Source organism: Heterodontus francisci, chromosome 3, assembly GCF_036365525.1.
Source record: "Heterodontus francisci isolate sHetFra1 chromosome 3, sHetFra1.hap1, whole genome shotgun sequence".
Taxonomy (NCBI): Eukaryota; Metazoa; Chordata; class Chondrichthyes; order Heterodontiformes; family Heterodontidae; genus Heterodontus; species Heterodontus francisci.
The window spans coordinates 111,646,877-111,718,965 of record NC_090373.1 but is presented as its reverse complement, the minus strand read 5'-3'; the positions used below and the strand labels follow the sequence as shown (position 1 = coordinate 111,718,965).

Here is a 72,089-nt window from a genome sequence, read left to right as displayed (position 1 = left end):
TTGATATTTAAAATTAAAATATCAATAATAAATTAAACACTTAGCTTGAGTGCCTGAGGTTTCACCACTCCTCCCTCTGCTTTGACTGTGATGTCACTTTCTCAGATTTCTCCTTGTGTTTGTTCTCCTGGGAGTTCAGTTGCCTGTTCTCCTGCTCTCTCTCTCTCTCTCTCTTATGGGTTCCACTCCCAAGTGCTTTAGAATTGCTTTAGGCCTGAGCACTCAAACAAGCACAGAGTAGGTGCAAAGCTAACCTCACAGTGTCAATGCACCCTGAATTTACCCAGTTAATTTGGAAGTTTAGAACGATAGAAGTCTACAGCACAGGAGCACAGGCCATGCAGCTTCTTATGTCTGCTATCTCTTTACGAGAGTAATCAGAATCAATCCTATTGTCCTGCTTTATCCCCATCTTTGATTATTTTGAATATTTATCCACCTATCCTTAAAAAATGCAATGATGGAAGCCTCAACTACTGCCTGTGACTCCAACAACTCTGTGTAAAGACATTTTTCCTAACCTTTCCTCACTCTCAGAGATAATTTTAAAATGACACCTATCATGCCTGACATGTCAGCCAGAATAGATCTTTCCTGATTCATCCTATCTCAACACTTAATAACTTAATAACCTCAATTAAAAATCCTGCTAGCCCTTTTATGCTTCAATGGAAATAGTCTCAGTGTCTCAAGTCTCTTATCATAATTGTAGTTCCTGGTCGTAATATGAAGCCAAAACATTTTGCATTGACAACAGATAATGTATTATTACAGGTTTATATGAGCACTGTGTCACTGTAACATTGCAGTGTCAGCTAGAACTGAATTTTTAAATCGTTCAAGCTCTATAACAGCTAGCAGGAATGATGCGTCTCTGCATTCCCATCAGATGTGCTCACATCAGCAAATGTCTTGACTTCTGGCCCTAGCAGACTGTCAGAGAGTGGGATAATATATATTATTTTCCAACTGCTCAACTGCTGCAGAAACCGTTATTCATGCCTTTGTTACTTCTGGATTTGACCATTCCAACACATTCCTGGCTGGTCTCCCATCTTCCACCCTCCATAAATTTAAGCTCATCCAAATCTTTGCTGCTTGTATCCTAACTGGCAACAAGTCCTGTTCACCCAACACCCATGTGTTCACTTACCTACATTGGCTCCTTGTTCAACAATGTCTCACATTTAAAATTTTCACCTAGTGGTCAAATCCCACCATGTTCTTGCCCCTCTCTATCTCCATAGCCTCCTCTAGCCCCACAACTCTCCAAGGACTCTGCATTCCCCCTCTGGCCTCTTGCGCATTCCTGATTTTCTTGGCTGCCCTGCCTTCAATTGTCTAGGTCCTATGCTCTGGAATTTTCTCCCTAAACCTCTCCAGCTCGCTACCACTCTCTCCCCTCCTTTGAGATGCTCTGTAAAACCTTTTGATTTGACCAAGCTTATGGTTACTTGTCCTAATACCTGCTTATGTGGCTCAGTGTAAAATTTAGTCTGATAATGCTCCTGTGGGGCGCTTTGGAATGTTTTACGATGTGAAAGGCACTATATACATGCTTTTCTCAATGTTGTTGAGGTTGGGATCCATACCAAAGTGAATGACCAGGGTTGGAGAGAATAAGGGTTTTACTAAGGACAAAAGCTTCTATGATAGAGGTGAGGGAGTGGTTGAGAAGATCAACAGCTGCAAAAGTAGTTACCCAGATTTTGCAGTAGTTTTTTTTTATTCATTCATGGGATGTGGGCGTCGCTGGCCATTTATTGCCCATCCCTAATTGCCCTTGAGAAGGTGGTGGTGAACTGCCTTCTTGAACCGCTGCAGTCCATGTGGGGTAGGTACACCCACATTTTTGTATTGACTTCGTAGCGGTTAGATACAACTGAGTGGCTTGCTAGGCCATTTCAGAGGGCATGTAGGAGTCCACCACATTGCTGTGGGTCTGGAGTCACATGTAGGCCAGACCAGGTAAGGACAGCAGTTTTCCTTCCCTAAAGGACATGAGTGAGCCAGATGGGTTTTTACAATAATCGACAATGGTTTCATGGCCATCATTAGACTAGCTTTTAATTCCAGATTTATTAATTGAATTCAAATTCCACCTTCTGCTGTGATGGGATTTGAACACATGTCCCCGCAGCAATACCCTGGGTCTCTGGGTTACTAGTCCAGTGATAGTACCACAATGCCACCGCCTCCCCCACTCCGTAGTAGTAATGATGACAAAACTGTCAGTGTTCACTGTCATTACTCCTCTGAAACTGATAGCAACTTCTGGAGTCCACACACGGGCAGTTAAACATGGAAAGCCAGAAGTTGCAACACATCTTCACAGGATGTGCTGTTGAAGTCCCCACAGAATGCAATCCATTAGAAAACACGGAACTGACAAAAACCTGCTTTTTTACACTATTAGTCCCGTTATGAAAACTCTTGAAAAAATTACACCTTGTTAACACAGGGCAGCACAGTGGCGCAGTGGTTAGCACCGCAGCCTCACAGCTCCAGTGACCTGGGTTCAATTCTGGGTACTGCCTGTGTGGAGTTTGCAAGTTCTCCCTGTGTCTGCGTGGGTTTCCTCCGGGTGCTCTGGTTTCCTCCCACAGACAAAAAAAGACTTGCAGGTTGATAGGTGAATTGGCCATTATAAATTGCCCCTAGTATAGGTAGGTGGTAGGGGAATATAGGGACAGGTGAGGATGTGGTAGGAATATGGGATTAGTATAAATGGGTAGTTAGATTAGATTAGAGATACAGCACTGAAACAGGCCCTTCGGCCCACCGAGTCTGTGCCGAACATCAACCACCCATTTATACTAATCCTACACTAGTCCCATATTACTACCAAACACCCCCACCTGTTCCTATATTTCCCTACCACCTACCTATACTAGTGACAATTTATAATGGCCAATTTACCTATCAACCTGCAAGTCTTTTGGCTTGTGGGAGGAAACCGGAGCACCCGGAGAAAACCCACGCAGACACAGGGAGAACTTGCAAACTCCACACAGGCAGTACCCGGAATCGAACCCGGGTCCTTGGAGCTGCGAGGCTGCGGTGCTAACCACTGCGCCACTGTGCCGCCCTGGTTAATGGTCGGCACAGACTCAGTGGGCCGAAGGGCCTGTTTCAGTGCTGTATCTCTAAATCTAAAAAAAAATGAGATGTGATTGCTTGATGACCTCACTTGCTGGACACCTGGAGATCCCTTTGACTTGGCACCAGATTCAAACTAATATTGGGAAAGGGGAAATCCATACCACAGAGATCGCTAGATCTTTGTGGGCAGTTTTCTTTGAGGTTAGCAGTGAGTGCCATCACTTTGCTACTGACTGCAAAATCCAGGCCATTAATGTAATGAATGAAGAGTCAAAGGCTAGAAAGTCTGGAGTTTGAAAGAGTAGCTGTAAGTGACTTGAGGGAGATCTTTTCCAGGATGAACACTGAAGAAAGTTGTGTTAGAAGGGAATAGGGAAATGTGGATGGTGAAGGAAACAAGATCATGATCACAGATGACCTTGTCCGTGATTCAGACATTGGGCGTAGTGAGGGCATATGAGATGCCAAGGTAATGGGGGTGTCGTAAATATCGTTAACAGAATTTATATGCAGGAAGAGGTTTAAAGTGTATGATAAAATTCATCTTTTTTGTCAACAGTTTCTAGGCTTCATGCAGTTATAACATTCATGATTCACACAGTGAAGGATTAGATATTTTGAGTCACTGAGAGATAATTGAGTGGGTATTAACAGTTATTTTTTTTATTTGTTCATGGGATGTGGGTGCCACTGACTAGGTCAGCACATATTGCACATCACTAATTGCCTTTGAGAAGGTGGTGGTGAGCTGCCTTCTTGAATCGCCACAGTCCTTGGGGTGTAGGTACACCTTGTTAGGAAGGGAGTTCCAGGATTTTGACCCAGCGACAGTGAAGGAATGGCGATATAGTTCAAAGTCAGGATGGTGTACAACTTGGAGGGGAACTTACAGGTGGTGGTGCTCCCATGCAACTGCTACCCCTGTCCTTCTAGGTGGTAGAGGTTGTGGGTTTGGAAGGTGCTGTCGAAGGAGTCTTGGTGAGTTTCTGCAGTCAGTGCATCTCGTAGGTGATATACACTACAGCCACTGTGTGGCACTGGTGAAGAGTGAATGTTGAAGGTAGTGTATGGGGGGGCGCCAATCAAGTGGGATGCTTTGTCCTGGATAGTGTCGAGCTTCTTGAGTGTTGTTGGAGCTGCACCCATCCAGGCAAGTGGAGAGTATTCCATCACACTCTTGACTTTTGCCTTGTATATGGTGGGCAGGCAATGGGGAGATAGGAGGTGAGTTACTCGCTACAGAATTCCCAGCCTCTGACTTGCTCTTGTAGCCACAATATTTATGTGGCTGGTCCAGTTCAGTTTCTGGTCAATGGTAACCCCCAGGATGTATGTTGGTAGTGGGGGATTCAGCAATGGTAATGTCATTGAACATCAAGGGGAGATGGTTAGATTCTCTCTTGTTTGAGATGGTCATTTCCTGGCACTTGTGTGGCGCAAATATTACTTGCTACTTATCAGCCCAAGCCTGGATGTTGTACAGGTCTTGCTGCATAACATGGGCTGCTTCATTATCTGAGGAATCTTTTTTTTATTCATTCATGGGATGTGGGCATCACTGGCTCGGCCAGCGTTTATTGCCCATCCCTAATTGCCCTTGCGAAGGCGGTGGTGAGCTGCCTTCTTGAGCCGCTGCAGTCCACGTGACATAGGTACACCCACAGGAAGGGAGTTCCAGGATTTTGACCCAGTGACAGTGAAGGAACGGCAATATGATTCCAAATCAGGATGGTGTGTGACTTGGAGGGGAATTTGCAGGTGGTGGTATTCCCATGCATTTGCTGCCCTTGTCCTTCTAATTGGTAGAGATCGTGGGTTTGGAAGGTGCTGTCTAAGGAGCATTGGTGCGTTGCTGCAGTGCATCTTGTAGATGGTACACACTGCTGTCACTGTGCGTCAGTGGTGAAGGGAGTGAATGTTTGTGGATGGGGTGCTAATCAAGTGGGCCGCTTTGTACTGGATGGTGTTGAGCTTCTTGAGTGTTGTTGGAGCTGCAGCCATCCAGGCAAGTGGAGGGTATTCCATCACAATCCTGACTTGTAGAAGGTGAGCAGGCTTTGGGGAGTCAGGAGATGAGTTACTCTCCGCAGGATTCCTAGCCTCTGACCTGCTCTTGTAGCCATGTTATTTATATGGCTACTCCAGTTCAGTTTCTGGTCAATGGAAGCCCCTAGGATGTTGATAGTGGGGGATTCAGCGATGGTAATGCCATTGAATGTCAAAGAGAGATGGTTAGATTCTCTCTTGTAGGAGATGATAATTGCCTGGCACTTGTGTGGCGCAAATGTTACTTGCCACTTATCAGCCCAAGCCTGGATATTGTCCAGGTCTTGCTGCATTTCTACATGGACAGCTTCAGTATCTGAGGAGTCGCGAATGGTGCTGAACATTGTGCAAACATCAGCGAACATCCCCACTTCTGACCTTATGATTGAAGGAAGGTCATTGATGAAGCAGCTGAAGATGGTTGGGCTGAGGACACTACCCTGAGGAACTCCTGCAGTGATGTCCTGGAGCTCAGATGATTGACCTCCAACAACCACAGCCGTCTTACTTTGCATTAGGTATGACTCCAACCAGAGTGCTGAACATTGTGTAATCATCAGCGAACGTCCCCACTTCTAACCTTCTGTTGGAGGGAAGTTCAATGATGAAGCAGTTGAAGATGGTTGGGCCGAGGACACTACCCTGAGGAACTCCTGCAGTGATGTCCTGGGACTGAGATCATTGACCTCCAACAACCACAACCATCTTCCTTTGTGCTCGGTATGACTCCAACTAGCGGAGAGTTTTCCCCCTGATTCCCATTGACTCAGATTTTGCGAGGGCTCCTTGGTGCTATACTCGGTCAAATGCTGCCTTGATGTCAAGGGCAGTCACTCTCACCTCACCTCTGGAGTTCAGCTCTTTTGTCCATGGGAACAATGCAGTCAATATATATCATAGTATTTAATCCTTTGAAAACACTGAATTGGATGAAGTATATGATTTTGGGCTAGCTGCTGTTCCTTTGACTGAACATCAACTTTCTTTACAATGCTATATGCCATTCCTCGGACAGATTTTTAATAGATGGTGCTCTTACACTATAACTATAACTGTTTCACTTTGCACCATGCTACAACTATATAAATCTGGAGTCAACACCATGCCTGATACCGAAGGGAAGCGTGAGAAACCCTCTCACGAGATTTGGCACTGCAATCAGATTAGGCTTTCACACTTGGTTTACATTTACACATAGTGTAAAATGAAAACTATTTCATACTGATGCTAAACTTGTAAATACATCCTGAATGATCTGCTGGATTCCCAGCTGTGATTACTTTATAGTACCATTCACAGCACACGAAGATATAATGAGCCAGTAATTTACCATGATAGTCACTCTCATATGAAAGTATATTGTTCATGGAAATCACAATGATCATAAGCATTCAATATCCAGAGTTACTGAATCTTTTTAAAGCTCAAACTCCTCAAATATTTGCTCGAACAGCAGGACGTCTTGTCGAAGAGGCACTCGGAAGTATTGAGTTCGCTGTCTTTTTTCCAATTCCTAGTATAAGACAGATTCCAAAACTTCATATTGTCGTCATATGGATGGCATTTTGGATCCTTCAACAGTTTTAAAACCAACTAGAATTAAAGATGAGGGGTGCTTTGTTCTTTAAAATGTAAGGGACACATTCATTCCCTCTAATCTTCAAGCTCGGGAGCTTCAAGCTCGGGAGCTTCAAGCTCGGGAGCTCACCTGTAGATCCAGCCCACCCGTGGCAACAAATGTTATTGGGCTTTTGTTTACATCTTCTTTTTCTTTTTTCTTTTGGGCCTCCTTATCTCGAGAGACAATGGATACGCGCCTGGAGGTGGTCAGTGGTTTGTGAAGCAGCGCCTGGAGTGGCTATAAAGGCCAATTCTGGAGTGACAGGCTCTTCCACAGGTGCTGCAGAGAAATTTGTTTGTCGGGGCTGTTGCACAGTTGGCTCTCCCCTTGCGCCTCTGTCTTTTTTCCTGCCAACTACTAAGTCTCTTCGACTCGCCACAATTTAGCCCTGTCTTTATGGCTGCCCGCCAGCTCTGGCGAATGCTGGCAACTGACTCCCACGACTTGTGATCAATGTCACACGATTTCATGTCGCGTTTGCAGACGTCTTTATAGCGGAGACATGGACGGCCGGTGGGTCTGATACCAGTGGCAAGCTCGCTGTACAATGTGTCTTTGGGGATCCTGCCATCTTCCATGCGGCTCACATGGCCAAGCCATCTCAAGCGCCGCTGACTCAGTAGTGTGTATAAGCTGGGGGTGTTGGCCGCTTCAAGGACTTCTGTGTTGGAGATATAGTCCTGCCACCTGATGCCAAGTATTCTCCGAAGGCAGCGAAGATGGAATGAATTGAGACGTCGCTCTTGGCTGGCATACGTTGTCCAGGCCTCGCTGCCGTAGAGCAAGGTACTGAGGACACAGGCCTGTTACACTCGGACTTTTGTGTTCCGTGTCAGTGCGCCATTTTCCCACACTCTCTTGGCCAGTCTGGACATAGCAGTGGAAGCCTTACCCATGCGCTTGTTGATTTCTGCATCTAGAGACAGGTTACTGGTGATAGTTGAGCCTAGGTAGGTGAACTCTTGAACCACTTCCAGAGCGTGGTCGCCAATATTGTTTACATCAGCAGGTTAGAAAGGACAGCGAGGGACTGGAATGTAATATGATTGTAAATATGCAAAGTGATGTTATCTCAACGTTATAGCGAAAACAGGCCAGAGACGAAAAAGAAAACCAAACGGAATGTTCCTATTTGTAGATAGATACTCTACGAACATACGAACGAGGAGCAGGACTAGGCCACTCGGCCCTTCGAGCCTGCTCCGCCATTCAATAAGTTCATGGCTGAAATGATTACTCCACATTTCCACCTGCCCCCAATAACCTTCCACCCCCTTGTCTACACAATAGACAATTGAGTACTATTGCGACAGCGTTTCTATTAATACAGTGCTTCTTTGTAAATATCAGGGCAATATTCCCTTACCGGTATTGGCTGTTACGTTAGCAACAAAGCGTTTGCTTACTTTTTAAGCCCGATTACATAGTTTTCTGGTATTCTTTTGATCGATGTTTCCTATCAGAGAAATACGCTCGCTCTACGAGATTCCAATGTATAAAAGGGAGAGATACAAAGTCAAGTTTCCAGAGAAAGCAGAACGCCTGCCACGTTGATACCACTTTCTATTGTACACTGAACCACATAAATACTGGTAGTTTTTGAAGGCAAAAAATGGCATTTATTTGCTCTCTATTTTGTCTTTTCTGATTTTATGCCAAGACGATTGCCCCACGAGGTGTATTTGTGACTCCTCCAAATCGGTGCAATGCTACAGAGTTACGACTGTGCCCAAAGACATCCCAACACATACCAGAAAACTCCATCTCGGACATAGGAACATCAAACAGCTGCGGGTAAGAGAAAGAAACTCAATGAACTTGCCAGCATCATTTTAACTTGGTTTTTAAAGCAGACCTTTGTTACTAATGATGTTATTGATTTGAGTTCAGTGTCATTTATTTGCGCTGATTCATTTGCTTTGACAAATTTAAGTGCATTTTTGAGTGTAATTGAATTATTAATTGGTTTGTGTTTAGGAGAGTTGGATTGCATCAGAACAGGTTTCATTTCTGTGTTAGTTTGTCTCGATGACTTGGCATTTGATAAATTTAATTAAGGATCCGCAAGATGAATTAAAACCCAGTAATGGTTTTGTGAATACTTTGGGAATTCTGAACACGACAACAATGAGATTAAGTTTTTTTTTAAAATCTGCATGTAAGATGTAAATACTTGGTATACGATTTTCTTTTTTAAAAAACAATAAAATTACAAACTACTCCTGAAATCGCCTCTAAGGACAGAGTCAGCGCGTTTAAGTGCACAGCAGATACGTGCGGAATTTAAACTTTACACAACTGAGTTAGATTGCTAATTGATTTACGATTTTTATGCAGGAAGCAAACATAAAAAAAATTTCTTCTGAGTCAGAATTATGTAAAATGTAATAAAATTAGCTTTTGGAATAGAAGGGTCGATAGTTTCTCTAATACGCGTGCAAAAGCGCTTCTTCATCTGGAGGTATAAGAGATTAAAGGGCTTATCCGCATCTCAATGTTCTTATTACATCATAGGGTGCGTTTTGAAGATTATTGAATATAGGGAAACCAAAATTGTACTAAAATAGATCCAAGGAAGACCATTAGGCCCTCTGGCTATCTGTTGGAAGAATCTGGAAATAATCCACTACCTAGCTTTCTCTCACTTCATCACACTATCTTCGTTTGTTTCACATATGTATTCACTTTCTCTTTAAAAGATGCCAACGGTCGCTGGCTCAACTATTCCCCATTGCAAAGCACCTCAAACTTCAACAATCCACTGTGTAAATAAATTGCTCATAACTTTTCTCCTCACTCTCTTCCTGACAATATTAAATCATCCCTGACTACCCAACCAGAGGAAATAGTCTTCCTTGTTTATTCAATCAAAACACTTCACAATTTTAAAAAGCCCGATTTAATTTCTTTAGTCTTCTATGCCCTCAAGGAAATTACCTCAGTATCCCTGGCATCATCTTGGTAAATCTATACTGTACACTCTGTGGCTTTAATGTGTTTTCTATAATGAGACTGCCAAAATTGCACACAGTACTCTAACTATGGCATAACAATTGCCACATACAAATGTATCATTACATCTTTACCCTTGTAAAGGGTAAATACCCCCATTTATAAATCTAAAATGCTCCAAGCCTTTTTATGGCATTATCTACCTGCAGAAGTATGGTCAAAGAATTACTTACTTCAATCCCATAATCTTTTTGTTCATCCACATCCTTCAGCATTTTTTCCATTGAGTACATACTCTTATTCCTTGTTTTTCACCTAAAATCTATAACCCTACACTTTCCCACATCCTGTTTTTTCTCTGCCAATTATTTTAGAGTGCTCCTCACCATTTGACAAACCTTTTGCTTTTTGGCATCAGCAAATTTGCATATTCTCCTTATGCCCAAATTCAAACCATCTATATATACACAGAGAAGATAAGTGGGTCCATTCTGACCTCTGGGGCACCACTTCCAACCCTCCTTAACTCAGCAACACCCATTCATTGTAACCATGTGTTTTTGGTCTGCCAACCAACTTCTTATCCATGCTCTTACATTTCCTTATACCATACACTCGAATTATTGTAACAACAAACACTCTATTGAACAATACATCAATTGCCTTCCCTTCCTCTGTGACGTAATAGAGGCATTATGGCATAGAAGGAGGCCATTCAGTCCATCGAGTCCATGCTGGCTCTCTGTCAAGCAATCCAATCAGTCACATCCCACCTCTCTATCCCCACAGCCCGCAAGTTTTTTTCCCTCAAGTGCCTATTCAATTTCCCTTTGAAATCATTCATCGTCTCTGCTTCCACTACCCTCATAAGGCAGCGGGTTCCAGATCATTACCATGCGCTGTGTGAAAAGCTTGTTTCACACATTCCCAGCCCCAACAACCCTGTATCTTTGCCCCAAAGCGTTAAATCTGTGTCCTCTAATCCTTGAACCATCAGCTAATGGGAATAGCATTTTGTTGTCTACCTTACAGTCACTTGGAATTATTAGAATCATAGAATGTTTCAGCACAGGAGGCCATTCAGCCCATTGTGCCTGTGCTGGCTCTTTGAAAGGGTTATCAAATTAGTCTTACAACCCTGCTCTTTCCCTATAGCACTCTCAGTTTCTTCCTTTCAAGTATTCATTCAATTCCATTTTGGAAGTTACTAAAGAAAATATTGTATATTTTTCTATGTCAGAGGCATTATATAAGTAAATTGATGTTGAAGGGGAAGCCAGAGGGATGGATGGATGCACGGGAGGGCAGAGTCAGAGGTCCAGAGTTAAGGTGTGAGGGATTTGTAAACAAAGCTGAGGATTCAATACATTGAGAGGCTGGTGGATGATGGAGGGGTTAAGTGGGGGGTAGGATCAATGGAAGCCACTGAGGATGGGGTTGATGGCCAAATGGCCAGTGAAGTTTTAAATACATTAAGAGACAGCTGGGAACAAGCAAATCAGTCAATTATGAGATCAAGGGTGTACGAAAAAGTGTAGTTTGTAAAATCTGCAATAACCTTGAGGCCAAGATTAAGTTTAGTGAATACAGTGTTAATGATGTATAGTGTCTGTCACCACTTTCATTCTCTTTTTTACAATTTATTTTTCTTGTTAAAAAGTAGAAATCGCTCCTCCCCAAGAACTGCACCCTCAAAGGATATGAACATACGAATTAAGAGCAGGAGTAGGCCACTCGGCCCCTCGAGTCTGCTCCGCCATTCACTAAGTTCATGGCTGAACTGATTTCTCCACATACTACCTACCTCCGATAACCTTTCACCCCCTTGCTTATCAATCTATCTACCTCTGCCTTAAACATATTCAAAGATTCTGCTTCCACCACCTTTGAGGAAGAGAGTTCCAAAGACTCACAACCCTGTGAGAGAATTTTTTTTTCCTCATCTCTGTCTTAAATGGGCGACCCTTATTTTTAAACAGTGACCCCCCTAGTTCTAGATTCTCCCACAAGGGGAAGCATCCTTTCCACATTCACCCTGTCAAGACCCCTCAGGATCTTATATGTTTCAATCATGTTGCCTCTTTTCTTTCTTTTTTTCTTTTGGGCCTCCTTATCTCGAGAGACAATGGATACGCGCCTGGAGGTGGTCAGTGGTTTGTGAAGCAGCGCCTGGAGTGGCTATAAAGGCCAATTCTGGAGTGACAGGCTCTTCCACAGGTGCTGCAGAGAAATTTGTTTGTTGGGGCTGTTGCACAGTTGGCTCTCCCCTTGCGCCTCTGTCTTTTTTCCTGCCAACTACTAAGTCTCTTCGACTCGCCACAATTTAGCCCTGTCTTTATGGCTGCCCGCCAGCTCTGGCGAATGCTGGCAACTGACTCCCACGACTTGTGATCAATGTCACACGATTTCATGTCGCGTTTGCAGACGTCTTTATAACGGAGACATGGACGGCCGGTGGGTCTGATACCAGTGGCGAGCTCGCTGTACAATGTGTCTTTGGGGATCCTGCCATCTTCCATGCGGCTCACATGGCCAAGCCATCTCAAGCGCCGCTGACTCAGTAGTGTGTATAAGCTGGGGATGTTGGCCACTTCAAGGACTTCTGTGTTGGAGATATAGTCCTGCCACCTGATGCCAAGTATTCTCTGAAGGCAGCGAAGATGGAATGAATTGAGACGTCGCTCTTGGCTGGCATACGTTGTCCAGGCCTCGCTGCCGTAGAGCAAGGTACTGAGGACACAGGCCTGATACACTCGGACTTTTGTGTTTGCCTCTTACTCTTCTAAATTCCAGCGGATACAAGCCTCGCCCGTCCAATCTTTCCTCGTAAGATAGCCTGCCCATTCCACGTATCAGTCTAGTAAACCTTCTTTGAACTGCTTCCAATGCATTTACATCCTTCCTTAAATAAGGACACCAATACTGTGCACAGTACTCCAGATGTGGTCTCACCAATGCTCTGTATAGCTGAAGCACAACCTCCCTACTTTTTTATTCAATTCCCCTCATGATGAACAATAAGATTCTATTAGTTTCCTAATTACTTGCTGAACCTGCATACTACCTTTTGTGATTCATGCACTAGGACACCCAGATCCCTCTGCATCTCAGAGCTCCGCAATCTCTCACCATTTAGATAATATGCTTCTTTGTTATTCTTCCAAAATAGAAAACTTTCCATTTTCTCACATTATTCTCCATCTGTCAGATTTTTGCCCACTCACTTAACCTATCTATATCCCTTTGTAGCCTCCTTATGTCCTCTTCACAACATACTTTCCTACCTATCTTTGTGTCATCAGCAAATTTAGCAACCATACCTCTGGTCCCTTCATCTAAGTCATTTATATAAATTGTAAAAAATTGAGGCCCCAGCACAGATCCCTGTGGCACACCATTCGTTACATCTTGCCAACCAGAAAATTACCCATTTATGCCTACTGTCTGTTTCCTGTTAGCCAACCAATCTTCTATCCATGTCAGTATGTTACCCCCATACCATGTGCTTTTATTTTTTGCAATAACCTTTGATGGCACCTTATCAAATGAGTTCTGGAAATCTAAGTACAATACAAGGATGCATGTCTGTCCTTTGCCGAGGACTCCTAAATACAGTAATTTTTCTGCTAATGCACTAAATGGACCTGCCCAAGTTTCAAAGAATGTCAACACCTAATAAATGAGGCTCAGATATTTGACCCTTTAACATTTTCTAAATATTTTGACATTTGCCTCTGGTTGGCGTATTTAGCTAGCAAGCAGCAGAATGGATATGTCCTTTGATTATAGAGTTAAATGAATTCAGAAAGAAATGAACGTTACACAATAAAACACTCCTGGTGTTTGCATAGTACATTATAAAGTCAAATAACCTTAAAAGCATTGTACGTTCAGATGGGAAGTCATTCTTCTATTTCATTCTTTTTTCCATTCTCTCTCTCCAGTTTCTCTGCTACCTCCCCTCATGCCCTCTTCGAGTCATCTTGCCCTACCTCCTGTTCACTAGATGCTATTCCTAATCAAATGCTGACCACCCAACTTCCCACCCCAGCCCCCATGTTAGCCGATATTGTTAAAGGTTCTCTATCTTCAGGTGCTGTTCTCCCTCTCCCTTAAATCTGCCATCATCACCCCTCTCCTCACAAAATCAACCCTTGACCCCACTGTCCTTTCAAACTACTACCCCATCTCCAACCTCCCTTTCCTCTCCAAAATCCTTGAATGCGTTGTTGCCTCCCAAATCCGTGTCCATCTTTCCTGAAACTCCATGTTTGAATCTCTCCAAACAGGTTTCCTCCTCTCACAGTGCTGAAATGGCTCTTATTAAAGTCCCAAATGGCATCCTATGTGATTTTGACAAGGGTAGATTATCCCTCCTCTTCCTTCTTGACCTGTTTGCAGCCTTTTACATGATTGACTGCACCATCCTCCTCCAACAGCTCCCCACTGTTGTACAGTTGGGTGGGACTGCACTCACTGGTTCCATTCTTAGTTATCTAATCGTAGCCAGAGTATCACTTGGAATGGCTTCTCTTCCCGTTCCCATACTGTTACCTCTGTTGTTCCCCAAGGACCTATCCTTGTCCCCCTCCTATTTATCATCTACATGCTACCCCTCAGTGACATCATCCAAAAGCACAGCTTTAGTTTTCACATGTATGTTAACGACATCCAGTTCTACCTCATCGCCACCTCTCTTGACTCCTCCATTGTTAATAAATTATCAGACTGCTTATCGAGCATCCAGTACTGAATGATCAGAAATATTGGGAAGACTGAAGCCATTAACTTTGGTCCCCCCTCCAAACTCCATTCCCTAACTACCAACTCCATCCCTATCCCTGGCAAACATCTGAGACTAAGCCAGACTGTTTGCAACCTTGGTGTCATATTTGACCCCGAGAAGAGCTTCTGACCACATATCTGTTCCGTCACTGTTCTACCTCCATAACATTGCCTGACTTTGTCCCTTTCTCAACTCATCTGCTGTTGAAACCCTCATTCAAGCCTTTGTTACCTCGAGACTTGCTGACTTCAATGGACTCCTGGCTGGTCTCCCACATTCTACTCTCTGTAAACTTAATGTCATCCAAAACTTGCTGCTCATGTTCTTACTTGCACCAAGTCCCATTCACCTACATTGGCTCCCAGTCAAGCGATGCCTCGATTTAAAAATTCTCATCCTTGTTTTCAAATCCCTCCATGGTGTCACCCCTTCCCATCTCTGTTATCTCTTCCAGCCCCATGGCCCTCTGAGTTATCTGCATTCATCTGATTCTTGCCTCTAGAGTATCCCCAATTTTAATTGCTCCACAATTGGTGACCATGCCCTCAGATGCCTAGGCCCTAAGCTACAGAATTCCCTCCATAAACCTCTCTTTTTTCCTTTAAGCCGCCCCTTAAAACTGAACTCTTTGACTAAGCTTTTGGCTATTTGCCCTAATATTGCCATGTATGGTCGGTGTCTAATTTTCCTATATAACACTTGTATGAAGCATCTTGGGACATTTTATTAAATTAAAGGCACTGTATTAATATAAGTTCATGTTAACACTGGATATTTACAATAATCACCTCTTATTACAGCTGACAAAGCAATGCCATAAATGATGAATTATCTTTGTAACAAATCCAAGTATAGTGCATAAAATAATTAGCATTTCTAATTTACATTTGCCATTATGCAAGGTATGCTACCAATACAACCAAATGAAAATTAACATTTTTAAATGATCTGTGCTTATATATTATTGTCTTCATTGCACTTTTCAAAACATTTAATAGCGTTGCTATTAACGTACTGTTCAATTTCTGTTTCTTCAAAAAATATCCTTGTGGGAGAATCGAGCATTTTAATATCAGATTTTCAATAGCTGCAGTTTTTTCCTTCCCTTTTTGAATTATGCGTTAACTCTTTTCTCAAAATAAGCAGCAAGCCAACACAGGAGTAAGACGATAGGAACTACAAAAGCATGGGGTTGATTGAAGAACAAATATGTGGGCAAATTTCTGAAGGACAAATACATAGGCAAATTTCTGAGTGCAAAAGCTATAGTTGGGGATTTTAACTACCCCAATATCAACTGGGATACAAACAGTGTGAAGGGCACAGAGGAGGCAAACTTTTTGAACTGCATCCAAGAGAACTTTTTTAGCCAGCACGTACAAACCCAACGAGAGAGGGCGCAATTCTAGATTTAGTCTTTGGTAATGAAGCTGGGCAAGTGGATGAAGTAACAGTGAGTGACCATTTTGGAGATAGTCACCACAATACAGTTAGTTTTAGCATAATCATGGAAAAGGACAAAGATAAAAAAGGAGTAAAGGTTCTAAATTGGGGGATGGCAAATTTTACGAAACTGAGAGGTGGCCTGGCGAAAGTGGACTGGATACAGCTACTTGAAGGATAATCAGTGGCAAACCAGTGGGAGGCATTCAAAAGCGAGATACTACAGGCACAGTGTAGGCATATCCCCTCAAAGATAAAGGGTGGTACTGCCAAATCTAGAGCCCCCTGGTTATCTAGAAGCTTACAGGGTAAGTTAAGGCAGAAAAAGAAAGCTTATGATGATCACAAAAATCGTAATATTTTAGAAAGCCTAGAGGAGTATAGAAAGTGCAGGGGTGAAGTAAAAAAGGAAATTAGAAAAGCAAAGAGAGATAATGAAAAATTATTGGCACATAAAAGCAAGGAAAACCCAAAGATGTTTTATCAGTACATTAAGAGCAAGAGGATAACTAAAGAAAGGGTAGGGCCTATCAGAGATGTACAAGGGAACTTACGCATGGACGCAGAGATGTGGGCAGGGTTCTTAATGAGTTTTTTGTCTCTGTCTTCACAAAGGAGAGGGTTAATACAGACATTGTAGTTAAAGAGGAGGAGTGTAAAATATTCAATACGATAAGCATAATGAGAGAAGAAGTACTAGAGGGTCTGGCATCCTCGAAAGTGGATAAATCTCCAGGGCCGGATGGATTGCATCCCAGGTTGTTAAAGGAAGCCAGGGAGAAAATAATGGATGTGCTTAGGATCATCTTCAAATCCTCACTAGATACAGGAGAGGTACCAGATGATTGGAGGTCTGCAAACTTTGTACCATTGTTTAAAAAGGGTGCGAGGGATAGGCCGAATAATTATAGGCCGGTCAGTCTGACCTCAGTGGTGGGTAAATTGTTCGGATCAATTCTGAGGGGACAGGATAAACTGCCACTTAGAAAGGCACAGATTAATCAGGGATAGTCAGCATGGATTTATTAGGGGAAGGTCATGTCTTATTAACTTAATTGAGCTTTTTGAGGAAGTAACAAGGAGGATTGATGAGGGTAGTGCAATGGATGTGGTCTATATGGATTTTAGTAAGGCATTTGATAAGGTCCCACATGGCAGACTTGTCAGTAAAATGAAAGGCCAGGGGGGATGCAGGGGAAAGTGGCAGGTTTGATCCAGAAGTAGCTTAGGGACAGGAAACAAAGGGTAGTAGTCGACAGATGTTTTTGCGAATAGAAAGATGTTTCCAGTGGCATTCCACAGGGCTCAGTGCTGGGTCCCTTGCTGTTTGTGGTATATATTAATGATTTGGACTTAAATATGGAAGGCATGATTGGAAAATTTGCCAATGACACAAAAATTGACCCATGTAGTTGATAGTGAAGAGGATAGCCATAGACTCCAGAATGATATCAATGGTTTGGTTGAGTGGGTGGAAAAGTGGTAAATGGAATTCAATCCAGAGAAGTGTGATGTATTGCATTTGGGGAGGGCAAATAAAGTGAGGGAATACACAATAAACGGGAGGATATTTAGAGGGGTAGAAGAAGTGGGAGACCTTGGAGTGCATGTCCACAGGTCCCTGAAGGTGGCAGGACAGGTAGATAGAGTGGTGAAGAAGGCATATGGATTGCTTTCCTTTATTGGTTAAGGTATAGAATACAAAAGCAGGGATGGAATGCTGGAAGTGTATAAAATGCTGGTTAGGCCGCAACTGGAGTATTGCGTACAGTTCTGGTCACCATTTTACTGGAAGGGCATAATCGCTCTGGAGAGAGTACAGAGGAAATTTACAAAAATGTTGCCAGGGCTTGAAAGTTGTAGCTATGAGAAATATTGGATAAGGCTATGTTTGCTTTCCCTAGAACAGAGGAGGCTGAGGGGCGACTTAATTTAGGTGTACAAAATTATGAGGGACCTGGATAGACAGGAAGGACCTGTTTCCCCTAGCAGAGCGGTCAATTACCTGGGGGTGGGGGGGGGGGTGGGGAGTGGGGGGCACAGATTTAAGCAGATTGGTAGAAGGATTAGAGGGGATATGAGGAAAAACTTTTTCACCCAGAGGGTGGTGGATGTCTGGAATTCACTGCCAGGAACAGCGATGGAGGCAAAAACCGTCAAATCTTTTAAAAGGTACCTGGACATGCACCTGAAGTGCTGTAACCTGCAAGGCTATGGACCAGATGCTGGAAGGTGGGATTAGATAGCGGCTAGTTTGTTCGTGCTGTAATTTTTCTATGGTTCTATTGGGCAGAATTCTGGTGCATGGAGGAAACTGGAAAAGAAACAATAATGTAAGATGTTCTTCAATCCAGCTTCTTCCCCATACCACAGGTGACTGACAAAGCAGTGCTTAGGAGGTGAGGTATCTCCTCTGAGCTTAGATAACCTGTCACAACCAAAACAAACCTAAAAGATTAAAATTTTCAATGCCAGACAAATCAAGTCTCAGTACAATATTCAGCTCAAGCAGCAATTGTGTTGGGGGCTGTGGTTATGGCAAGGTGGTCACTGTTGCCATTTCACAGGTCGTGGGGAAAAAAGTACTACTAGAAAATCATCACAGTATGGAGGGAACCACTGGCAGTTAATCATCTCACAAGGGGTGTACTGTTGGAAAATTATTGCAGCAGTGGTGAAGGGGCATGGTTAGAAATGCTTCACAAAGATTGCATTGTGGGCTTTAATCTCAGTGGGGATGGGAAATTAGCACAGCACGGGTAATATGGCGACTGGGAAAAATTTTCAATCAGAGAAGAATCACAGTGTTTCATTTTGTCACTGGGGAGGAGTGGTGAGGGCTGGCCTGGTGGATTTATCATAATTAACCAGTAAGATGCCTTGGGGGTTAAGGCTGATGACAGTGGCGCAGTGGTTAGCACCGCAGCCTCACAGCTCCAGCGACCCGTGTTCAATTCTGGATACTGCCTGTGTGGAGTTTGCAAGTTCTCCCTGTGTCTGTGTGGGTTTCCTCCGAGTGCTCCGGTTTCCTCCCACATGCCAAAGACTTGCTGGTTGATAGGTTAATTGGCCTTTATAAATTGCCCCTAGTATAGGTAGGTGGTAGGGAAATATAGGGACAGGTGGGGATGTGGTAGTAATGTGGAATTAGTGCAGGATTAGTATAAAATGGGTGGTTGATGGTCGGCACAGACTCGGTGGGCCAAAGGGCCTGTTTCAGTGCTGTATCTCTAAACTAAACTATTACTTCACTAGTGGGTAGGTACAACATGATGCTGGTAGGAGTGTGAGACAAAAGGAAATACTGAAATAGGAAAAGACTAAACAGTTCAATAATTGAAAATTAATTACATTGTCATCATTATTTTATTCATATACAAATCTGTCAGTAGCTGGAGTATTTTGAATGGAACTGATGTTGATGCAGAACCACCTGGCAATAAATGGGATTGCCATGTATTTCTGAAGCTACAGTTCAACATGATTTGATGGACAGCCATGAAAAGTTACCTCTGCTCTGTTGAAGTTAACTGGTCACATACATGGTATCACAGCACCATCTACAAGCACAATCCCAATGGAATATTAAGAATTTAAATATATAATTAGATGATGTAATCAGGGTTTCCAGTGGTGAAATGTTGTAGATAAGCTTGATCAACCTTCTTGGAATGTGTTTGTTCTCTGTGCATCAAACAGTGAAAAGAATAATTTTATGAAAAGCAAAGCCTTCGCTGTTTAGTCTCCATTACCATTGTTTTGCCCTTTACTACAGGTTATGCCTCTTTGTGTGAAATAGTTCAATTGCTTATGTTAAAAATCTGAATAGTTTCAACCAATATCTAACTGGATCACCTAACTGTCTGAGAATGGTGAGTATAAACTTGCTAATGAAAATGGGATGTGTTTCTTCCCTTTCCCTAATGACTCAGCAAGCTTATCCAATAAGTAAAAGCAAAATACTGCGGATGCTGGAAATCTGAAACAAAAACAAGAAATGCTGGAATCACTCAGCAGGTCTGGCAGCATCTGTGGAAAGAGAAGCAGAGTTAACGTTTCGGGTCAGTGACCCTTCTTCGGAACTGACAAATATTAGAAAAGTCACAGATTATAAGCAAGTGAGGTGGGGGTGGGGCAAGAGATAACAAAGGATAGAAAGCAATGAAGGTGAACAAGGTAAAAGAGACAAACGAAAATCCCGTCGGAGAGAAGAGCAGAACTTCTTCAAGGTAGGCATTCCTGGAAGAGAAGTGGCAGTGAATTAAACACTAAAATAAAAGCAAAATACTGCGGATGCTGGAAATCTGAAACAAAAACAAGAAATGCTGGAATCACAGCTTGGTTCAATCTGCAGTTTGTGCAAGTTATGGTGGGATTAGGACATTGTCTTCAATGTCCCTGGTTTAGAGACGGGAAGTTCAGATACAGACCAGGATTCTGATCATTGTACACTGATTCCTCCTGGAAAGAGAAATGTGTAGATGTCGAGTGAGGACAGAATTAAGGTTTGCTGTGATGCTTTCTGACAATTATTGTCAAGGTTGACACACAAATAATGGTAGTTGGGTGAAATACCGTAGGAAAATCTAACTCAGAAAGAAACCTTCAGCAGAAGTTAGGAAGGGAGAAATATTGGCAGAGACAATTTTTTAAAGTTAGTTAGATTCATGCATTTGTTATGACTAGGTGAGAAAGAGGTCTAGGGTTCCCCTATAGGCTTCACCTGGTCTTACTGTAACAGGGTTTCATTTTTAAATACACCGTGTTTTTAGCTCCCCCTTGGTGAATCATTGTTCACCACTTTCCAATGATAAGGCAAAGAAACCAACACAAACAGGCTTTCTTAGGTTTAAAGAAGAAAAGTTGAAATTTATTAAACTTAAACTCTAATTCGGTTAACACCTACAGATACATGACGCACCCACGCTAGCATGCATATGCGATACACACATGCAGACAGGGACCGAAAAGAGCAGAAGAAAAAGAAAGTGGAAAAGTTTGAGGCAATATTTGAAGAGGGTTTTTGTTATGGGTCTTCGAGCTCACTGTAGAGTCCTTGATTGTAGGTAGATCTTGCTTTTCGTTGGGGCCCAGTCTTTTTCTTAAACCTTGTTCGCTGTAGGAGATTTTTCTCTCTTGGGGTTCATGTGTCTTCAGTGGATTTGGAGTTCCATGAGAAAAAGATGGTAGCAGGCAGACAGGAAAGGCTGTGGCGAGCCAGTCAGGAGCAACCTTGTCAGCCCAGGAGCGTTCTGCTTTCTGCCTAAACTGTTTGTACAAATTCAAAAAACTCAGGTTGCCCAGCAGGTTAGTCATGTGACTAGCTGGCCTGACCATGTCCGTTTGTGTATTTGGCCATATAGAAATTTTAATTGCGAGATAGAGTTCAAATCCAAGTCTCAACTCTAATTCATACTCAAACATGTCTCAGGAGATAAACTTGCCATTAATTTAACCATGCTTACTGACTGCTCAGCTAAAAAGTGTGACAGAGCCTGGGAGAAGTCCATGAGCTTTTGTATCATTCACCTTAGAATAGGATAACACATATTACATCAGCTAATCTGGAGAATTAGTATGTACCCAAATTAATACTTTGAGGACTGCAATAGCATTTCAGTACCTTTTCTTTTAAGAACATCCATGATTGTTCAGTTTATTTTATGGAATCTGTAACTGCTATGACTTAAGAAACATTCTATAAATTCAACTTTTAAAGTGATCAAAATTATTTTTCTGAGATGATAAAGCGATGAAATGCTCTTTCAGTATTCAAGGGGGCAGTTTTTGAGAAGTGGTGTAAATTGTGGATCTCCATCAACCTGTTTTAAAAGGATAGCTGCAGAAAGTTTCCAGCCAGAATTTTCTCAAGGTTCTTCATCAGCAGATCAACGGAAACCTTGGATACCCCGCGTAAACAGGGTTTCTACCAAAATCAGATTACCAGAAGTATCCTTGAGGAAATTCCCACATTATTACTTTTGGTGATAGTAATGATAGTGCAAATCTATTGCTGAATCCACATTTTGTCATTTCCAGGCTGGATTTCTCAAATTCGCCTCTTGCAGGTATTCCAATTGACATCCTACAACTTGGGAAAGATTCTGCTCCCCACATTAGATCCCACTTGTCCATCACTCCAAATCTTTCCAAACTACCCTTGTTCCCTATCCTACTGCAAATTTATTTCAAAATCCTTGTCCTTATTTACAAATCCCTCTACTACCGCTATGATCCCTTACAGCTTATGTCTCATCCCAAAACCCTTTGTCCTCCAACTCAGGCTTCTTCTGAATCTCCCCTTCCCTCTAATTCATCTTTGGTAGCAGATCTTTCAGCATTTATACTTATAATGGAGACTGTCTATGTAAATTTGTTATGTTGTAATGACATCCTCCCTCCAGTTCTGGTGTCGCAATAATAGAGTCCTAGAGAGATACAGCACTGAAACAGGCCCTTCAGCCCACCGAGTCTGTGCTGACCATCAACCACCCATTTTTATACTAATCCTACATTAATCCCATATTCACTACCACATCCCCACAATTCTCCTACCACCTACCTACACTAGGGGCAATTTACAATGGCCAATTTATCTATCAACATGCAAGTCTTTGGCTGTGGGAGGAAACTGGAGCAGCCGGCGGAAACAGGAAGAACTTGCAAACTCTACACAGGCAGTACCCAGAACCGAACCTGGGTTGCTGGAGCTGTGAGGCTGCAGTGCTAACCACTGCGCCGCCCCAATGTGTATATATTAATAATTGCATACTTTTAGATGGTGATAATTCTTACCCTTTGTCCTTTCTTCAGACTTCCTGATACTCTTGTAAGGCTAGATCTGAAAGGAAATAACATTGCGGACATTTGCAAAGAGACAGTTTAACATTTGAAGCGGCTGCGAGTTCTGAATCTGCATAACAACAGGTTATTATCTTTTATTAGAGTGCTTTAGTGGAAGTTTGGTAACTGAGGATAATTAAGGGTTAATTTTATCTTAAATCTAATCTGTCTTTTATTTAGCAGATTAACTTAACAGTTGCTGTTAGGGTTGGAGAAGGTGAGTTTTAGACCAGCTGTAAACAGGGTTCACTCAGGCTCTGCTTGCAGCTGCATCTTGTTAATTAGATAACTGACTTAAACCAGTTTTCAGGGGGCTAGAGTCAGTCAGTATAAAAGTGAGCCAGCTTACAGTGCTGACTTCGTTTGCACTAGAGTGCTATAGTGGAAGTTTGGTAACTGAGGAAGTTTGGTGAGGAGCTCCTTTATTTCCTACCTGTCCTCAGTGAGGGGAGCCGAGAGCTTCCAAAGAGCACAGCTGGCTGGGAGAAGACTCAGAGGGCGGAGTTCCAGACCGGTAAGTATAAAAACAACTTACCTCTGGTTAAAAAAAACCTGAAAGTGACGTCACAGGAAAGCTGATCTGATTGGCTGGTAGGGAATTTTTTTTTTACTGAATTTGAAAATAAAACATTGATAAAAATTGATTAAAACCCTAATTAACTAACTAATAAGTAGAGTCAGTAAACCAGCAGGAGGAGATTACTGTATTTACTTAGCATTTAATATTTATAGTAGGAATCTAGCACCAGGGACCAGAAAGTTAATTATAACAATTTAGTAAGGATTTAATAAGTATTTATTTATTTCAAATTAATTTATTAATTAGTGCTAGAAATGTCAGTTAGAGGGGTGAAGTGCTTCACCTGTGAGATGTGGGAGGTCCGTGACGCTTCCGGCATTCTGAGCGACTACATCTGCAGGAAGTGTACCCAGTTGCAGCTCCTCACAGACCGCATGGATCGGTTGGAGCGGCAACTGGATGCACTTAGGAGCATGCAGGTGGCAGAAAGTGTCATAGACAGGAGTTTTAGAGAAGTGGTTACACCCAAGGTGCAGGCAGATAAATGGGTGGCCACTAGAAGGGGCAGGCAGTCAGTGCAGGAATCCCCTGTGGCTATCCCCCTCTCTAACAAGAATACCGTTTTGGATACTGTTGGGGGGGATGGCCTATCAGGGGAAAACAGCAGCAGCCAGAGCAGTGGCACCACAGCTGGTACTGTTGTTCAGCAGGGAGGGACAAAGTGCAGAAGAGCAATAGTTATAGGGGACTCTATAGTCAGGGGCACAGATAGGCGCTTCTGTGGACGTGAAAGAGACTCCAGGATGGTATGTTGCCTCCCTGGTGCCAGGGTCAAGGATGTCTCTGAACGGACAGGGGGCATTCTGAAGGGGGAGGGTGAACAGCCAGATGTTGTGGTACACATCGGTACCAATGACATAGGCAGGAAGAATGACGAGGTCCTGCAGGGGGTGTTTAGGGAGTTAGGTACAAAGTTAAAAGACAGGACCTCTAGGGTTGTAATCTTTGGATTACTCCCTGTGCCACGTGCCAGTGAGGCTAGAAACAGGAGGATAGTGCAGCTAAACACGTGGCTGAACAGCTGGTGTAGAAGGGAGGGTTTCAGATATCTGGACCATTGGGATCTCTTCAGGGACAGATGGGACCTGTACAAAAAGGACGGGTTGCATCTAAACTGGAGGGGCACAAATATCCTGGCTGTGAGGTTTGCTAGCGTCACTCGGGAGGGTTTAAAGGAGTGTGGCAGGGGGGTGGGAACCAGAGCAGTAGGACAGCAAGTGAAATAAATGAGGGAGAACTAGTAAATAAGGCCAGTAAGACTGAGGAAGAGCAGGCAGGGAGATGTTGCTGAGCACAGTGGGACTGGTGGTCTGAAATGCATTTGTTTCAATGCGAGAAGTATAACAGATAAGGCAGATGAACTTAATTTCAAGTACTAATCCAAGCTCTATGATGTTGTTGCTATTACAGAGACTTGGTTGAGGGAAGGACAAGATTGGCAGTTAAATGTTCCAAAATTTAGAAGCTTCAGGTGGGATAAAGGGGGATGTAAAAGGGGTGGGGGTGTTGCATTACTTGTTAAGGAAAATATCACAGCTGTACTGCGGGACGGCTTGTGCAGTGAGGCAATATGGGTGGAGCTCAGGATTAGGAAGGGTGCAGTCATGATGTTGTGGGTTTACTACAGGCCTCCCAACAGCCAGCGGGAGGTAGAGGAGCAGATATGTAGACAGATTTTGGAAAGATGTAAAGGTAACAGGGTTGTAGTGGTGGGTGATTTTAACTTCCCCTATATTGACTGGGACTCACTTAGTGCTAGGGGTTGGATGGGGCAGAATTTGTAAGGAGCATCCAGGAGGGCTTCTTGAAACAATATGTAGATAGTCCAACTAGGGATGGGGCTTTACTGGACCTGGTATTGGTGAATGAACCCGGCCAAGTGGTTGAAGATTCAGTAGGGGAGCATTTCGGGAACAGTGACCATAATTCTGTAAGTTTTAAAGTACTTGTGGATGAGGATAGGAGTAGCCCTCGGGCGAAGGTGCTAAATTGGGGGAAGGCTAATTATAACAATATTAGGCAGGAACAGAAGAATTTAGATTGGGGGCAGCTGTTTGAGGGTAAATCAACATCTGACATGTGGGACTCTTTCAAATGTCAGTTGTTTAGAATCCAGGACCAGCATGTTCCTGTGAGGAAGAAGGATAAGTTTGGCAAGTTTCAGGAACCTTGGATAACGCGGGATATTGTGAGCCTAGTCACAAAAAAAAGGCAGCATTCATAAGGGCTGGAAGGCTAGGAACAGACTAATCCCTTGAGGAATATAAAGACAGTAGGAAGGAACTTAAGCAAGGAATCAGGAGGGTTAAAAAGGGTCATGAAAAGTCATTGGCAAACAGGATTAAGGAAAATCCCAAGGATTTTTATACGTATATAAAGAGCAAGAGGGTAACTAGGGAAAGGGTTGGCCCACTCAAGGACAGAGAAGGGAATCTATTAGTGGAGCCAGAGGAAATGGGCGAGGTACTAAATGAGTACTTTGCATCAGTATTTACCAAAGAGAAGGACTTGGTGGATGATGAGCCTAGGTAAGGGAGTGTAGATAGTCTCAGTCATCTCATTATCAAAAAGGAGGAGGTGTTGGGCGTCTTGCAAAGCATTAAGGTAGATAAGTCCCCAGGGCCTGATGGGATCTACCCCAGAATACTGAGGGAGGCAAGGGAAGAAGTTGCTGGGGCCTTGACAGAAATCTTTGCATCCTCATTGGCTACAGGTGAGGTCCCAGAGGACTGGAGAATAGCCAATGTTGTTCCTTTGTTTAAGAAGGGTAGCAAGGATAATTCAGGAAATTATAGGCCGGTGAGCCTTACGTCAGTGGTAGGGAAATTATTAGAGAGGATTCTTCGGGACAGGATTTACTCCTATTTGGAAACAAATGGACTTATTAGTGAGAGGCAGCATGGTTTTGTGAAGGGGAGGTCATGTCTTACTAATTTGATTGAGTTTTTTGAGGAAGTGACAAAGATGATTGATGAAGGAAGGGCAGTGGATGTTATCTATATGGACTTCAGTAAAGCCTTTGACAAGGTCCCTCATGGCAGACTGGTACAAAAGGTGGAGTCACATGGGATCAGACTTGAGCTGGCAAGATGGATACAGAACTGGCTCTGTCATGGAAGACAGAGGGTAGCAGTGGAAGGGTGCTTTTCTGAATGGAGGGATGTGACTAGTGGTGTTCCGCAGGGATCAGTGCTGGGACCTTTGCTGTTTGTCGTATATATAAATGATTTGGAGGAAAATGTAGCTGGTCTGATTAGTAAGTTTGCGGACGACACAAAGGTTGGTGGAGTTGCGGACAGTGATGAGGATTGTCAGAGGATACAGCAGGATATAGATCGGTTGGAGACTTGGGCGGAGAAATGGCAGATGGAGTTTAATCCGTACAAATGTGAGGTAATGCATTTTGGAAGGTCTAATGCAGGTGGGAGGTATACAGTAAATGGCAGAACCCTTAGGAGTATTGACAGGCAAAGAGATCTGGGCGTACAGGTCCACAGGTCACTGAAAGTGGCAACGCAGGTGGATAAGGTAGTCAAGAAGGCATTCGGCATGTTTGCCTTCATCAGTCGGGGCATAGAGTATAAAAATTGGCAAGTCATGCTGCATCTGTACAGAACCTTAGTTAGGCCACACTTAGAATATTGCGTGCAATTCTGGTCACCACACTACCAGAAGGACGTGGAGGCTTTGGAGATGGTACAGAAGCGGTTTACCAGGATGTTGCCTGGTCTGGAGGGCATTAGCTATGAGGAGAGGTTGGATAATCTCAGATTGTTTTCACTGGAATGACGGAGGTGGAGGGGCGACATGATAGAGGTTTACAAAGATACGAGTGGAATGGACAGAGTGGATAGTCAGAAGCTTTTTCCTAGGGTGGAAGAATCAGTTACTAGGGACATAGGTTTAAGGTGAGAGGGGAAAAGTTTAGAGGGGATGTGCGAGGCAAGTTCTTTACACAGAGGGTGGTGAGTGCCTGGAACTTGCTGCCGGGGGAGGTGATGGAAGCAGGTACGATAATGACGTTTTAAGAGGCATCTTGACAAATACATGAATAGGATGGGAATAGAGGGATATGGTCCCCGGAAGTGCAGAAGGTTTTAGTTTAGGCAGGCATCAAGATCAGCGCAGGCTTGGAGGGCTGAATGGCCTGTTCCTGTGCTGTACTGTTCTTTGTTCTTTAACCCTGATGTGTTTGGATATTTTCCCGCCTCGGGTGGCTTTACCTGGATGGCAACCCCCGGAACTATTCATGTGACCTCATGAAAATCAGAGTCTTATTGACCATAAGACAACTGGAGATCAAAAGGGGCTAATGTGCAACTCCAGCCTTTTATCAAGGTGAGACCTGGCTATCTTCTAGCAAGATTCTGAACAGTTGTGGATATAAAACTATGCATGGTGTAAAAGGAAAAGCATTTTTTGAAATTGCTGCACAGATAGCACAGAAGGACGATAGCTCAAACATTATTGGTCTGACTGACAACGAAGATTCTTCTTCTTCTCCTTTGGCCTCCTTATCTCGAGAGACAATGGGTAAGCGCCTGGAGGTGGTCAGTGGTTTGTGAAGCAGCGCCTGGAGTGGCTATGAAGGCCAATTCTAGAGTGACAGACTTTTCCACAGGTGCTGCAGATAAAATTGGTTGTCAGGGCTGTTACACAGTTGGCTCTCGCCTGTCGCTTCTGACTTTTTTCCTGCCAACTGCTAAGTCTCTTCGACTCACCATACTTTAGCCCCATCTTTATGGCTATCCGCCAGCTCTCGCGATCACTGGCAACTGAGTCCCATGACTTGTGATCAATGTCACAGGACTTAATGTCACGTTTTCAGACGTCTTTAAAGTGGAGACATGGACAGCCGGTGGGTCTGACACCAGTGATGAGCTCGCTGTACAATGTGTCCTTGGGGATCCTGCCATCTGCCATGTAGCTCACATGGCCAAGCCATCTCAAGCGCCGCTGGTTCAGTAGGGTGTATATGCTGGGGATGTTGGCTGCCTCGAGGACTTCTGTGTTGGAGATACGGTCCTGCCACCTGATGCCAAGGATTCTCCGGAGGCAGCGAAGATGGAATGAATTGAGACGTTGCTCTTGGCTGACATACATTGTCCAGGCCTCGCTGCCATAGAGCAAGGTACTGAGGACACAGGCTTGATACACTCGGACTTTTGTGTTCCCTGTCTGTGTGCCATTTTCCCACACCCTCTTGGCCAGTCTGGACATAGCAGCGGATGCCTTTCCCATGCGCTTGTTGATTTCTGCATTGAGACATGTTACTGGTGATAGTTGAGCCTAGGTAGGTGAACTCTTGAACCACTTCCAGAGCGTGGTCGCCGATCTTGATGGATGGAGCATTTCTGACATCCTGTCCCATGATGTTCGTTTTCTTGAGGCTGATGGTTAGGCCAAATTTGTTGCAGGCAGCTGCAATCCTGTCAATGAGTCTCTTCAGACACTCTTCAGTGTGGGATGTTAAAGCAGCATCGTCAGCAAAGAGGAGTTCCCTGATGAGGACTTTTCGTACTTTGGTCTTCACTCTTAGACAGGCAAGGTTGAACAACCTGCCATCTGATCTTGTGTGGAGGAAAATTCCTTCTTCTGAAGACTTGAACGCATGTGAGAACAGCAGGGAGAGGACAATCCCAAACATTATTGGTCTGACTGACCACAAAGATTATTATGACTATGATATTGATTAAAAATCAATGACCGATATACCAATTACTTTTAAAAATTCTGATTGAGTGTGTGAGGTAACATAGATAATCAATGTTCTATTTTAAGTTGAATTCTATCTTTGCAATTCTGTAAGTCTTCTTGTGGCTTATCAGATTTTCTATAAACTTCAAAATACTTAACATGTTATTAAGTGTCTTCCCTGAATCTGTTGACCTTCAATTCAGCATGAATTAGTAAGTTTTGCATCAGCACTGACATGATTACACTTCGGAAAACTTTGAATATTCAAAATTATTAATTTGGTTTAACTTTTCGAACAGACTGATGTTTTTTCTATTTATTTTAAAATCTGATGTCCAGGCATATTATTTTCTTTCATAAAGTGATCTTCATTAAAATGCATATTCAAATTGCTAAAAATGAAGATAATCATTACATGTCTTGGATCTATACCCGAATTTAAATCAGTGTTACTACCATATGCAGAACTGGTGTATAACTAGTGGTCCTGTTTAATTGACTTACATTGCTGTTTTAATTTGATTTTTTCACATTAAATTAGCATTGTTTTTCTACTATTACTGAATTACTAATATTGAATGTAATTATGAAGAATAAAAGGGAGCTCAAAACAGCAATGATGAATTCACTTTGTGTTTATTTTGAAAAAAATATTTTCTCATTAAAACATTTTATTTCAAGAAGCCAATCATTACAAAAACATGGAACACAATCTGAAACATGGAAATGGCAAACATTTAATAATTATAAACACTTTTATTTGTATAAACATATTTAAACTTTTTTTTTACAAAAGAAGAAAATTGCCCACTGGTTTTCACATTGGCCAGTATTTGCTCTCAGCAGTGGAGGAATGGTGCTTGCTGTTCACCTCACTGACACCCACCCAGATGCTTTTCACAGGCTTATCACTGGAGATTTCTTCTAATCGGGCGTCTTTTCCAGCTCAAGGCCCTCTACAGGGAATTTGTGGCTTTTGTGATCAGAGAAAGCAAGTCAGGGCTGGATTTTATTCCGGTGTCAGGGGTCCCAGTGGTGGGCTAGAAGGCGGGGAGAGGACCCACCTCGGCCCTCCATTGAACCCCCTATTAACTGCCCGCCGTTGGGTATGCCGTTCCTTTAAGGGACAAGCTCCCACCTCCAGAGCTGCTGGCCAATCGGAAGGCCGGCTGCTCTGCAATATAGGCAGCACCACTGGGACCAGTGGCCACTGTCAGTACTGCAGGAGGCCCTGCAATGCCAAAGACTGGAGGAGACCCTGGAAAAGGTAAATGGGGTTGGGGTCGCAGGAGCCAATCAGGCAATGGGGTAGGGGGTGTGTTGGTGAGGGCCTGATGTCTTCTGGGGGGAGGGGCTGCAGCCATTGCTACCAAGGGTCCCCTCCAGGGGTCCTGGATTGCCTCCAAAGGAGGGACACCCCCCCCTGCAAACCATGCAAGGAGGCTGGCAGGCTTAACCTGGCGGCGTCTGCCCGCAGTGGTGGGCCTTCAACAGAACTGAAGTGGAGGTAGTAAGTGGCCATTATGTGGCCATTAATTGGCCACTTGAGGGCTTCAGTTGGCCTCAGGCCAGCGGTGCGGAATTCCACGCCTGCCCACCTCCGTTCCCAGCACCAGTAAGGGCTAAAAATCCAGCCCCTAGTGGTTTTCATGTGTGATATCCCATTACCCTCGAACAAACATAATCATCATAGCAAGTTGGTTGACTGCAACAATAACTCAAATTTATATAGCACCTTTAACATAGTAAAATGGCCCAAGGTGCTTCACAGAAGCATTTTCAAACAAAATTTGACAATGAGCCTGAAGGAGATAATAGTGTAGATGATGAAATGTTTGGTCAAAGAAGTAACTTTTAAGGAGCATCTTAAAGGAGGTGAGAGAGATAAAGAGGCTGGGAGGTTTAGGAAAGAAGTTCCAGAGCTTAGGGCCTAGGCAGCTGAAGGCATAGCAACCAATGGTTAAAATTGGGATGCACAACAGGTCAGAACTGGAGGAGTGTCGCGATCTCGGAGGATTGTGGGGCTGCAAAAGATTATAGAGATAGGGAGGGGGTGAGACCCTGGTGAGATTTGAAAAGGATGAGAATTTTAAGATTGAGCTCTTGGTGAAGCGGGAGTGTGAGGTAATTGGTGAATGGAATTAGAGTAATACTTAGCAGAAGTGTGCTTCAGACACCTTATATTCATCATCCTTAATTCAAAGGAAATTTGTATAAACTATCGCACTACATAAAAACATATTTACAGGCTATATCTAATTTCCTTCTGCCCGTTCCTCCTCCTTACACCCCTGTGCACTGCAGTTGACAATTTGACTTTTTTTTGCCAATGTTGTTGTGTAACCAGTTACATAGATATGCCATCTCCTTCAGCATCGCATGAACTAACGTTGACCCTACAGATGAGTTCTTGAATTCTGCTCTGCCTATTTAGGGGACGCTACAGCTTTGGCTACCAGGCATTTAGGGAATGACATTTCTCTTGTCTACTTACAGTCAAGGCCGACGTGCACGTCAAGTGGAAGATTTGAACCAATCCCCGCGCTCCATGTGTGTTTAAGTCAAAGGTGAAAGTTAGTTTTTTTTTAGAATAAGAACGAAGATGGCGGTCGGCGTGTCGGGGAGTTGGCAATGATTCGTAATCATTCAGAGAGATAAGCTCTTATTTGGCAAGCTGGCTTTTTCCTCTTTCCCCAATGCGAATCTTTCGATCAGAAGTCTCTATTTTTGTTATTTTAATTTCATTATCTTATTTGTGGGCCTCCCCTTCTATAGTTGCATGGTAAGGTGATGGCACTGTTTGAGTTGGTGTGGAGGGTTGTGCACACTGTGCTCTGCCTGCACTGGACTCTCTCCGCCTGGTTCCGGAATGGAATGTGGGCCTGGAAGCGCTGGAACCCGGCGAGCCTGGGATTCGGGTTCCAGAACGCGAAGAACAAAGGCAAAAGCCGGCGCGCGCGCTGGCGTTCGGACGGCCGCAGCCTGAAGAAGCTGCCGCTGCACCTGGGTCTTGTAGTCACCGAGGAGGAGAGCAGCTACACCGACATTGCCAACCTGGTAGTGTGGTGTATGGCCGTGGGCATCTCTTATGTCAGCGTCTATGACAACCAAGGTGAGGGGAAAGTGCCACTGCTGAAAAGGGCTGTCGACTTTGCATGCCACCTATCAATGTAGAAGTGTCTGTGTAAATTAACTTGTATATTGACCAATGTGTTTGAAACTGCAAGAGGACGATTCCTCCCTTTAAAAGCGATGAGAAAATATTCTCATTACTACGCCGTACGCCTATTTCTCACTTTTTTGATGCAAGGTAATCTGATAACAGACCCCTTCCGTGCTACTACTTGGGATGCACAGTAGCCAGGCGGGAATCTTTTCTCCTATTCAGAAAGTTTTGGAAATACTCAGCAGGTTTGGCTCAGCAGGTCTGGCAACATCTATAGGGAGAGAAGCAGAGTGAACGCTTCAGGTCTGTGACCTTTCATCAAACCCTAATCTCGTTCTGATGAAAGATCACTGACCTGAAACGTTAACTCTGTTTCTCTCTCCACACATTTCGTTCAGTTGACCTTGCCGATGAATAATTGGCTACAATCGCGATTCGTGACTGCCCTGGTTTAAGTGTTGTTTCTTGGTTGTCCAGGACAGATTGCCATCAGTATAAGGGAAGAATTTACTTTTTTTTTTGGACGGGGCAGTGTTGAAGTGTGGTTTCATTTGGTTTAAGTTGTAAGCTTTACCATGCTAAATGAAAGTTTAATTAAAATTCTTTGCTTTAAAAAATTAAGTTTAAATGTTATTCAAGTACTAATCTAATAGTACTCAAAGTTAATTTAATTGAATTTTAAAAACTGCAGATACTGGTGTATAACAACAAGATATCATTATGTAAATACTTGCAATGTGGGCTAGTCAGTTTTGGCTTCGTGGGAGCGTTCTGAACTGCATCAAAGTTGTGCGTTCAAGCCACAGATTTATTAGTGCCTACCTTATATTTATTGCTCCTAGTTCCAATCTTAAAGTGGAAACAAAACAAAGTGTTGGAAATACTCAGCGGCCAGGCAGCATCTGTGATGAGAGAAGCGGAGTTAAAATTTCAGGTCTGTGACCTTTAATCGGAATTGGCAAAGGTTAGAAATTTATTGGGTTTTAAGCCAGTGAAGGGGGTGGGTGGGGAAGTGAACAAAAGGGAAGGTGTGTGATAGGGTAGAGGGCAGGAGAGATCAAATGAAAAATACGTCATCGGACAAAGCAAAGGAAGTGTTAATGGTTGTGGTGAAGGACAACGCATTAGTCCAGAGAGAGTGTTCATGGCTCGATATTGAGCAGCTCTGTCCAAAAGCACATGAAAAACCAAGTTTAAGGCAGGCACATGGTTATAAAATAAAATAAAAAAATGAATAAAATAAAAATAATCCAATCATGCTCTGAAATTATTGAACTCAGTGTTGAGTCTGGAAGGCTGTAGAGTGCCTAATTGAAAGTCAAGGTGCTACTCCTCGAGCTTAAATTGATGTTCACTGGAACACTGCGGCAGGCCAAGGACAGAAATGTGGGCATGAGAGCAGGGTGGTGAGTTGAAATGACCAGCAACCAGAAGCTCGGGGTCATGCTTTCGGACTAAGTGGAGGTGTTCTACAAAACGGTCACCCAATCTGCGTTTGGTCTCCCCAATGTAAAGGCGACTGCATTGTGAGCAGCAAATACAGTATACTAAATTGAAGGAAGTACAAGTAAATTGCTGCTTCACCTGGAAGGAGTGTTTGGGACCTTGGATGGTGAGGAGAGAGGAGGTAAAGGCAGGTATTATACCTCCTGCAATTGCATGGGAAAGGGACAAGGTGTTGGGGGTAATGGATGAGCGGACCAGGGTGTCACGGAGGGAATGATCCCTTTGGAATGCTGCCTGGAGGGGAGAGAAAGATGTGTTTGGTGGTGGGATCACACTGGAGGTGGCGGAAATGGTAGAGGATAATCCTTCAGATGTGGAGGCTGGTTGGCTGGAAATTCGGGACAAAGGGAATCCTGTCACGGTTCTGGGAGGGAGGGGAAGGGGTGAGGGTAGAAGTGTGGGAAATGGATCAGACACAGTCGAGGGCCCTGTCACCCACAATGGGGGGCATCCTCAGTTGAGGAAAAAGGAAGATATATCAGATGCGGTGTTGTGGAAGGTTGCATCATCGAAACAGATGTGTCGAAGACGGAGAAACTGGGAGAATGGGATGGAGTCCTTGCAGGAAGCAGGGTGTGAAGAAGTGTAGTCAAGGTAGCCTTGGGAATCGGTGGACTTGTCATAAAAATTGGTGGACAGCCCATCCCCAAAGATGGAGACAGAAGTCGAGGAAGGTAAGTGTCCGAGATAGACAATGTAAAGGTGAGAGAAGGGTGGAAATTGGAAGCAAAGTTGAAGTTTGCCAGATCGGGCGAGAGCAGGAAGCGGCACCGATACAGTCAAGTGGAAACAACATCTCTACATCTACCCTATCACACCCTTTCATAATCTTAAGGACCTCTACCTGGTCACACTTCGATCTTACCTTTTCTAGCGGAAAGTACACCAGCCTGCTCAGTCTTTCCTGAGAGCTATGACCTCTCAGTTCTTTAGGGTACTGGTGATTACAAATTTGTCATTGGTAGCAGGGATAATTTGATGCACGATCGCACAAGTTATCTTACAGCATTAAATTGTATTGGCTTAAGTGATTTTGATTTTCTAACAGATTGGTACCATTTTTATTTCAAAAGACTTGCATTTCTATAGAGCCTTTTCATGTTGTGGGGACATCTCAAAGTACCTCAGTCATTTCAGCATTTGTCTGATTGTCGCACCTCTGTTACTACCTGTAGATTGGAAGACCTGTGCTAAAGGCTTTGACAGCATCACAATATAAACTTGCAATTATACAAAACCCATGAGTCAAGTCAGTACCACTATTGCAATGCAAAAATGGTTGGGGATGGAGGGGGGGTGGGTGGCTCGCAGGCAGGCAGGCAAAGGACAAGACATTGTGGAAAATGAACAGCTATGGGGGAGCTGTGGTGCGGTGTAATTTTAGCCACCTCGAAATAGATGAGTTTGGGTTGGGTGGGAATTGTTTTAAAATGTCAGATGACCTCATCCTGCCTCAAGCCCGCCCACTTTGTTTTAATGGAGGCAGAAGGGAGGCGGATTGGTTGTTGAAATCTTTTGAGGAGGTTGTGTGCTCCATTTTAACAAGTCTTCTACTTCCAACTATTGTTGGCTGGATTTCCCTAGCAAGTAAAAGGCAGAGAGAAAGGATACCTAGATCCAGAAGATCTGTGCCTTTACAGCACTGCTTGTGGGGCAAGAGTTTTTCCAGGCCCAGTAAGCTAATCCTGTGAACTGATCCCCACCACCACTGAATCTGCTCCCCATCAGACGGGGCCAAGACTGTCAGTCAGACAAGCTGTCTGGCAGGTAACCTGGGGGAATAACAGTTGCAACACCCTGTGGAGTTAAAACTATATGGTGTTTAGGGAAACCTGCACTTCTGGATTTCTTGACCATAATTTCATGTGCCAGCTCTCAAACCATGCCCCAGTGCCCTAGTAAATATCAGGGCCAGGAAGTCTGAAGAGTGGGAGATGAGTAGGGAAATAAATGCAGAGTTTTTTTTTCTATTTGTGAACTCGGAAGATTAGCTGGAAAGGTTAAATTGCTTTAAGAACATTTTGTTGGGAAACAGGTTTTGCTATGTGTTGGGCTATAGTAAGCAGTAACTGTTCCATTGTGGGCTAAAATGGTTCAATAATTGTGCCTGCCTGCTTCAAATCAGTTTTAGCTTGGGTAGGGCTGATAATTTTAAGTTGCACTTCAGGTATGGAGACCCTAATTTTACTGAAGAGGTTGAGAAGAGTTAGAGTAGCATTCACAGTAAGGCATAGTCCTTTTGGATTTGCTAAGAAAATTAGTTAGGCAAAATTATTCTGCCTGTCATATTTAACCCTGAGATGAGCTTCCAACCGCACTATTACACCATTAATAAGACTGCTCATTTCCACCACCATAACATTACCTGTCTCCTGGCCGGCCTCCCACGTTCTACTCTCTGTAGACATTTGGTCATTCAAAGCTCTGCTGCCAGTGTCCTAATTCACAGCTATGGTGATTCCCATCACCCCTCTGCTTGCTGACCTAAACTGGCTCCTGATTAAGCAACGCCTTTTTAAAATAAATCCTCATCCTTGTTTTCAGATCTCTCCATGGTGTCACCCTCCCTATCTCTAATCTCCTCCAGCCTCCTTTCAGATATTGTGCTCCTCTAATTCCAACCTTGAGCATCCCCGATTTTAATTTATCGACTATTGGTGGCAGTACCTTCAGCTGCCTTGACCCTAAGCTCTGGAATTCCCTCCCTAATCCCCTCTACCTCTTTTTTTTTTTCCCCCTTTTAAAATGCTCCTTTTTAAAAAAAAAACCTGGTCACCTGTCATAATATCCACTTATGTGGCTCCGTGTCAAATTTTGCTTTATGTTGCTCTTGTGAAGCACCTTGAGACATTTTGTTACGGTGAAGTCATTACATGAATACAAGTTGTTAACTTTTAGAAACATCCTACACATTTATTTTGCATATTTAGCAAGATGTGTGATGTCCAAGGGGGAGAGAAGTGTAAGAGATTGAAGCAGTAGAGAGCAAGACACTGGCTTGTTTTAAAGGTTGGTAAAACTGTAAAGTAATTATCCTGGCAAGTTGAATAGTACGTTTAATTTCTAAATCTGTGGTGCCTGCATTAATTGATGCTCATTACATTTTTGATTTTATGGGTAGCAACCGTGGTCAAGAGTTTTATGCTCCATGATAGATGATAGGCTGAATTTTTCCGTGGCTGGTCAAGTCTTGCTGCTTGGGCCGAAAGCGGGAGCTGACCCCGCTGTTAAGGGACCCTGGTGGCATCTTGCCAACAGCGGCCAATTAACAGGCTGCTGCTGGGGCCGCCATCTAATTGAGGTTGGTGGACCACCTGGGATGGCAGCTCAGTAGCCTCGACAGTGGCCACTGCTGAGACTGCAGCACGAAGATGAGGGTGCCTCAGTGCCCTTGAAGATTAGTGAGTTTGTTTAGGGAAGTTTGATGCAGGCGGGCCCTGGTGATTTGGGATGTGGGGTATTGGAGCGCTGGTGACAAGTTAGGTGTGGGGTGGTTATTTCCTCTGGGGAGCCCCTCTGTGTGCCATGGAGCACCCATCAAGGAGGCTGCCAGGGTTTACCTAGCAGTCTCCCCACGCGGTGGTGAGTCCTTTTGAACGCTGACAAAGTGACTGTGGGGTGGGATGTGGCCCTAAAATGAGCCCTTAAGTGGCTCACTTGGCTATCCAGTGGGCAGTTGTGCCGCTGAGGTGCCTGATGCTAGATATATGCCATGGCAGCACCAAGAATTTGCGTTCTCCTCTGGCATATTGTCAGCTCTCCCGCCTCCTTAACTGACCCCAAAAGTCTGGGAAAATTCGGCTCCGTGTGACTTCTGCCTCAACAATTTTCAGTGCTGTGGATTTAGTATTGCACTCGAAATGCCTAACTTACATGGCTTTGCACCTGGAGTGAACTGTGAAGCTGCATATTCTCAGCCTTGTGGCTATCTGAGGCAGGTAATGTAAAAGAACAAATGGAAGGAAATATTCGAAATCAAGTTCAGAATATTTAGGTGGCATGATTTTCAAAAATGAATAGTGTGCACAGGTATATGTTGCAGATTTGATTGATATGTTCTTGGTATTGGTACAGTCTAATACCATCAGGGTACTGTATTATAAGGAGGCATGAATTTGGAAGTCAAGTCTTGTTACTCAGCATATTATTCAAAAGCAGTGTTGGCAGAGGGCACAGATTTAATGCCTGTCCATAACCCTTGGCTGCAAAACAGTACAAGATTTGAAGTTTGAATAGAATGCTAACTATTTGCTTGTTCATATGGCAAGTTTTTTTTTTCTTCTTTACCCTTGTTCTGAAAATTGCTACCATATTCTTGCTGGAAGGTCAATGAGAGAAAAGGATAGTGCAGTTGAGGTGGTGCTGCTAAGGAGTGTTATGGACCTGGTGGAAAATGGGTGTTTGTTCATGGGTGATTCCTACCTAAAATGTATACAGAGAAGGAAGAATCATTGAACATGCAAATTAGGAGTGGGAGTAGGCCACTCAGCCCTTCGAGCCTGCTCCACCATTCAATAAGTTCATGGCTGAACTGATTATTCCACATTTCCACCTACCCCCGATAACCTTCCATCCCCTTGCTTATCAAGAATCTGTTACCTCTGTCTTAAAAATAGTCAAAGACTCTGCCTCCACTACCTTTTGAGGAAGAGAATTCCAAAGAATCACGACCCTCTGAGAGAAAAAAATTCTCCTCATCATCTGTCTTAAATGGGCGACCCCTTATTTTTAAAACAGTGACCCCCCCCTAGTTCTAGATTCTCCCACAAGAGGAAACATCCTTTTCACATCCACCATGTCAAGACTCCTCAGGATCTTACTCTTCTAAATTCCAGCAGATACAAGCCTAGCCTGTCCAATATTTCCTTGTAAGACAGCCGCCCATTCCAGGTATTGGTCTAGTAAACCTTCTCTACTGCCTCCAACGCATTGACATCCTTCCTTAAATAAGGAGACCAATACTGTACACTGTACTCCAGATGTGGTCTCGCCCTGTATAGCTGAAGCATAACCTCCCTACTTTTGTATTCAATTCCCCTCGCGATAACCAATAGCATTCTATTAGCTTTCCTAATTATGTGCTGTACCTGCATACCAACCTTTTGTGACTCGTACTGGGACACCCAGATCCCTCTGCATCTCCGAGCTGTGCAGTCCCACCATTTAGATAATATGCTTTTTTATTCTTCCTCCCAAAGTGGGAAATTTCCCACTTTCCCACATTATACTCCATTTGCCAGGTCTTTGCCCACTCACTTAACCTATCGATATTCCTTTTATAGTCCGCTTATGTCCTCTTCACAGGTTACTTTCCTACCTATCTTGGTGTCATCAGCAAATTTAGCAACCATACCTTCGGTCCCTTCATCTAAGTCATTTATATAAACTGTAAAAAGTTGAGGCCCCAGCACAGATCTCTGTGGTACACCACTCAATACATCTTGCCAACCAGAAAATGACCTATTTATACCTATTCTGTTTCCTGTTAGCTAACCAATCTTCCATCCATGCCAATATGTTACCCCTACACCATGAGCTTTTATTTTCTGTGATAACCTTTGATGTGGCACCTTATCAAATGCCTTCTGGAAATCTAAATACAATACATCCACCGGTTCCCCTTCATCCACAGCACATGTAACTCCCTCAAAGAACTCCAATAAATTGGTTAAACGTAATTTCCCTTTCGCAAAACCATGTTGACTCTGCCTGATTACCGTGAATTTTTCTAAGTGCCTTGCTATAACATCTTTAATAGCTTCTAACATTTTCCCTAAGACAGATGTTAAGCTAACTGGCCTGTAGTTTCCTGCTTTCTGTCTCCCTCCCTTTTTGAATAAAGGAGTTAGATTCGTTATTTTCCAATCTAAAGGAACCTTCCCCAAATCTAGGGAATTTTGGAAAATTAAAACTAACGCATCAACTATCTCACTAGCCACTTCTTTTAACACCCTAGGATGAAGTCTATCAGGACCTGGGGACATGTCAGCCTGCAGCTCCAACAGTTTGTTCAGTACCATTTCCCTGGTGCTTGTAATTTTCTTGAGTTCCTCCTCTCCCTTTCATTTCCTGATTTACAGCTAATACTGGGATGTTACCTGTATCCTCCATAGTGAAGATTGATGCAAAATATATGTTCAATTCCTTCTGCCATCTCCTTATTGTCCATTATTAATTCCCCAGACTCACTTTCTACAGGACCAATGCTCACTTTGTTAACTTTTTTTTTTCTTTTCTAAATATCTATAGAAACTCTTACTATCTGTCTTTATATTTCTAGCTAGCTTTCTCTCGTACTCTAGTTTTGCCTTCCCTATCAATCTTTTAGTCATTGTTTGCTGTTTTTTATATTCTGTCCAATCTTCTGACCTGCCTCCCATCTTTGCGTAATTATAGGTGTTTTCTTTAAGTTTGATACTATCTTTAACTGTTTTAGTTAACCACGGATGGCAGGTCCCACCCTTGGAATTTGTCTTTCTTGTTGAAATGTATCTATTCTGTGTATTCAGAAATATCCCCTTTAAATATCTGCCGCTGCGCATCTCCATTGACCCTACCCTTAATCTGATTTGCCAGTTCACTTTAGCTAGCTCTGCTTTCATGCCCTCATAATTGCCCTTATTTAAGTTTCAAATACTAGCCTTCTCTCCCTCAAACTTAATATAAAATTCAATCATTTTATGATCGCTGCTATCTAGGGGTGCCTTAACTATGAGATCATTAATTAATCCTATCTGGTTGTACAATGCCAGGTCTAGTATAGCCTGCTCTCTGGTTGGCTCTAGAACACATTGTTCCAAGAAATTATGCTAAAAACATTCTATGGACTCCTCATCAAGGCCACCTCTGCCCATCTGATTGTTCTAGTCTATATGTAGGTTAAATTCTCCCATAATTATCGCTGTACCTTTCTGACGAGCTGCCATTATTTCTTCCTTTATACCCCATCCTATAGTGTGAAATGAACTATAAGTTGTTCTGTACTGCCTCTTTAGTAACAAGGGGATTAAGTTCCCCTGTTACCTGAGTAAGGGTCTCCTAGATCCTATTTTTATGGTGACATTGCTGATAGAATACCCTCTCTGGCTGAGAATCCTCTGCCTCTCTTCTTAGAAGCAGATTAGCTATTGTAATCATTTGCACTGCTGTGGCATTTTCCTGGAGCAGAATTGGTGCAACTCCAGTCGAACTGTTGCTGGAGCACACATATTGGAAGAAGTTAGATGGTCATCCAAGAGACAAATGTTGAGCTACCAGTGCTGATATCCCTTGGAAGTCTTTCAAAGAAGCATCATCCCACAAGTCTTATCCGTTCCATGCAGCACTTCAGAATGCAGCCGTGTGAGCAGTTGGCAAAATCAGTTTGTGAATATTAGCACAACAGGGTAACAACTGTAGTACTTTGGTTCTGTTAGTACTTTGGTTCTGTTAGTACTTTGGTTCTGTTAGTACTTTGGTTCTGTTAGTACTTTGGTTCTGTTAGTACTTTGGTTCTGTTAGTACTTTGGTTCTGTTAGTATTGAGTTTCCCGCCGGCTCGGGAGCAGCGACCTCGTTCCTTCATCTTTCAGGCGTTTACAAACCATTAAAAACAGGTATCGACCTCCCCATTTTCAGTACCCATGAAATCCAATCGAGTTGCTGTGCTGGGAATCCACCCGCACCCTCTTCCCAGCTCCCCCTCGCACCCCCTTCCTTCCACCCCTTCCCACCGCACCCTTCCCCTTCGCACTCCCTTCTCCTTCCCCCACCCCCCCCCCACCCCCCCCCACCACCTCCTCCCACCGGCATCCACCTACCCCTGAGCAGGGGCCCTAACAACCTCACTGCCTTGTGGGCGTCTCAGGAGAGACCAAGGCGAAGGGAGCGAACCCTAACAAAATCTGGAGCGGAACCCCGAAGGCAGTCATGTGTCACCTTTGGCATGTTTCCGGCAGTTCCTACAGCCATACCGGTGCCAAACGCGTGCTCTGCTCTCCTTTGGACCCCACCAGAAAGGCCGAAAGGGGGGTTTTGACGCTTGGGCAACTCACAATCTCCACACATCTGCCCAGGCATGCGCCATAAAGAGGTCACTCCATAGTCGCCTCACAGCGACCAAAACAACACGAAAGGCAGCAGTTACGGGTTATAAGTCCAGCTCAATTGGCGTAGAGATTGGGCGCCACGGGTTGCCTTTGTCGGTGGGAGAGGTCATTGCATCTCACTGGACAACTACTGCCCGCCTCAAACCGGGCAGCCCCAGGTCAGTAGGGTTCTGTCCCACCACAGTCTACCTGCTTCAATGGCTGCCTGGAGCTCAGGGTCATTGCCCGACAAATGGACTCTAACACCGCACCAAACAGCACGACAAAAAAAGGAAAGAAGGTACCAGCCGTTCGTTTTGCAAGCTGGAACGTCCGAACTATGTGTCCTGGCCTGTCGGAAGACCTTACACAAATCAATGATTCTCGGAAGACCGCCATCGTTAACAACGATCTCCGCAGACTCAATGTGGACATTGCAGCACTTCAGGAGACACGCCTCCCTGCGAGCGGATCGCTAAGAGAGCAAGACTACACCTTCTGGCAGGGTAGGGATCCTGAAGAACCAAGACAGCATGGAGTGGGCTTCGCCATCAAACTCTTTGCTCAGCATGATCGAGCCACCCTCAAATGGCTCTGAACGTATACTGTCCGTTTGACTGTTCACCGCCTCTGGTCCAGTACACCTACTCAGCATCTATGCTCCAACACTGTGCTCCCCACCAGAAGCTAAAGACCAGTTCTACGAGGAACTCCATAATATCATTAGCAGCATCCCCAATACCGAACACCTGTTCCTGCTGGGGGACTTTAATGCTAGGGTTGGGGCCGACCATGACTCATGGCCTTCCTGCCTTGGGCGCTATGGCATTGGAAGGATGAATGAGAATGGACAGAGACTGCTTGAGTTGTGTACCTATCATAACCTCTGCATTACCAACTCGTTCTTTCACACTAAACCCTGTCACCAGGTTTCTTGGAGGCACCCAAGATCGCGTCGTTGGCACCAGCTGGACCTCATCGTCACAAGGCGAGCCTCTTTAATCAGCGTTCAAATCACATGCAGCTTCCACAGTGCGGACTGCGACACTGACCACTCCCTGGTGTGCAGCAAGGTTAGACTCAAACCAAAGAAGCTGCATCACTGCAAGCAGAAGGGCCACCTGCGCATCAACACTAGCAGAATCTCTCATCCACAGTTGTCAGATAGGTTTCGAAATTCACTTGGAAAAAGCCCTTCAGAACACTCCTACAGGGGATGCAGAGACCAAGTGGGCCCACATCAGAGACACCATCTATGACTCAGCAATGACCATCTATGGCAAACGTGTGAAGCGGAATGTAGACTGGTTTCAATCTACCTTTTGAAGAGCTGGAACCTATTGTAGCCACTAAACGCATTGCACTGCTGAACTACAAGAAAGGCCCCAGCGAGTTAACATCCATAGCACTTAAAGTAGCCAGAAGTGCTGCACAAAGAACAGCCAGGTGCTGCGCAAATGACTATTGGCAACACCTATGCAGTCATATTCAGCTGGCCTCAGACACCGGAAACATCAGAGCAATGCATGATGGCACTAAGAGCTTTTGGGCCAACCATCAAGAAGATCGTCCCCCTCAAGAAGATCGCCCCCCTCAAATCTAAATCAGGGGACAAAATCACTAACCAACGCAAGCAAATGGACTGCTGCGTGAAGCAGTACCTAGAACTATACTCCAGGGAAAATGTCACTGAGACCGCCCTCCATGCAGCCCAGTCTCTGCCAGTATTGGAAGAGCTGGACGTACAGCCAACAAAATCGGAACTCAGCGATGCCATTGATTCTCTAGCCAGCGGAAAAGCCCCTGGAAAGGACTGCATTACCCCTGAAATAATCAAGAGTGCCAAGCCTGCTATACTCTCAGCACTCCATGAACTGCTTTGCCTGTGCTGGGACAAGGGAGCAGTACCACAGGACATGCACGATGCCAATGTCAGCACCCTCTAAGAACAAGGGTGACCACGGTAACTGCAACAACTACCGTGGAATCTCCCTGCTCAGCATAGTGGGGGAAGTTTTCACTCAAGTCACTTTAAACAGGCTCCAGAAGCTGGCTGAGTGTCTACCCTGAGGCACAGTGTGGCTTCCGAGCAGAGAGATCGACCATTGACATGCTGTTCTCCCTTCGCCAGCTACAGGAGAAATGCCGTGAACAACGGCTGCCCCTCTACGTTGCTTTCATTGATCTCACCAAAGCCTTTGACCTCGTTAGCAGACGTGGTCTCTTCAGACTACTAGAAAAGATCGGATGTCCACCAAAGCTACTAAGTATCATCACCTCATTCCATGACCATATGAAAGGCACAATTCAGCATAGCGGCGCCTCATCAGACCCCTTTCCTATCCTGAGTGGTGTGAAACAGGGCTGTGTTCTCGTACTTCCACTGTTTTGGGATCTTTTTCTCCCTGCTGCTCTCACATGCGTTCAAGTCTTCAGAAGAAGGAATTTTCCTTCACACAAGATCTGGTGGCAGGTTGTTCAACCTTGCCTGTCTAAGAGTGAAGACCAAAGTACGGAAAGTCCTCATTAGGGAACTCCTCTTTGCTGACAATGCTGCATTAACATCTCACACTGAAGAGTGTCTGCAGAGACTCATCGACAGGTTTGCGGCTGCCTGCAATGAATTTGGTCTAACCATCAGCTTCAAGAAAACTAACATCATGGGACAGGACGTCAGAAATGCTCCATCCATCAATATTGGCGACCACGCTCTGGAAGTGGTTCAAGAGTTCACCTACCTAGGCTCAACTATCACCAGTAACCTGTCTCTCGATGCAGAAATCAACAAACGCATGGGAAAGGCTTCCACTGCTATGTCCAGACTGGCCAAGCGAGTGTGGGAAAATGGTGCATTGACACGGAACACAAAAGTCCGCGTGTATCAAGCCTGTGTCCTCAGTACCTTGCTCTACGGCAGCGAGGCCTGGACAATGTATGTCAGCCAAGAGCGACGTCTCAATTCATTCCATCTTCGCTGCCTCCGGAGAATCCTTGGCATCAGGTGGCAGGACCGTATCTCCAACACAGAAGTCCTCGAGGCGGCCAACATCCCCAGCATATACACCCTACTGAGCCAGCGGCGCTTGAGATGGCTTGGCCATGTGAGCCGCATGGCAGATGGCAGGATCTCCAAAGACACATTGTACAGCGAGCTCGTCACTGGTATCCGACCCACCGGCCGTCCATGTCGCGTTTGCAGATGTCTTTTAAGCGGAGACCTGAAGTCCTGTGACATTGATTACAAGCAGTGGGAGTCATTTGCCAACGATCGCCAGAGCTGGCGGGCAGCCAAAAAGGTGGGGCTAAAGTGTGGCAAGTCAAAGAGACTTAGCAGTTGGCAGGAAAAAAGACAGAAGCGCAGGGGGAGAGCCAACTGTGTAACCGCTCCGACAACCAATTTTATCTGCAGCACCTGTGGAAGAGTCTGTCACACTCGAATTGGCCTTTATAGCCACTCTTTTATATAGAATTAGAATTAGAATATTACAGCGCAGTACAGGCCCTTCGGCCCTCGATGTTGCGCCGATCATCTGACCTACACTATTCCATTTACATCCATATGTCTATCCAATGACCACTTAAATGCCCTTAAAGTTGGCGAGTCTACTACTGTTGCAGGCAGGGCGTTCCACGCCCCTACTACTCTCTGCGTAAAGAAACTACCTCTGACATCTGTCCTATATCTTTCACCCCTCAACTTAAAGCTATGTCCCCTCGTGTTTGCCATCCTCATCCGAGGAAAAAGACTCTCACTATCCACCCTATCTAACCCTCTGATTATCTTGTATGTCTCTATTAAGTCACCTCTCCTCCTCCTTCTCTCTAACGAAAACAACCCCAAGTCCCTCAGCCTTTCCTCGTAAGACCTTCCTTCCATACCAGGCAACATCCTAGTAAATCTCCTCTGCACCCTTTCCAAAGCTTCGACATCCTTCCTATAATGCGGTGACCAGAACTGCACGCAATACTCCAGGTGCGGCCTCACCAGAGTTTTGTACAGCTGCATCATGACCCCGTGGCTCTGAAACTCGATCCCCCTACTAATAAAGGCTAACACACCATATGCCTTCTTAACAGCCCTATTAACCTGGGTAGCAACTTTCAGGGATTTATGTACCTGGATACCAAGATCTCTCTGCTCATCTACACTACCAAGAATCTTCCCATTAGCCCAGTACTCTGCATTGCTGTTACTCCTTCCAAAGTGAATCACCTCACACTTCTCCGCATTAAACTCCATTTGCCATCTCTCAGCCCAGCTCTGCAGCCTATCTATGTCCCTCTGTACCCTACAACACCCTTCGACACTATCCACAACTCCACCGACCTTCGTGTCATCCGCAAATTTACTAACCCACCCTTCTACACCCTCATCCAGGTCGTTTATAAAAATGACAAACAGCAGTGGCCCCAAAACAGAACCTTGCGGTACACCACTAGTAACTAAACTCCAGGATGAACATTTGCCATCAACCACCACCCTCTGTCTTCTTTCAGCTAGCCAATTTCTGATCCAAAGCTCTAAATCACCTTCAACCCCATACTTGCGTATTTTCTGCAATAGCCTACCGTGGGGAACCTTATCAAACGCCTGACTGAAATCCATATACACCACATCCACGGCTTTACCCTCATCCACCTGTTTGGTCACCTTCTCGAAAAACTCAATAAGGTTTGTGAGGCACGACCTACCTTTCACAAAACCGTGCTGACTATCGCAAATGAACTTATTCTTTTCAAGATGATTATAAATCCTGTCTCTTATAACCTTTTCCAACATTTTACCCACAACCGAAGTAAGGCTCACAGGTCTATAATTACCAGGGCTGTCTCTACTCCCCTTCTTGAACAAGGGGACAACATTTGCTATCCTCCAGTCCTCCGGCACTACTCCTGTCGACAATGACGACTTGAAGATCAACAACAACGGCTCTGCAATCTCCTCCCTGGCTTCCCAGAGAATCCTAGGATAAATCCCATCTGGCCCAGGGGACTTATCTATTTTCACTCTTTCCAAAATTGCTAACACCTCCTCCTTGTGAATCTCAATCCCATCTAGCCTAGTAGCCTGAATCTCAGTATTCTCCTCGGCAACATTTTCTTTCTCTACTGTAAATACTGACGAAAAATATTCATTTAACGCTTCCCCTATCTCCTCTGATTCCGCACACAACTTCCCACTACTATCCTTGATTGGCCCTGTTCTAACTCTTATCATTCGTTTATTCCTGATATACCTATAGAAAGACTTAGGGTTTTCTTTGATCCTATCCGCCAATGACTTCTCGTGTCCTCTCCTTGCTCTTCTTAGCCCTCCCTTTAGATCCTTCCTGGCTAGCTTGTAACTCTCAAGCGTCCTAACTGAGCCTTCACGTCTCATCCTAACATAAGCCGCCCTCTTCTTTAAGCTTTATTCTTCTTTTGGGCCTCCTTATCTCGAGAGACAATGGGTAAGCGCCTGGAGGTGGTCAGTGGTTTGTGAAGCAGCGCCTGGAGTGGCTATAAAGGCCAATTCTGGAGTGACAGGCTCTTCCACAGGTGCTGCAGAGAAATTTGTTTGTTGGGGCTGTTGCACAGTTGGCTCTCCCCTTGCGCCTCTGTCTTTTTTCCTGCCAACTACTAAGTCTCTTCGACTCGCCACAATTTAGCCCTGTCTTTATGGCTGCCCGCCAGCTCTGGCGAATGCTGGCAACTGACTCCCACGACTTGTGATCAATGTCACACGATTTCATGTCGCGTTTGCAGACGTCTTTATAACGGAGACATGGACGGCCGGTGGGTCTGATACCAGTGGCGAGCTCGCTGTACAATGTGTCTTTGGGGATCCTGCCATCTTCCATGCGGCTCACATGGCCAAGCCATCTCAAGCGCCGCTGACTCAGTAGTGTGTATAAGCTGGGGGTGTTGGCCGCTTCAAGGACTTCTGTGTTGGAGATATAGTCCTGCCACCTGATGCCAAGTATTCTCCGAAGGCAGCGAAGATGGAATGAATTGAGACGTCGCTCTTGGCTGGCATACGTTGTCCAGGCCTCGCTGCCGTAGAGCAAGGTACTGAGGACACAGGCCTGATACACTCGGACTTTTGTGTTCCGTGTCAGTGCGCCATTTTCCCACACTCTCTTGGCCAGTCTGGACATAGCAGTGGAAGCCTTACCCATGCGCTTGTTGATTTCTGCATCTAGAGACAGGTTACTGGTGATAGTTGAGCCTAGGTAGGTGAACTCTTGAACCACTTCCAGAGCGTGGTCGCCAATATTGATGGATGGAGCATTTCTGACATCCTGCCCCATGATGTTCGTTTTCTTGAGGCTGATGGTTAGGCCAAATTCATTGCAGGCAGACGCAAACCTGTCGATGAGACTCTGCAGGCATTCTTCAGTGTGAGATGTTAAAGCAGCATCGTCAGCAAAGAGGAGTTCTCTGATGAGGACTTTCCGTACTTTGGACTTCGCTCTTAGACGGGCAAGGTTGAACAACCTGCCCCCTGATCTTGTGTGGAGGAAAATTCCTTCTTCAGAGGATTTGAACGCATGTGAAAGCAGCAGGGAGAAGAAAATCCCAAAAAGTGTGGGTGCGAGAACACAGCCCTGTTTCACACCACTCAGGATAGGAAAGGGCTCTGATGAGGAGCCACCATGTTGAATTGTGCCTTTCATATTGTCATGGAATGAGGTGATGATACTTAGTAGCTTTGGTGGACATCCGATCTTTTCTAGTAGTCTGAAGAGACCACGTCTGCTGACGAGGTCAAAGGCTTTGGTGAGATCAATGAAAGCAATGTAGAGGGGCATCTGTTGTTCACGGCATTTCTCCTGTATCTGACGAAGGGAGAACAGCATGTCAATAGTCGATCTCTCTGCACGAAAGCCACACTGTGCCTCAGGGTAGACACGCTCGGCCAGCTTCTGGAGCCTGTTCAGAGCGACTCGAGCAAAGACTTTCCCCACTATGCTGAGCAGGGAGATTCCACGGTAGTGGAAGCTTTATAGTGCTTAACAAACGACTGACCACCTCCAGGCGCTTAGCCATTGTCTCTTGAGACAAGGAGGCCAAAGAAGAAGAGTATTTGGTTCTGTTTAGTATAGTTGCTTGGAGGATTCTGCTGCAGTTGTAACAGTGTGTCAAAATAAAGTGCTTTTTCCATATTAAAATAAAATGTGCTTTAAGGATTGAGGATAAGGTTGATGGAACAATGCAACTATAGATTAATCCTTCTGTCGGAGGCCTGCTGCTTACCCCCTATCTCTCATTACCTGATCATGTATATTGCAACCATATGTTGCAATTTGTTCAGTTTGGGCCATTTTGGGGTTAAGCATAAACTCAAAAAAAATCATTTCTAATAATTTTAGTTACAGTAGAATATGCATTGTTGAATTTGTTACATTAAATTTTATTTCTATATTTTCTTGTCTGTAAAATGAAACTTTAGCTTTGAAAATTCAGATCAATGTTAGGCCTTCAAAAGAGAGCTGGATAATGATCTGAAGAGAAAAAACATTGCAGGGTTACAAAGAAAAGGCAGGGGAGTGGGACTAACTGAGTTGCTCTTGCAGAGAGCTGACAGCGACATGATGGGCCGAATGGTTGCCTTTTGTGCTGTAACCATTCTATGATATACCATTTTTTATGGGATACTTTGTATTGTATCCTATTTACATTTGAGCATTTTTGCATCTGGACAATGAGAACATTTTCAAACCATCCTTCTCTGAATTAAATGCAGTTGGAACTCAGTTTTGTGTTTTTCAGGTGATTGTGAGGATTTTCTTTGATCGCCACTCTGTCACAAATAGCTTTTCAAATCCTGAATGTTTTAAATCTTTGGATGACCTACAGGATCAAAATTTTCGTATTGAGAGTTTAACTACAACTGTGTATTGTAGATGTGGCTAATTGTGTAACAATTCCTTTACTGCAGTGGTGTTTATAATCTGTGGTGGCTACTTGTGACTCTCAGCAGATTTCCTGTTTCATGTGTTTCTGTTTTGCTGGCTTGGGGGTTTGTACAACTGGGATTCAGTTCTACTTCTGCACTTTTTCTCAAGTGAGAGGAATTACATTCTCTACAGTGAAATTTAGGACCCTATTTAAAAAACAAAAATTAGTTTGACAGTTGTTGTTTTTTAAGTTATAAAATTTTACTCAGTGCCACAGAGATGTTCGAAGAAGTGAGCAAAAGCTTGGTTATTGAGAGGTTTTAAGGAGTATCTTAAGAGGAAGGAGAGGCAGAGAGATTTCGGGAGGGAATTCCAGAGCTTGGGTTCTAGGCTGTCAATGGTGGAGCGATGGAAATCGGGAATGCACGAGAGACCAGAATTGGAGGAATGTAGAGATCTTTGCGGATTGTAGAGCAGGAGGAGGTTAGAGATAGAGGGTTGAGGCCATGAAGGATTTGAACACAATGATAAGAATTTTAAATTGCATCATTTTTCTAGCTGTGCACTTGCAAGGTTTGTGTTAGAGTTGTTACCTCAAAGCTGAGTTGTGTCTTCTGATTAACTGAACAAGCATAAAGCTTGCAAGTGCCCAACTGTTCCATTATTGATGAATCTGCCAAGATAAGTCACATTGTGCTCTGAGCAATTTAGCTGCAGCTGGATTTCAGAAGCTTTTCTATCATAAAAGTACCGTATTTGTTGTGTTTCCTCGGACTTGTTTTGAAGCATCTTGTGGTTGGATAAAGAGAAATGGACATCTATGAATTAAATCATTTTCCATTTTATTCCGTTTTCTCTTTCCCTTTTATTCTACTGTTTAATTTGCTTATTTTATGCTGCCTTTTACAATTTCTGACCATAGAGAGCTATATAATATTCAGTAATGTGTAATATACTTACTGGGGAAGCTGCACACTATTGAATTTAAAAGCTGGTATTAATTGCTGCAGATATGTCTTGAAATGTGTGGAATTCCACTTTAAGTTCCTTTCAGATTAGGGAATGTGTTGGCATTTTCTCTCCAGTAACAGGTGTTGTTTAACAAGTACTCGTTTGATGTCAGTACCTACTTGGAGGTAGACATTTAAGTTTTACGACACATTGCTTTTTGATCAGGAAAATAACAGTGTGTACGTGTGTAAGCATTGCAAGTATAGAAGTTGACTCACCAGTGCCTAATGCTGGTTAAAGATTCATATTTGAGCCGACTGTTTGATAATAAATGCTTTAACTTCGATATTAATCACTTTGTGCTGATAATGTTAGACACACACTGATACAATTTTGAAAACCTGCCACTGGATTATAAATGTGATTTTTCTCCAATTACTGCAGAGGAGTTAAATCCATAGTTTGAAGGTCCTGAACCACCTTTCCTGTGGATCTGCACCTGCAGGAAATAGCAAAAGTTTTGATCAGTTGGAAATGTTTCATTGAGTCTAGGTTTGAGTTGGAGAATTGGAGCATTGAATTTGAGGATATTTGCCATAGCAATAGCCACAGAGGTGATTAACTTTTAGACTGCATTCTTGTAAGCTTTAAAGGCTGTGTCTATATTTTGATTGAGATGGATTTCCAGTTGAGTTTAAGCAAGAAGCCTGGAATAGTTTAAATAGGTGGATGCTGTAGTGAGGTCAAAGAGGCTCTTTTGGGATGGACGATGGATGAGCCAGAATGGGCCTATATTCTTCCTCGTCCATATTGTATGAGATCCTTAAGACTAATCGAAAAAAATTTTTTTAACCCTAAATTTAATCTCTCACAGCTATAAACTTCAAAAAAAATTATTTGTGCAATATAATGATTTATATAGTTCTTCCAAATTCCCAGTATATCATTTCCATGAAAATGAATGATTTTACTAATCTGAGATGAGATTCATGTCTACCATTCATCCATTTGACAACCTGGTAAATTGTCCTGTTTGGGGTACAGAGAAAATCCAAGTCACTGCTGGTATTGTAAGAAGTTCTTGAACTTAACACTGACAGAAGCAGCTAGTTCATGCCCAAACAGGGAACATATGTTTTTCTTTTTTTCTCTCTCTCCCCTCCACCACCACCCCCCCCCCCCCATCCCACTTTGTGGCTCATTATTCCATTTGCATCACACTGGGTTCAGTTCTCCTGCTGCAAACTGCTTTTTTGCTGTGTAACAAGGTTATTGTATTTGCAGAAAGTCCAAATTGCAGCAAACAAACAATTTTATAACTTGTGACTTTCTTTTGGAATAAAAACAAAGTGCTGGAAATACTCAGCAGGTCAGGCAGCATCTGTGGAGAGAGAAGCAGGTCTGTGACCTTTCATCAGAACTGGCAACGGTTAGAGATGTAATAGGTTTTAAGAAAGTAAAGCGGGGGTAATTGGTGGCGGGGAGGAGAACAAAAAGATAGGACAGAGGGCTGGAGAGATTAACTGACAAGGAGGTCATGGAGCAAAGGCAAAGAGAGTGTGCTAATGGTGTGGTGAAAGACAAAAAACATTAGTGCAGAGAGAGTGTTAATGACAAAATAATGAGCCGTCTGAGCCAAACGCACAAATATGAAAACCCAGTTTAAGGTAGGCATATGGTCAAAAAAACCCAAAATAAAATAAAAAAAAAAAAAGGGCCAGTCACACTCTGAAGTTATTGAAGTCCGGAAAGCTGTAGCTGCCTAATTGGAAAATGAAGTGCTGTTCCTCGAGCTTGTGTTGATATTCACTGTAACACTGCAGCAGGCCAAGGATAGACATGTGAGCAGGGTGGTGTGTTGAAATGGCAACGTGATTTTTGGAAATATTTATGTAGCCAACTTTCCTTTACCCAAGATACCAACACTGCAATTTTTTTTACACATAGGCAGCAACTAAAGAGGTTTTGAGTACAGCTGAGTACCAAAGTCAATGGTTCTGTGTCACTGCAAGAAGATATTTAGTCGATCCTTTTTTTCACCATTGGTCTTGCAATTTGCTACTGTAAACCAGTTTTCTCAAATGTAGGCCAAATTGTTTGTTGTCCTTGATGAGGTCACTGACCAGTTTTGACTGCTCCAATCTTATTACTGTCACTTTGACTGCTGTTTTGCTTATTGTAATCACTGTTTTTAATCATCTGACTTATGTGTCTTTCAGGTATTTTCAAGAGAAATAATTCCAGGTTAATGGAGGAAATCTTAAAGCAACAGCAAGAATTACTAGGTCTGGACTGTTCAAAGTATTCTACTGAATGTTTAAATAGTAACACGAAAGTTGAACAAGGTGGGCAACTTTATTGACTATCTTATTAAATGTGACATTTTTTCAATTGCATTTCTGTAGCTTGAGGCCCATTTTGAAAGATTAAGTTATACACAAATCTCTAACGTCCATTGCCGTAGGAAGTCATTTTATGATTGGATTTGTACAGTGCCATGTTCTATATCCATTGTGAATATTGTCTTATAATTAAAAGTGTAGACTTTATTATGGTTGGCAATGCATCAGTTGTAACATTTGCTATGATGAGCTGGTTGTTGTGGCTAAGTTTATGAAGCAGATTCTTCTCTGTACAAATCCTCACTTGAAAATATAATACACAGGCCAATTCATGAAACTGTCATTGGTAATCTGCAGGCCATTTTCACTCCATCCCTAATATCAAGCAATTTGGATAGATTACTTAACTTCTATGTAGTAACCAAAGTTTCCATTTTTAGATTGCTAACTTGCATGGGTCCCCTGTAATAATTGGAGGAATTTTGGTCACTCAGTGGTCCTTTCATATACAGAAAAAAAATGTGCAGCTGCTTTTATCCATAATGTATATCACTGTTTTAGATGCATTATCGTACTCTAGTTAAATGGTCAGGTTCTTGGGCTGTTTGTCTGCCTCAGTGTTTTGCGGGTGGAAGGGAAAGAAAGGATTTTGGAGATCTCAGCTAACGAAATATTAGCCAGACTGTAAAATCAAATCATAGAATATAGCTGACAAAATCCTGTATTTCTTGTTCAAGCACTGTCAACTCTGTTGTAGTTGTTACAAATTAAGTAGTTGTGCAACCATTATCCTTTTGATGTCCAGTATATTACAATTTTAACTTCTGTATTTCAGTTTTATCTTGTACGACTACAGTGAAAGTGCTTTCGCCGGATGATGGGAAAGCAGATATAGTGAAAGCTGCTAAAAAGTACTGTCAGTTAGTTGCTCAGCAGCAGAGAAGGCCCACTGATCTAAATGTGAATATTATGGACAGTTTGCTTAGAGGTAAGTGCCATCTGTTGGTCAGTGGAAGGAATACAAAGTTTTAATTTGCTTGTACAATTTGAGAATGGGCCCAGAACCAACTCAGTTTCATTTGTGCTGCAGTAAGATACTGTCAGTGATGTGTTTCGTTGAAATTGCTTAATTGTTTTGATTAAAAGCAGTAACTCTAAACACACTCTGTTTTAATGGGCGCTTTTTAAAATTAAAATGCAGTGTTCAAAAGTTTAAAAAGTACAATTTTATTGCCAAAATTAGCATTGTGTCCCTTTTTGTAAAAATTGTACTAAGTTAGCTCATAAATTAAGAGACTAGACGAGCTTGTGATTACTTTAACTTGATTGTAGGAATCGCAGTATCCCTTAGGACTAACTTTATTGGCCCCTTTCATGGTTTTAGTGTCAAATACCTTTACTCTTTTCTGTAGATCCTTTGTTACAATTTAATTCTAATCTGTAAAGAGTTAACTTTTATCATATTTGTTTTAGTTTAGTTTTAGTTTAGAGATACAGCACTGAAACAGGCCCTTCGGCCCACCGAGTCTGTGCCGACCATCAACCACCCATTTATACTAATCCTACACTAATTCCATATTCCTACCACATCCCCACCTGTCCCTATATTTCCCTACCACCTACCTATACTAGGGGCAATTTATAATGGCCAATTCACCTACCAACCTGCAAGTCTTTTAGCTGTGGGAGGAAACCGGAGCACCCGGAGGAAACCCACGCAGACACAGGGAGAACTTGCAAACTCCACACAGGCAGTACCCAGAATTGAACCCGGGTCACTGGAGCTGTGAGGCTGCGGTGCTAACCACTGCGCTGCCACTGTGATCTGTCTTACTACTCTGATGAATGCATGCAATTTGCTTTAAAGAAGTGCACTTGTAAATCTGGGGGAATTGTGGATGGTTCAAACTAAAGTAAATTTTTAGTTATTTTCACTATCCTTGCATTGTTTACAATGCACCACATATTCTAGTCGAGAGAATACGCAGATAACCTGTTCTGATGTCTTTGCCTTCCTGAAAGTAGTGTGTCTGAGGTGTGCAAAAGCACTCCAACTACACAGCTTGCATTTATATAGCAACTTTAATGTAGTAAAATTCCCCAAGGAGCATTATCAAAAAAAATGTTGACACCAAGACACATAAGGAGATATTAGGACAGGTGATCAAAAGCTTGGTTTGAGAAGGAGGTTTTAAGGAGCATCTTAAAGGAGGCAAGAGAGGCTGGGAGATTTAGGGAGTGAATTCCTGAGCTTGGGGCTTAGGCAGCTGAAGGCACAGCCGCCAATGGTGGAGCGATTGTTTTTTTTAAAAATTGGGGGTGCATAAGAGGCCAGACTTGGAGGAATGCCAAAATCAGAGGGTTGTAGGGCTGGAGGAGGGTACAGTGCTATGCAGGAGCGAGTCCATGGAGGGATTGAGAATAAGGGTGAGACTTTTTAAAAATTGAGGCATTGCTGAACTGGGAGCCAATTTAGGTCTGTGATCACAGGAGTGATGAATGAGATTTGTAATGAAATAGATGAGCCTAGAAGCAAGAAAGGGTTTCAGCAGCATCTGATCTGGGGCAGGATTGAAGTTGGCGATGTTACGGAGGTGGAAGTAGACCGTCTTGGTAATGAAGCAGATATGTGGTCAGAAGCTCCTCTCGGGGTCACATACGACTCCAAGATTGCGAACAGTCTAGTTCAGCCTCAGGTAGTTGCCAGGGAGAGGAATGAGGTTTGTGGTGGGGACTGAAAGAAATGGCTTTGATCTTGCCAATATTCAATTGGAGGAAATTTCTGTTCGTTTAGTGCAGATGTTGGACAAGCAGTGTGAGGGTGGAGGGCTCAAAAGTTTTGGTAGTGAGATAGAGCTGGGTGTCGTTGGCATATACGTGAAACCTGACGTGTTTTTGGATAATGTCACTGAAGGGTAGCATGTAGATGAGAAGTAGGAGGAGGCCATCTCTTTTCCTCCCCCACCCTGCCAGATTTCTGAAAAACATCTTCCACCATCAATGCAGTGTACCCATGTAATTTGAGATTCTTTCAATGATGGTAAAAATGTATTTGACAACTGAATACGGCACTTTAATGTTTTTGTTTCTTTGATCCTCTTTAAACTACAGTAATGCTAGTACTGGCTACACCACCACTGTAAAATGTTTAAATCTGCAGTGTTCTTCAGCTATCTTGCTTTTTAGTGCATTAAGTCAAGTTACATTATAATTTCATTTTTATATCTTTGTACTAGACCTGTAAAACAAGAGGCAGAATTGTGCTGTTGATCAGTTCAGTCCCCTGTAGGTGGTTATTTTTCACTAGTCAGCAGACTTATTCTTGCATATAATCACATAAGAAATCTTGTACTGTATGATTTGATACTTGCATATTTAATACACGTAGCTAATTAATTTTTACTTTCTCCCCTTTTAGAAGGTGCGTTTGGTTTACCTGACCCGGATCTAGTTTTGAAATTTGGTCCTGTGGACAGCACACTTGGCTTTCTGCCATGGCACATCAGACTTACTGAGATTATGTAAGTGTCTTTGGGACTCTAAGTACTCTAAACAGACTTTATTTGAAATTAATCAGTTGCATTGTGTATTAGTTTAAATCCTGTGTCATAAGTTTAAAATCTTTCAATGAAAGCATAATTACTGTTTAGTGCTGAGGACACTTGATGGAAGATATTGCTTGTCTGTTTTTTGAAACTATTGTCACAGATGCTTTAACATAATAGAACTTCATTGTTTAGGCAATGGACTGGTATAATAGGAACCTGCAGATCCCCAAAAAGTGCTCTTGTCCATCTTGCTAATAGAGATCATGGGACAGCGATGTGCTGTTGAAGTAAGCTTGGTGAGTTACTGCACTGCATCTTGCAGGTAGTGCATACTGCAGCCCTATTACATCAGTGATGAAGGGAGTGGATATGGAGCCCAAGTGGCAAGGGCAACAATCAAGTGGACTGTGCTGTCCTGGATGGTGTTGAGCTGCTTGAGTGTTGCAGCTGCAGCCATCTAGTTGAGTGAGTATCCTGTCACGCACCTGCTTTGAGTATTGCAGACAGTGGAGCAGCTTTGAATGATCAGGAGGTGAATCACTCTTTGCAAAGTACCCAGCCTCTGCATTGTTCTTGCAACTGTGGGATTCATGTGGCTGATCCAGTTAAGCCTCTGGTCAGTGATCATCCTCAGGATGTTGATTATGGTGCTATTGAAAGTCAGCAGAGGGCGTTGGTTTTCTTGGGTAGAGAATAGCCTGAAGGATTTAAAAAAAAAAAATATCCATTCAACCCATTCACGACCCAGTTCATGAGAGAGGGAATCATTCCAGGGTATGTCAACTTCAAGTGGTTTGTTTGCGCTCTTCCTGTTTTTGATCAACCACTAGGTAACACTGTGGAGCTGTCATGCTGTCTGTGTAGGTATCCACTCTCTTGACTTACTTGTGGCTCAATAAAAGTGTTAATGAATCGTATTGGTAACTTCTTGGGGGAGCACCTTGATCACACGACCATTAGATTTAGTAAAGTTATAGAAAAGGACAATGAAGAATCAAATATAAAAATACACAACTGGTAGAGGGTTAATTTCAGTGAGCCGCAAAGGGACCTGGTGGATTGGAATCAAAGTTTAGCAGGTAAAACAGTAAATGAGCAATGAGATACAGACGAGACCTATTCCCACAAGGGGGAAAGGAAGGGCATCCAAAGATAGAGTGCCTGGTTGACTAAAATTACACAGCTTATGAAACTGAAAAATGAGTCTTATGATAAATGTCTGGTTTATAATTCACTAAATAACCAAGTTGAATAGAAAAATTACAGCGAATAACAGGAAAAGGGAATGCAGGGCAAAGAGTGTATGAGACTAGATTAGCAGGCAGCTTTAGGGAACTCAAAAATTTTTTAAATATGTAAGTAATGGATGAGTGGGGCCAATTAAGGACCAAAAGAGATCATCTTGTGGAGGCAAAGGGCATGGCTGAGGCGCCAAATGAGTACTTTGCATCTGTCCTCACTAAAGAAGAGGATACTACAAATGTCACAGTAAAGGAGGAGGTAGTAGAGAAATTAAATAAGATTTAAAAAAAAAAGGCAAAAAGTAGGTATAAAAAAATTGGCAATGCTCAAAGTAGAAAAGTCACCTGGTCTGAATGGGATACCCAGGAATAGTTATAAGCCATTTAGCCCCTCAAGCCTTTTCTGTCATTCAGTTAGATCATTGCTGATCTCTGTCCAACTCCATATACCCTCTATATTCCTTAATATCTTTTGGTTAACAAAAATCTTACTCATCTCAGATTTAAAATCTAATAATTGACCCAGCATCAATTGCCATTTGAGGAAGAATTCCAAACTTCTACCATCCTTTGCATGTAGAAATGTTTCTCAATTTCACCCTGAAAGGTCTGGCTCTAATTTTTAGGCTATGCCCCCTAGTCCTAGACTCTCCAATCAGCACAAATAGTTTCTCTCAATCTACCCAATCAGTTCCCCTTAATATCTCAAACTTTGAACAAATCACTCCTTCATCTTCTAAATTCTAGGGAATGCAACACCAATTTGTGTAATCGCTCCTTGTGATTTAACCCTTGCAATCTAGGTATCATTCTGGTAGATCTGAGATGCAGTCCCTCCAAGGTAAGGACCATTGTGGAGGTTCTGGCCACAATCGTCCAATCCTCCTTGGATATGGGAATGGTGACACAACGCTGGAAGATTGCAAATGTTACACTCCTGCTCAAAAAAGAGGAAAGGGATAAAGCTGGCAACTAGAGTAAACTTTTTGAGGATGTTGGTAATGGTCTGGGGAACACTTGTGGCAAATGAAACTTAATGCAGAGAAGTGTGAAGTGATTCATTTTGGAAGGAAGAAGGAGAGGCAATCTAAACTAAATGGTAGAATTTGTAAAGGGGGGGTGCAGGAGCAGGGCTATCTGGGGGCGTATGTACATAAGTTTTTGAAGGTGATGGAACAAGTTAAGAAGGTCGTTAATGTGGCTTATCCTTGGTTTTATGAATAGAGGCATGGAGTACAAAAGTAAGGAAGTTATGCTAAACCTTTATAATCTGGTTAGGTCCCATCTGGAGGGGATTGTGTTCAATTCTAGGCACCATACTTTAGGAAGGATGTTAAGGCCTTAGAAAAGGTGGAGAGGAGATTTGCTAGAATGGGATGAAGGATTTCAGTGACATGGAGAGAGTAGAGAAGGTTATGTGAGATTTAATATGAAGATTTTGATGGTGTACATGGAGAATCTGCTTCTGCTGGCAAATGGGTTGGTAACCAGAGGTGATATGAAGTGGAGAAAGAATTACGCAGCGATATTATGATCTAGAATACGTTGCCTCTAAGGGTGGTGGAAATAGATTCGATAATAACTTTCAAAAATGAATTGAATAAATATTTAAAGTGGGAAAAATTTGCATGGCAATGGGGAAAGAGCAGGGAATTAGGACTTATTGAATAGCTCCTTCAAAGAAGTGGCACAGTTGGTCGAATGATCTCCAGTGCTGTATCGTTTATAATTCTGTGATCTGAAAAGATCAATGGAAAAGCAATGAATAGAATCTCTTCAACTCAGACTGAAGACTTTAAAATAATTAAGTTGCTAGAGTGTAGGTACTTGCTTTTCCATTCTGTGCCTTTTTTTAATTCTAGCAATTGGAACAAGAATTTGGTTTAGGCAATTTGAATTCCTTTGACAGTAACAGAAGTCCATGCTCAAAATTCTTTGTTTTTGTTTGACTGCTGTAATCTTGCTTGCCAGAACTGAGGTTGCCGAGCAGAAAAATTATGACTCAATCTAATCCTCTTGTGATCTGGCAGAAGTTACTGAGGAGTGAACAAGAACCCTGGCAATATATTTACTTTTCTGCAGGGGGCAGTATGGCCAATTCATATGCAGTCTTATTATTCCACATGGCTCAATATGACACCTTTGCATTTACTCCATGATTTATTTTTCAATGCAAACCACTTTAATTTTCAAATTGGAGTAGCAGGTATGGTAATGCTTATTCTTTTTAGGGGGTTTTGATAATTTGGAACCAAGAAAGTGTAACAAAATGTTATAATATTGGAGAAGGGAAAGTCGTCTTTCTGCCAACTGAAAAGTGGTACAGATAACTGGTTCTAGAATATTGTGTCTCCACCTAAGACGATGTGATGCCAAATGACCTGCAAAAGACAAGGCTGAAGTGTTTGCAACCATCTTCAGCCAGAAGTGCTGAGTGAATGATCCATCTCTGTCTTCTCCTGAGGTCCCCAGCATCACCGATGCTAGTCTTCAGCCAATTCTGTTCACTCCACGTGATATCAAGAAATGGTTGAAGGCACTGGATACTGCAAAGGCTATGGGCCCTGGCAACATTCCGGCAATAGTACTGAAGACTTTTGCTCCAGAACTGGCAGCGCTCCTGGCCAAGCTCTTCTAGTACAGCTACAACACTGGCATCTACCCGACAATGTGGAAAATTGCCCAGTATGTCCTGTACAGAAAGCAGGACAAATCCAACCCGGCCAATTACTGCCCCATCAGCCTCCTTTCGATCATCAGCAAAGTGATGGAAGGTGTCATTGACAGTGCTGTCAAGCAGCACTTATTCAGCAATAACCTGCTCACTGACACTCAGTTTGGGTTCCGTCAGGGCCACTCAGCTCCTGAGCTTATTACAGCCTTGGCCTGAACATGGACAAAAGATGTGAACTCGAGGTGAGATGAGGGTGACTGCCCTTGACATCACGGCTGCATTTGACTGAGCATGGCATCAAGGAGCTCTTGCAAAACTGGAGTCAATGGGAATTGGGGGCGAAACTCTCCGCTGGTTGGAGTCAAACCTAGTGCAAAGGAAGATGGTTGCAGTTGTTGGAGGTCAATCACCTCAATTCCAGGATCTCACTGTTGGAGTTCCTCAGGATAGATCAGAAGTGGGGATGTTCGCTGCTGATTGTGCAATGTTCAGCACTATTCGTGACTCCTCAGATACTGAAGCAGTTTGTGTCAATATGCAGCAAGACTTGGACAACATTCAGGCTTGGGCTGATAAGTTTCAAGTTACATTCGTGCCACAAAAGTGCCAGGCAATGACCATCTCCAGCAAGTGAGAATCTGCACTCTACAGCCTTCTGGACTCCACATTGCGTTCAACAATTTCAGACCGTGACTGCCTTTTTTATTTTATTTTATTTTTTAACCATCGGCTTGTCTTGTTTTTCAGATTTTTGCTTTTAGACAGAGCTGTTCATTATTCTGCCATTAACAATCTCTCTGCACCAATGTTTTGTCTTTTAATATTACTATTAGCATTCCTTTTGCCTTTGTTCCATGACATCTTTGTCATTTAATTTTTTCTGTCCTCTGCCCTGTAACACACCTTCCCACACCCCCTAATTTACTTGCTCAACGCCTATTATATTTCTGTCCTTTGCCAGTACTGATGAAAGGCTACAGACCTGAAACATTAACTCTGTTTCTCTCTCCACAGATGCTGCCAGACTTGAGTATTTCCAGCACTTCATTTTCATTTCAGATTTCCAGCATCTGCAGTATTTTGCTTTAATTTTAGAGAGAATTGAACTATCTCCCCTTGACCTTCAATGACGTTACCATCGCTGAATCCCCCACTTTCAACATCCTGGGGGTTACCATTGACCAGAAACTGAACTGGACCAGCCATATAAATACCGTGGCTACAAGAGCAGGGCAGAGGCTGGGAATTCTGCAGCGAGTAACTCCCCTCCTGACTCCCCATTGCTTGTCCACCATCTACAAGGCACAAGTTAGGAGTGTAATGGAATGCTTTCCACTTGCCTGGATGAGTGCAGCTGCAACAACACTCAAGATGCTCAACACCATTCAGGACAAAGCAGCCTACCTGAATGGCACCCCATCTACCACCTTCAACATTCACCCACTCCACAGTGGCAGCAGTGTGTACCATCTACAAGATGCACTACAGCAACTTACCAAGGCTCCTTTGACCGCACCTTCCAAACCCGTGACCTCTACCACCTAGAAGGACAAGGGCAACAGATGCATGGGAACACCACCACCTGCAAAGCCCCTTCCAAGCCACACACCATCCTGATTTGGAACTATGTCGCCATTCCTTCACTGTCGCTGGGTCAAAATCCTGGAACTCCCTTCCTAACCCCCCACATGGACTGCAGTGGTTCAAGAAGGTGGCTCACCACCACCTTCTTGAGGGGGCAATTGGGGATGGGCGATTAAATGCTGGCCTAGCCAGTGATGCCCACATCCCATGAAAGAATTTATTCAAAAAAAGGATAAATTAGAAGTACACAGATCCAAACAAAATGTTAAAAGATTGATGGCATGTGAATAAAAATATTGTTTGGAGACACTGAATTTTCAGTAAGCTTTGAGGAAAAACCCTTAATTCATTTCAGCAAAACCAAGCAAATTTCAGTGTTCCTAAACTCAAACCCAAATCTTTAATACTTTGGCTTTTCTTCCTTCAATGTCGGTCCTTGTAAAGGTCAGAAACTTTCATACGGAGTAGTTGTAATTCTATTTTTAGTTACAGAACTGTTTTAACTGCAAGTTAGTTAAATTATCAGATGAAGCTTAGCTGGGTGGGACTCAATAGGAGGCAGCTGAGATCTAGCAGAGCGCTCAGTGGCATTTGCACCTAAGCTGATGGTAAGAAATAAAGTTCAGTTTGGAGAAGTGCAAGGCACTGCACACTAGAAGTAAGAATAGGAGGCACATGTACTCCATGTATGGGATAGAATTTGTTAAGGTAGCGATTGGAAGAAATTAGGGGTGTTAATTGACTCATTTCTCACCATGTTCAACACTCCAGTGGCAATAAACAGTATGATGCTAAATATGAAACATTGCCAGATCTTCAAAGTCCCATAAATTTAAAGCTAGAGTATTGTGTATGGTTCTGCTCGCCACAGTATAAAGGGGCACCCAAGCCTGACAGGGAGTGAAGATCCGAGCAATGAGTCTTGTTTTTTTTAGATAAGCTAAATGTCTTCAGTCTCAAACCATTTACAAGTGTCATTTTAAGGAGATAATATAAGATTCTTAACAGAATATGGAAAGAAAACCCAAAGCAATTTTGGATATAGCAAGACAAGAACACAGATTCATGGCTGTAAAAGGCAAATTTAAGACTGATGTCATCAATTATCTCTTTTTACAAAGGGCAATGAAGATCTAAAGAAAGACTAGTTAAAATATTATGTTGGATCATTTATGAAATTGCTTGATGCTGTAATAGGAAAACAGTGGAATTGGTATTCTGGAAGGATGAGATCAAATGTGGCTGAAGGCTGTTCTTTGTCCAAATCAAATTTGTGTTATAAATTATTAGTTTTATAGTTCTGTTATCCTGGACAATACTGTCAGTGCCATTTTGAAAGGGGTCTACCTCTTGGTGCCCAACATACCTGCCTGTTTCAGACGATAGGCCCGTTTCAATATGAAAATATGGGTCCTAGGATCCCAAATGCTATTTTAGGTAGGAACTGGTAACAGCATGCACTGTGCATACACCATCATTTCTGCGGGCAATAGAGCTGAAGAGGCTCAGCTACAGCAAGTGTAAAATGATTTTTGTCGGACCTGAAGTAGCAGGAGGGCTCCTCCTAGGTCATGACCCTCTCCCTGCACTTGCCTTAATAGTGGCCAAATATTGGCGTGTCTTCATCTGGCAAGGTGTCTGTTTGACATTCCACAAATCGGCAGTCCAGTTCAAATGACGCCAGGACCAAATTGCGGCCGCTGCTTTAGCATGGATGCAGACCATCAGCCAATGTGCTGCATCAGTTGGTCACCCAAAAGTTAAAATCTACTCCCAAGTGGCTAACCTGGGTCTTTTTAAATATTTCTTAACATCTAATGAGTGTATTTTGAATTTCAGGGATGTGGTATGTTGAATTTTATAATTTTCTTTTTGCCCTTTCTACCTCTAGATCATTGCCTTCACACATCAACTTAAGTTATGAAAGATTTATTTCTGCCCTCCAACAGTTTGCAACCTGTGAACAACGTATGGGAAAATGACTACGAGTCAGCATGGAATCCATTCCAGGCTTCAGTTAAAGGGACCTAAACTATCCAATGTTTACACTTACCTGTGAACCATTGAAGCCCAGTTCAGTGTCTTTCTTTATCAACTGAGGATAAAAATGTGTCTTCTTTGTCCAAATCTTAGTTGCAATAGTGTCTGTGAGAGTTAATCTTTTTTTTTAAAAAAAGGAACAAAATTGAGCTTGACAGTAATTCAGGCATTCACAAATGGGACTTTTTTTATATAAAATACTGTATGTTCGAAGGATTATCATCATTGGATTCTTCTTTCTTGGATGATATGGACAAATAATTTATCTACAATGCCTTGCACTAAATAAAGTGTTCAATAAATGTGTAAAAATGATCCTGTTCCAATTTTAAAGTACTATTTTAATGCAACATGTAGAATTTCGATGAATTTTAGTTTGCCTTAAACTAAAGAGTGCACCAGGGATGTTTGATAACACTACTAAAGGTTTAAAAGTACAAAGCAATTTTTTTCCCCCTAAAGTTTTAAAAGTACAAATATGGAAACTAAGCATTGTAAAGTAAGAGACTGCATTATTCCATTGTGTTGTTATGAGGTACAACATGGTTTATACTTGGCTGTTTGTGGTGCAGCTGCACAATCATGGGATAGTTAGCATTCTTTTAGGTGTTTTTGTAGACCAGTGTGAGATTCTGTATTAGCTTCAGGATAAAACCAAACTAAGGCGTGAATTGCCCTTGAATGCTATTGCTGTTCAAACATGCCTTGTTTAGTTATCATTTTATTAGACCTTTTTTCAGTTTCATTGGGACAGATTTATTAGCAGTGATGGGTGAGGGAATCTGTTTAAGTGTCATACATTTTGTATAAAACTGGATATCTAAGAGAAGTGCAAAGGAACAATATTCTTAGGTTTTTATTGCATCATAAACTACAAAAGTGAAGCTCGATTGGTATATTATCCATGCAAGGGATGTGACTTGTACTGTTTACATTTTATTAATATAATATGGCATATACAAAATGCATTTTTTGGGTGAAGTTTTAAAATCTGATTTAAGTCCAAGCCCCAAGTTTCCCCACGATAGGGGCACTGATATAAATTTGTCAATTGTGACTTCAATTGATGCATGGCACACTTGACCGTATATGCAGAGTTATGGTTTTGCAGTGTGTTTTTGCTGTTGTAATATTGTATTATGATGTCAACTTTATTGCTTTACAAGTACAAATATGGCATAGATCACCAGTGCGGAAAAGGGAAATCCACATCCTTATGCCTCATCGCAGCAGCAGGTATTCCGCTACAATAATGTCATAAACGTTATCACCACAGTGAAGAAGAGCATAGAAATCCAGTGATGCATGTCCTTTCGGCTGATGCGTACCCGTCCTTTACATTAATAAACTTAATGCCGTAGATGAGAGTTAGCAGTGTAACAATTTTGCAAAATGGAAGTGCTCTGTTCCTGTTAGTGCCACTAACCAGCACTGGAACTAAATAAGAACTATGATAAAATGCATATGACATTTTGGCTTGGCCTATCTAATTAAAATTAAATCAATAAAAAAGTAATTTGTTATACTACAGCATTGCCAAATCATAGTTGAAGATATAGGCCCACCAATATATGTTCATGCACGTCAGATGGCCAAAGTAATTACTCCAAGACAGTGACTCACATTGGATAAGTGAAGTTATTTCATAATGTATTGACTGACTGCTGTGGTAAAGTGGAGTATGATTAGCTTTCCGTTGGAAATCCAGTCCTCCAGTCCTGAAGTGTTCCAAGTAAATGGATGGCTGTCTTTATTTTTGATTTATTGTTTTTTGCATAGCAAAGAAAAAGTGTTAATCTCCCTTAATTCACAAATCAACTTTGGTTGTTTCTCTGTTTATTTTCTGTAATGTAGTAATTGTTCCTTCCCATAAAGTTGAGTTCATTTTTTTTTTGGGTGGGGGGGGTGCAGTGGTGGTGCAGAAAGGGGCTAAGAGTTGTCTTTACCTAAACCATGTAAACGGTGCCAACTAAACTTTGAAACCCAGATGAAAATGTGTGCTGAATGTATAAATGACGACTGTTTGTTTGTCTCTCAAAACTGGACACTGCGATGTTACACAGAGAAGACCAGCTTCATTTCACCAAGTGGTAATCTTTGGTAATGTACACATTATGTAAAACCATCTTTTACAAATAACAAAACTTGGATTTTATGAATGGAATAGTGTATTATCACAGATGAAAAATAAAAATTCCATTGTAATATTTCTGAACAGTATATAAACTGCAGCTTAACCCATGAGGGGAATGTTTTTTGTTTCTAAATTTATGAATATGGCTCAAATACATCGAGAGAACCATTTTCATTTGAGGTGCCATGTTGTAGGACTGCAGCTTTAAGGCATGTTGGGCAGTAGAAAAAAATGCTTGCTACCAAAGACCAGAAATCTCATGAAGGTACATTTACCAAGCAGCAAAGGAATTTGACATTCTTCAGTGTGTGGCTGATTCACCCAGGATTTGAGCACGTTCCTACTCTGAGCTTATCAGTATTTCTTGATTTAAGATATGTTGATTTTACTGCTGTCCAGGTTTGTATATGCTTGTCATGCTGAGTGGCATATTTCATCAGTGTAGTGGGAAATCTAATGGTTCATGGGTAATGTAGTGGTTAGGTTATCAGACCAGTAATCCAGAGGTTTGAATTAACCCAGCGAATGAAAGTTCAGATCCTGCCACTGCATTTGTGAATTTGAATTCAGTTTAAAAGAATCTGGAAATAATAAACCCGTATAAGTAAAAGTGACCATGAAGCTGTCTGGTTTTATATAAAAACTGATTTTATTGTATTCTCCTGCAATTCTCTAGAATGTTAAGTATACGAAACCTCGCCCAAGTTTTCTCCTGGTGGTTCCTATCTGCATTCGCGCACAAGATAAACATATGGTGCTAATATCAATTTGTTATGGAATCCTGTGGGGTTTTTTTTGCCTTTTCTGTTTACCATGGTTTAAAATCTTATTTTGTCTCAGAGGTAAAGTCCTATATAGCACCTTGGTCTACTCTGTCTTTCAAGATCATCAAATTGCATACATGGTACTTGCGTAAAAGTGTAATTGAAAGCAAAGTGCAGCAATGTCAGTACACTCTTTAACCAATTTCATTTCAAGCTGATTTTTAATGGCACCTGCACCCAGTATGTCCTTCATAAGGTGAGGTGTTCATACTGAATGTAATGCTCCTGATGGGATCTGATTAAGGTTCCCTGTACAAGTGAAGCATAACTCCAGCTCTTTAGAATCATAGATATTTACAGCACAAGAGGAGGTTGTTTAGCTCATTATAAACCTTGAGATAAAGACCAACGTTCCATTAACCTTTTTTGGTTTTTGCAGTTCTCTACCAGCTTTAATTGAGTAGGGTACTTGGGCTCTCATCTCTTTGGATGTAAAGTTAAGAGTATTTACTAAATGGTGAGAAACTACGAACTGCAGAGCATCAAAGTGAATGACCTCACGCTTTCCCCCATATTAAACTTTAGCTGCAATAGTCTTGTTGATACCCCTTTGCAACTTGCTGCTCCCATCGGGACTACATACTTATCCCTCCTAATTTAGTGTCGTGTAGTTTGCAAGGAAGTTTCGGTTCATACCTTTTAATAACCTAAGTCATCTGGCTATTGAGTCCTAGAATGGTTACAGCGCAAGAAGGCTGTTGAGCCTGTCATGTTCATACCGGCCCTCTGCAAGAACAATTTAGCTAGCCCCACTCCCTTCCCCATTCCTTGTAGTCCTATAAATGTTTTCCCTTCAAGTGCTTATTCCAATTCCCTTTTGAAAGCCAAGATTGAATCTGCCTCCACAACCCTCAGTGCTTTCCACATTCTAAGATTTGCTGTTTTTAAAAAAAAAAATATTCTTCCTCATGCTGTCTTTGGTTCTTTTGCCAATCACCTTACATCTGTATCCTCTGCTTCTCGACCGTTCTGCCAATGGGAACAGTTGCGCTCTCTGTCTATTCTTTCTGGACGTCTCATCATTTTGAAAACTTCGATCAAATCTTCTCTCAATCTTTTCAGGGAGAACAACCCCAGCTTCTCTAATCTGTTCATGTAATGAACCATCATCATAAATCATTGCTGCACTCTCTCAAAAGCTGGTATGCACTTCCTAAAGTGTGGTGTCCAGAATTGCGCACAATACTCCAGTTGAAGCTGAACCAGTGTTATTTAAAGGCTCTTCATAACGTCCTAATTTTTGTACACTATGTCTGTATTTATAAAGCCCAGGATCTTCTGCCTTTTCAGCCACTTTCTCAACCTGCCCTGCCACCTTTAATGATTTGCACATGTACCCCTAGGTTTCTTTGTTACTGCACCCCCTTTATTTTGTATTGCCTCTTCTAGTTCTTCCCACCAACATGTACCACTGCAAAGAAAAAGATGTTTTAAGGATCATGAATTCCTCATTTCCTTCTACCTGTTTACCTCATCTCTATATACTGTCATGGGAGGTTTTTTTTCCTGTTCAAAAACTAAGGGGGTCTATATACCTTTAAGAGTGAGAGGTGTTTTTTCTTTCTCTGGGAACAGTGAGTGCGAGCTGCAAGCCTGTTTCTAGGTAGCTGCAAGAGAAATGAGGTCACATGCTGCATTGTATCAATTTGACTGTGTAAAACTGCTGGAACTGGTTTGTTTTGGTAGTTCAGAAGAGCTTCTCTTCCTGAAGGAAGATTCGCCCCTCTCATCAGAAAATCTACATTAGCCTACAGGTTCTGTTTCATCTAAAGAGGAAAAAGACCCTGGAAAGGAATCTTTGCATTGTTGGAGGTAGCAAATTCCTTTCTACTTCCAGTCTCTGAGAAGTCTCTGCCTCAGGAGTGACTTTCTGTTGCGTTTTGTGTTTCTGGGAGCTCTGGAATTATCAGGAAATTTTCCACTATTAGACTGCTAATTCAAAATCCAAATTGACCTGTTGCTATACTCTTTGTTGAAAGATCTGTGTGATGCATGCTGTAGCCGAATTGCCTTGAACACATACCTATTGCAGACTGTTCGTCAAATTCGCCTGGAGACTTCGACTGGCATCTGACTGTTCGCATCTGGAACACCTCACCGATCTGGGAAAACAACCCACCAGGATTTGCAACCCAGTTATTTTATTGTTCCTAAGAGACAGCTCAGATTTAAAGCATTTTTTTAAAAACTGTTAACCGTTGGTTTTTGAATGTATGTGTTTGTGCATGAGAGTTAGGAGGAATAAGAAGTTATAAAGTCTTTTCAGACATAGATTTATTTCAGTATTATTTAAGATTTAGTTTATTAATAAATGATTAATTTGTTGTTTTAAAAAACCTGGTTTGGTATGTTTTATTCTGGGGGTTAGTAAAGTGTTTAATTTGGCTAATTTCCAGTAGGTGGGAAACTTGACTAATATGCTATCACCTGTGGAGTGGTCGGACTGAATTAACAGTGCATTGTTACTGCCTCGGCCGTAATAATACGGAAAAGGAATTTGGATCTTCTTTAAACATTTCTCCTCTTATGTTTGGATATTTTACTTTTAGTAGTTTCCTTCTGCATTTCATTTCACCTGTAAGCGTATTTGACATGTTATCATGAGTCTGAGAAGTACAGGTTAATTTATGCCCTGAAAAATGACAAGTGCATATAGTGGTCATCTCACATACTCTACAGTAAACACAACCAATAAAACCAGACTCACTAGTTCTGTTATGGTAGTTGTTTCTCCTGTATTATCTAGTTGCCCCACCTTATTTCTTGATATAGATCCAAGACTGCCTGTTTGTTGGACTAAAAACATACTGGGGCAAAAACTAGTTTTAGTGTGTTCCCAAACTGCATGGCTTGGGCTCAACAGAAGTTGGGCCTCAAGCCTCATTGTAATAATAGCGGTGTGCTGCCAATTCCTGTCGTGCCTCCAGAGGCAGTTCACCCATTTGTTAGCCAATTTCAGCCTTCGTGCCAGTAGCTTTCAGGAGTGTCCTGGGAAAGAAAGACTTGCATTTATATAACATCTTTCACAACCTCAAGATGTCCAAAAGTGCTTTACAGTCACTACTTTTTGAAGTGCAGTCACTGTTGCAATGAAGGAAATGTGGCAGCCAATTTCTGCACAGCAAACCCTCACAAATAGCAATGTTAGAATGACCAGATAATCTGTTGCAGTGAAGTCAGTTGAGGGGAAAATATTGGCCAGGACCTTGGGGAGAACACTTTTGCTCTTCCAATAGTGACAGTTTGATTAGTCTCTTATGTCCACTTTAAAGGGCAGACAGGTTCTCTGTTTAATGTCTCATACAAAGGACAGCACCTCCGATTGCAGTACACTCCAGTGCTGCATTGAATATGTCAGCCTAAGTTTGAAATCATGGTGTTGGAGTTGTTAAGATCCCCGTTAGGGACCACTAATTTTTTTTTTTAAGAGTTGAATTCCCAGTTATTACTGAAAGAATTACACCACAAGATTTTGCATTTTAAACAAAAACTTTAAATTGGTTTTCCATTTTGGATACTGGTGAATGCGATGGTTTCTCGGGCGAGCGCAGCCAGAGCAAAGTCTGTGGCCCCACGGGTGGCTCAGCTGCAGAGGAAGAAGAGTGGGAGAGCAATAGTGATAGGGGATCAGAAAGGCGTTTCTGCGGCAGTAAACGTGACTCCGGGATAGTATGTTGCCTCCCTGGTGCCAGGGTCAAGGATGTCATCTAGCGGCAGCAGGACATCCTTCTGGGAGAGGGTGAACAGCCAGAGGTTGTGGCCTACTTTAGTACCAATGGCATAGGAAGGAAGAGGGATGAGGTCCTGAAAGCAGATTTTAGGGCGTTCGGAACGAAATTAAAAAGCAGGATCTCCAAAGCGGTAATCTCAGAATGACTCCCAGTGCCACATGCTAGTGAGCATAGGAATAGGAGGATTAATTGACTGAACACGTGGCTGGAGAATTAGTGTAGGAAGGAGGTCATCAGATTTCTGAGGCACTGGGACTGGTTCTGGGGCAGGTGGGACCTGAACAAAATGGACAGGCTACACCTTAACAGGACCAGAACTAGCATCCTCACAGGGAGATTTACTAGTGCTGTTGGGGTGGGTTTAAACTAGCTTGTCAGGGGGATGGGAACCTGAGGGGTAGCTCAAACTGGAAGTAAGTAAAGCAGCAAGTGACATTAGAAGGCAGGCGAAACAAAGGCGAGCATCAACTAGGCTTAGAATGTAGAATAATGTCAAGAAGACAAGGTTAAGGGCAATCTACCTGAATGCATGCAGCATTCGCAACAAGGTAGATGATCTAAAGGCCCAAATAGAGATAAATGGGTATGATCTAATTACCATAATGGAAACGGGGCTACAGGGTGACCAAGACTGGGAACTGAATATTCAAGGATATTCAACATTTAGGAAGGACAGGCAAAAAGGAAGAGGAAGTGGTGTTGCACTGATAATAAGGGGGATGGGATCAGTACATGAGTAAGGGAGGATCTTAGATCGGAAGAGCAAAATGTGGAATCTGTTTGGGTAGAGCTAAGAAACAGCAAGGCGCAGCAAACATTGGTAGGAGTTGTTTATAGGCCACCAAATGTTAGTGGTAGTGTGAGGCATGGTATTAATCAGGAGATTAGAGAAGCATGTGGCATGGGTAATACAGTAATCATGGGTGATTTCAATCTGCATATCGCCTGGGTAAACCTAATAAGCACTAATGCTGTGGAGGACGTGTTTCTGGAGTGTGCTAGAGATGGTTTTGTAGAGTAGTATGTTGAGGAACCGACGAGGGAACAGGCTATTTTAGATCCAGTTTTATGTAATGAGAAAGGGATAATTAATAATCTTGTAAAAGAACCTTTAGGAATGAATGACCAGAATATGATAGAATTTTACATTATGTTTTAAAGTGAGGTAGTACAATATGAAGCCAGGGTGTTAAATTTGAACAAAGGAAATTATGAAGTTATGAGGGGCAAATTGACTGAGGTGGATTGGGAAAATACAGTAAAAGGTATGACATTACATAGGCAATGGATAGTCTTTAAAGAAATATTACATAATTTACAGCAACTACACATT

General features: G+C 42.8%; 1 protein-coding gene across 1 annotated transcript; it reads left to right on the top strand.

The window, feature by feature from the left end:
- Window positions 1–31,654: 31,654 nt before the first annotated feature.
- On the top strand, window positions 31,655–69,268 carry nus1 (NUS1 dehydrodolichyl diphosphate synthase subunit). Its single transcript, XM_068025504.1, has 5 exons — window positions 31,655–32,182; window positions 52,858–52,983; window positions 53,816–53,968; window positions 56,399–56,501; window positions 63,919–69,268. Exons 1-5 carry the CDS (start codon window positions 31,861–31,863, stop codon window positions 64,007–64,009), a joined length of 795 nt encoding a protein of 264 aa, XP_067881605.1. The 5' UTR covers window positions 31,655–31,860; the 3' UTR covers window positions 64,010–69,268.
- Window positions 69,269–72,089: the final 2,821 nt, after the last annotated feature.

What these genes read in the sequence shown, in the direction of transcription:
- nus1 (XM_068025504.1), top strand. Translation starts at nt 31,861, where the DNA reads ATGGCACTGTTTGAGTTGGTGTGGAGGGTTGTGCACACTGTGCTCTGC. An exon ending in TATGGACAGTTTGCTTAGAG is followed by an intron (nt 53,969 to 56,398) that starts GTAAGTGCCATC and finishes CTCCCCTTTTAG; the next exon opens with AAGGTGCGTTTGGTTTACCT. An exon ending in ATCAGACTTACTGAGATTAT is followed by an intron (nt 56,502 to 63,918) that starts GTAAGTGTCTTT and finishes TTCTACCTCTAG; the next exon opens with ATCATTGCCTTCACACATCA.